Here is a 52,385-nt window from a genome sequence, read left to right as displayed (position 1 = left end):
AATCTGTATTCACTATACCATCCTGTTGAATTATCATGTTGTTCATTTTTTATAAAAAATTCAATATTTATATAAATATTTATAATATTTGCATACAAGCCATGCCCAGCCAGTCACATGACCACCAAGCCACACCCACAAATTAGGCCATGCCCACAGAACCAGTTAGTGGACCCTGGAATTTAAAATTATGTTTGGTGGTCCCTGAGGTCCAAAAGGTTGGCGACCCCTGCCCTAGACTACATTCTGGCTATTCATTTAGTTTAGTTTATTGCCATTGCACCTCGTACAACAAAATCAAACATCATCTTCAGTGCACATCATGACCATGACCATAAACACAAACACACATCCTTCACCCTTCACACATTGAACTGGAAACCTCCAACACCACACCAACACTGCACTATACAGCAGAATTCAAAACAGCTACTGCCCTGGGATAGAAGCTGTTTTTCAGCCCATTTGTCCTTGTTTTTATTATTCTGTACCATCTGACAGATGGTAATAGTTCAAAAAAAAGGTTCCCAGGATGAGATGGATCTTTGAGAATGTTTTGAACTTTCTTAAGGCAGCGGGAGCTATAAAGCTCTTCCAAAGAGGGGAGAGGGCAACCAATGGGCAATGGCATTAACCCTCTGGAGTGGTTTCCTATCTGTCAGTGTGCAATTGGCAAACCATACAGAGGTGCAGTAAGTTAAGATACTCTCTATGGTGCAGCGGTAGGAGGTCACCAGCAGTTTTTCATTCAGTTGTTGTTTTCTGAGAAATCTCAGGTGGTATAATCTCTACGTACACTATGTTAATAAACTTTAAAATAGATTTCTTACTCCAGAGATGAAAAGCTAGAGTGGGAAGTTGGAAAAAAAAATCCCACACAATTTTAGAAGTTAGCAGTAGGAACCACCTCTATACTGGTGCCAAGAAAACTGCATGTCTTTTTCCATGACATCACCAATAGTGAAGTTCAATTTAAGGACATTTCATTTTTATTTCTGCTCAGCCAGGTGGCAGCGTCTAGCTAACCCAACTGATCTAGATCTAAACAGGTTAATATTTGGATGGGAAGCCAGGATGAAATCTAGGGCCGGTAGACTAAACGGAGAAGGTAAAATCTTAGGCCATGGCAAGCCACTTCACAGATATGGCTGTTAGGTCACCAACCAATTGAAAGGCCACTTTTAAAAAATCCGTTATGGCAAACCTACCCTTTTATATGAAAAACCATGACCAGAGGATGATTCAAAGCAGTTTTAGGTTAAGCATGAATTTATGTTCTTTGTTTTGAACAGCATACTTTTATATAAGTGAATATTCAAGTAGTATCCAATCTATAAATCTATCTTTGCTGAACTTTAATAATTTTCATTAAGTTATATATTGGATTAAGTTATATACTTTATAATAAGTACTGGCAATAACAAAAAAGAACCATGTGGATTAATGAGAATTGGCTTAGATCTACTGCAGATATTTTCTAGACAGATTTTAGCACGATATTTTCCCTTGATGTTTTGTAGTTTTCGAGGATAGCACAACACAAGTTATTTCTTCCCCACAAAACTTGTTAGGGGAGGAAAGGATAGGTATGCTTCAAGAGAAATATAGTATAGATAGTCCTTGACTTACAACCACAATTGAGCCCAAAATTTATGTTGCTAAGTGAAACATTTGTTAAGTGAGTTTTGCCCCATTTTATGACCATTCTTGCTGCAATTGTTAAGTGAATTATAGCAGTTGTTAAGTTAGTAACATGGTTGTTAAGTGAATCTGGCTTCCCCATTGACTTTGCTTGTTATGTAGTAAAAGGTGATCACATGACCCCGGAATACTGCAACTGTACTAAATATGAGTCAGTTGCCAAAATTCTGAATTTTGATCACATGACCAAGGGAATGCTGCATAAGTGTGAAAACGGTGATAAGTCACTTTTTTCAGTGCCATTGTAACTTTGAACAGTCACTAACTGAACTGTTGTAAGTCAAGGACTACCTGTATATCTTCCTCAATCCATACTTCTTTTACTCTGTTCAAAAGAGGATGAGTAGGTTTCCAGTTGTAAAGAGGCAAAACAGTAATATAGCATTACTTAAGCAGAAGAAAAGAATAGTGAAGTCAGAGATAGCTTTCTAATTATTTATTCAGACTTTGCGTAATGATTATTGCTCATTTGCAAGGATTATTAATATTGCATTCATTAAAAATCATTCATATACAAAATAAACCTATCCCCATCTGGACTAATGCTATAACATGCTCCCTCTGATTGAACTGAGGTGTTGCTAGGTATGAGAATTTATTTCATGGCTTATACAGAGATGGAGCCCTTAGCTAAGATATTTATCGACATTGCAACATAGAGGCAGAGAAATGGAATGAAAAAGCCCTCCTAAACTTCTGGAAGCCTTTCTGGAATACACTCTGCTGGATTTAGCTAATTCTGTTACAAGAAATTTTAAGAGTGCTGTGAAAAGTAAACAATAAATTCAAGATGTCTTCCCAATGAAATATTTGAAAAAAAAGTATGTTCAAGCTGGGATTATTGTGCAATCAAGAAAACAATAATTTGGCCTGGCCAAACTTAAAGTCAGATTCTGAAACAGAGGGAATATGAACATCTTGAAGCAGAGCTTATCTACTAAAAGTCAATGTCCTGCATCATTCTGCAAGATTAGTAGATGTCACTATGCTACTGCCAAAAAGGAATACCTATTTGGATACTTATTGAGGGAGTCATTTAGAAACAGAGAGCAAGCATGATGGATGTGCAAATGTTTGGTGTTTCAGAGTCCTCATTAAATTGTAAGTGCTTTACTCTCTTCAGTGAAGGACTAACTACCAAAGGCCTTTATCATACAACAGTGGGACAAAACTTATGAAGGAGCTAATAATGACATGTTCAATATTTACATCTAATTTTCCACAAGGATTACATAAAAAAGCGGGGGGGCGGGGATCAAAGTTGGTCATTACGTTTACAAAATCTCTGGTTCACTGACGCTATCCCTTGATACTTCAGCAGATCAGATCCCAGCAATTGGCTTGATTCACCATCTTTCACTTAACATTTGCTTTTTCTAATCATGAAGCTCCTCTCCCCCTCTCCCTCTCCATTTCATGGCACTATAATATGAAACCCGGGCTGTACTATAATCTCTCAGGAGAGATACCAGTGCATCATATTAACTGGACAGAATATACTAATTACTAGCATAAAAAAATTAAAGCAGCAGAGCACTTGAAATAGTAGTGCCAATGGAAAGGGATCCACCTTCACTATTCATTTGGTACAAATGGAGCCTGAAGATGGAGGGAAGCACCTTACGCAATGAGTAACTCTCTCTAGCATCTTAAAACCTACCATAAATGATCATTCAAATGTTTCCTGTGCTATGTGAATGAAGGAATGGAGAACATGAGATGCTATCTCAGTTTAAGAGGGCTAATCAGGTTGTTGGTGGTCCCACAATTCTGCGCAGTATTAACTAAAATAGTCTCTCTAGTTTATCAAACCAGAAGCAAATTAATTTTTTAAACCACAGCCTTTAAGAATATGATATGGGTACACCTTGGTTTAAAGCAGAAAAAATAAAATAAAATAATCAAAAATTGAAATGTTTTAAAAATGGATAGCCATATCCATTTCAATTCAGTTTAGCACCCTAGCAACTTAAAAAGAGAAGTTAAAACTGCCTACATTTAGTATAACCAGGCATGCAGTTATACACTTGAAGTATGAAAAAATATCTTAATTGATCATAAATAATAGGTGATATTGTCCTACTGAAATCAAGAGGACATTTTTCCACATAAAGAATGAAGATTAGGCATTTGTGGAATATACACCTATAACCCAACTGGCCACAAGGTGTCAAGTCTGTTCCCATGGAGGAGAAGGAACACTGATGTAGCAGCTAATAAATAGGGGCTCATTAAGGCAATTTAGAATTTGCAATTAATTTTCCCACAGAAAAAATAGTACTCTTAATATTCTGCAATTCTACCAGCTACAACTAAGGTGCTCTGAAATTTTTAAATTAAAAAACAAAATTACATGAAGAGAATGCCCCACATCACCAGTGGAAATCCTCTTCCCAGTACCAGAGGAAAAGAATTAAAACCACATTACTTCTCTGGTGGTGTAGCAAGGAATCTCAAATTGTTTGCAGGGTCAATACTGAGACAGGGAAATATTAAAAAGAACTGGATAGGATAATATAATCACATGAATAAAACAAAAGTCTTCCAAAGTGACACACAAAAAGTTATTTAAAAATATTTCTGCTAAAGCTCTTGTGTATATTATGTGGTCTGGTTCTTCAGCATTACGGTCCATCAGTACCTACAGCAAAGGACAGAAAAAAAGACAAAGTTAAGCAGGGTGCAAGACCAAGTACTGTTTGGGCATCAAATTTGTTGCCCCTACCAAATATAATCTTTCTTTGTTCAAATTGTGTGTGTGTGTGTAGATGTGAATTTAGATGTTTATTTATTTATTTTATAACCACATTATCAGGGTTAGGCTGGGAATATAGAAAAGCCAACAACAATAGCTTATCACTGAGAAATGATGACACTATTCTATTCATTCTGTTGTAACAAAGTACAGCCATTAAAGCTCTTTCTCATTTTAACTTATGGATATCTTACCTATAATAGTTTGGTTTGAAGGGCCCATTCTTATTGAGTCCCAAATATTTTGCTTGGTCATCTGTTAGTTCTGTCAGATGAGCATCAAATGATGGCAGATGCAAGCTGGCAACATATTCATCTAGGAAGGTCAAGAAAGAAAGATAGCTATTAGTTTAAGCTTTTTAAAGAATTGTTTATACTGTCTCAAAGATTTAAGAAGGTGATCTGAAAAATACATTAGTCTCTAGGTGAGACTATCTGCAAGGTGTAACAGAGCCATTATTACAGATTGCACGAATACTGAGGCAGAAAGATAATATACTGAGTATTTTCTTGACTTTTGCTCCCTCATCATTCTAATGTGGATCTTTTTATTCTTTTACATTTTGATTTTGAAATGCACATGATTTAAGAGGTAAAAAGATCTTGACACTCCCCGTTCTAAATATTGAATATTTCTTTTCTAATTACCTAAAAGCATAGTAATTGCTTCTACTTTGTATTTTTCAAACTGAATGTTTCATTGATGTACTAATCAGCAACTTTATTAGTGCCCTATGAAAACAATTATTTATGCAATTTCCTCAGATTTTATGCAATTTCCTTTTTCAAATTTCTTATTTTGGTGCTGGCAACTCTTTTAATTGCATATCCTATTATCCGAGAGTTTTAATTGCATGCCAAGTTTATATTAAGTTCAGAATCTGGGTAATAAAATATAAATGCACTAAGTAAAAAATAATTAAATAGTTTTGATTAAAAGATCTATTTATAAAAAAACATTAGAATTAAAATGGATTAAAGCTCATTGGTCTAATATGAAATGGGTAGGTAATGCAAACCACAAGTATACCAAACTATAGGTAGGCAGACATACATACATACAGACAGACATGGCTTACATTTCAAAGTCTCCTTCAATACAGAAGCTATTGTTCAATAATCAATGAATTACAGTTAAGAAGTCACTGATTATTTGCTTACCCATCTTCTTAGGCAACAGATATACATCTTGTTTGTATCTTCCCTCAGGAGCATTGTAAAGCTCAATCAAAGCCAGAGCCTATTAAAATCAGAGATGCTGAAATTAACAACTGCAGAGATTATACTGAGGTTCTAATATGGCCAGTGATAAAGACATTTATTTAGAAATAGTAAATATACTTAAATTCTGGATTGTGGGACTCCTAGCATTAATGGATAACTGAAGAAAGTACTAAAGTATTATATATGTAGATTATCAGACAGATAGAATGTTTTTTTTTATTTTAGACACAATACATTCTAAATGAAAAGGAAGTGACCAATATATATTTTGCCCATAATGCACAAGCAGTGATTTGGGAAAAATGAGAACATGTTATTAAGTTAACTGTAATATTTAAACTGAGACGTGTAACTGAAGCCATTTAACAGAAAAAAAGCCTCTCCCCCTTAACATGTATAGCTTTTATATAAATCAAGTATGTTTTCAAAGGCATAAGTACCAAAATAAAGCACAATTAACTGCCTTTAAAGAAGACCATTTGGACAATAGAATGAGGTAGTAACTTTAATATGTTGTCTAAGGATTCATTATGCAAGGTGAGGTTTCACATTTCAAGGAATTTAAACTTTTTTTTTATAATAAAACACCTGATACACATGGGTAGGGACAGGGGAAAATTCAGAAATAAATGAATGACATTTAATAAATAAAAAGAAAGCTGCACACTCTTCAAATAAGTAACGGGTGGGGTTTTCTACAACAAGCAAATTCTGCTTCCTGTAATTCCTCACATTATTCAGATGAAGTCATTTTTCATGCTTTCATTTTAGTTAAACATTTGTACCCAAAGCCTGTATTGTAGGAAATTTATTCTTTGGTGACTGCTGCAGAACCTCTATGTTTCATATGTATGCTAATACTACAGATCATCTATATTATGTATAGATTTCTTCTATTTTCTTTCTTCACATTCAATACATTGCAAATGCAGACTAAGGCAAAGTGCCTAAGTTAAGTATTGGCAACTGAATACCTGAGTGGTAGCTGTGATGGACAGGACAAAAGTAGGAACAGTTGAACAGCTTAGATTGAGAAGTCGCCCCTATGTTAAAAACAAAACAAAACACCTCTGAGATAACTGCAAATGGTAAACATGGATTAGAGCAGGGGTGTCAAACTTGATTTCATTGAGGGCCACATCAGGGTTGTGTTTGACTTCAGGGGGCCAGGGTGGGCATGGCCAGCTCAACGTCACTCGTGTCAGAGGTACCTGTGGAGTCTCGAGCACTCTGCCAGTGAAAACAGGCTCCTGAGCTCCAATTTCAGTTGCAACAGTCTCCTGCAACCCTCTGCCAGTGAAAATGGAGCTCGGGAGGGCTCCATTTTTTGCTGGCAGAGGCACCGTGGGCCAGTCCATCACTCTTTCCAGGATTTGGCCCCCGGGCCTTGAGTATGACACCCTGGGATTAGAGCCATTAAAACTGAGCACAGTTCAGTTTCAATTCACTTTACCAAATACAAGAAATGTGGAGTTGATCTGAAATTATTAAATAATATTTTAAATCTTTCAAATCCTGAAAAACTGAGATAGTCTGTATAGTTTAGATGTGAGGAAATTAACATCATCATTGGAAAAATAATCAATTTCAGATGTTAAGAGTAGCTGAACCCAAAAGGAACTGCCCAATCTAGAAATAAGGGGGCATCCACATCCACATTGATCTTGTTGGCTTTGCATTTCTGCACAACTGAAATACTCTGAATTGTACAGAAAAAAATGCTTTTTGTTTCAGTTCCATAATTGCTTGCCAGAATAATTTATTCTTATTTGTAATGATTTATAGCTAGGTACCACACCATGCTATTTTTCACAATCGTGGATCTTGAGAAACAGTTTAAAACATACCTGAATCTTTCTACACATACCTCAGCTAGTAGAACAACTCGTTTGCCATCAGGCCAGATTACATGATCCACCTGAGAACGTACCCGCTCCCATGTAAGTTCTGGGGTACGAAGACTAGCCTAAGACGGGAAACATTCAGAAAGGTTCAACTACAAGATTTCATTGGGAGAAGAGAAAAGAGAAACCAAGGATAATAAATACTCACCACATCAATTTCAGTGTTGGAATGTCCCATGTTACATACAATGCAACTATTCTTCATTCGATCCAAATGTTCTCTGGTCACCACATTCTTATTCCCTACATTGAAAAAAGGCATCTAAAGCAAGCTGATGATTTACTTTAACTATCCTATTTTTCCTTGCCTGTCCTTAAATTATTAATTCCAAATTTTATATATAGAACAAAACAGCAAGTTATATAACTAATATTTCCCAACACTTTGAAGATTCATACATTATTTTAACATTGAGCTTTGAGCAGGGAAGTCTAATCTTTAACCATCCAAAAATAGAAAAACGGAATTTTAAAATTTCACTGCTGGGAAATAACAGGAACTTAAAACAGGCACATTATTTATCCTTCTCAGAATGTTTTACCTGTGCAGGTTATGACTACATCCATCTGACGAATTACTTCATTGAGTTTCATTACCCGAAATCCATCCATGCTACCACACAGAAATGAAAGAATAAAGGAACACTGATCACAACGCTGCAAAACAATAGGATGAACAATATGTCCATCTTACCAACTTCTCAAAATCGAATAAATTAAAAATCCATTCTCAATATTGCAGCACAACTGAATATATCTATTTGTAAATTGTTATTTAAATGATGGTATTGTTCAATAACTTATTTCATAAATAAGTTGATACAAAGGTATTTTCAGAGGATTCAATAAAAATAATTTCACTATTACCGAAATGTAAAGGAATTCTTGACATACATTGTAAGTTACAGTACCTGAATTAATAAAACTACATCTGTTCTTATTAATACTGTTAATACTGTTAAAGAATCCAAACCAATTTGTTTTGCTATGTTTTAAAGCAGTGATCTCCAACTGGTGGGCCACGAGAAAATTTTGGTGGGCCACAGAGAAATGTCCCCCCAAAGCACTCCCCAAAGCAATTAATCCAGGCTGCACCCTGGATTATGGCCCACCCAGCCGCTGGATCCCACCCTTCAGCCGAGCTCAAACCTGCAAAAAGCAGTGCAGCCCTCAACAGGCAGGACGAGGTAATGGTGCTGTTGCAGCAAGAGGGGGCTGGTGGCACAGGTGGACTGAAGCGGCAATGGAGATGGCCGGAAGGTGCAGGAGCGCCGCACTACTTGCATTTGTGCGGCACTCCTGCATCTTCCAGTTTGCTTCTCCTGGCCTGGGCTCTTCCTCTATGGCCACAGGCTGTAGGGACGGCCCAGGGCAAGAAAGGTACTGGCTGGTGGTGGTGGGAGTGGGCAGAGTGGGCAAGTCTGCACTCACCATCCAGTTCAGAGGTCCGGAATGGGACGTCGGCATCAGTTTTCTCATCCTTGTCGGTGCTCTGCTCTGCTGCCCCCCCCCCCTCCCCATGGCCCCAGCCATTGCTGCCCAGGGAAAGCACCGGAAAAGCAAGCAGAAATATAGCTCTCCCTGGGGCAAAAGAGCTCAGATCAAGGAAGGCACAGGCAAGAGAAGACGGAAGCTGCCGCCTTTGAAAAGTGCCGCTTTCTGTTGCCTGTTCCTTCCAATCTCTGCTCTTTTCCCCCAGCAAGAGCTGTTTCTGCTCACTTTCTTTTCCTGGGGGAGGGGGGGGGCAGCAGAGACTTCAGGGCTGCTCTCCCCTCCTCAGCAAGCTAGGCCTGAAGGAATGCGAAGAATTGCAGGTGAGCACCGGAGGAAGATGTGTTGGAAATGCCAACATGTTTCCAGCACATTCTTCTCTGTCCCGAACTAGGACTGAGTGGTGGGAAGAGAGCAGGGGGAAGGGTAGGAGGGAAGGAGAAGCCCGGCTGGCTTTCCTTTGGCATGTGGTGGCGGGGGGAAGGGGGGGAAAGAGACCAAATGCACAAACCCAAAGAGCGCTGAGGAAGATGGGCTCCTAATATCCAGCCTGTTTGTGCAGGCGACAGCTTCAGCTTTTCTGGGCTCGAAACCTTCGGCCTCCACACAGGGAGGGGTCCTTCTCTGCTTGGAATGTGGGGGGAGAGAAACCTGGAGCTTAGCCTTGGGGAATCCTCCTCTTATGCGGAGGCTGAAGGGGGGGGTGTTGCTTGGTTATTAGGAGCCCATCTTCGTCGGCACTTTCAGCCCGGCCCTCCTTCCCACACCCCCAACTCCAGGCAGCCACACCTGGCAAAGGAGGGAGAGGTTTCCTCTACTTTTCTTCCGTTTCAGGGGGAGCCGGTTCCTCCCCAACCAGATCTTCTCAGTTTCCAGGCACCATGTGGCTTCTTAAATCCTCCCTCTTCCCCCACAAAGGATGAGAGAGGTCCCTCTTTTCCCTTTGCTCTGCCCCACAGTTATGATTAAGCATTTACGATTTTGTTATAATTAAATTAGTATTTTATATATATAATAAAAATTAAATTTTTAATATTAAATTTATCTTTAATATAAAAAATAAAGATTTTATATTAAATTTATTATCTTTTTTAAAAAAGTTGTATTAGTGGTCCTCGGGATTTAAAAGTATGAGTTTGCTGGTCCCTGAGGTCGAAAAGGTTGGTGACCCCTGTTTTACAGGGTTTTTTATGTTAGTTTTTTTTATCCTGCCTTTATTATTTTTATAAATAACTCAAGTCTGTGAAAGGCTGGTAATTTGTCTCCTTCAAAAGAGAAGATCAAATAAGATGAATTACAGTACATGATCCGCTATTTGCAGATCGGTTAGATCAGTGGCCCCCAACCTTTTTTGTGCCACGGCTTGGTACCGGCATCACAAAATGATCTGCGGCCCGGTACCGGCATCAGCACGCATGGCAAGGTGAGCCAAGCGACCGGCCAGCCAGCCGTCCCCCGCTTCTCCCCGCCACCTTCAACTCCTGCTTTGTACCTTTGTCGATGGGTTTCGGGACGGTCGCTCGGCTCGCCTTGCCTTGGGTGCTGAAAGAATCCTCGCGCCTTAGTTTTGTTCAAAGCCCCCCCCTTCAATGAAACTAAGGCGTGAGGATTCCTTCAGGACCCAAACGCCGCTTTCCAACCTGAAAAGCTCACCGGAAGCACTTTCTCATCAAAACAAGATGGCGGCGCCCAGCAAACCGGTGGCCCGGTAGAAAATGTTCCACGGACCGGTACCAGTCCAGGGCCCGGTGGTTGGGGACCCCTGCTGTAAAATATACCTAATGCGGATTCTTAAAAATCTTGCATATGCCACATCTATTATTTGGTGGGGTGGGGGTGGGGGATCTAGGTTAAGAACAAGCAGAAATCTGGTTGTACCACAAATTTCTTGGGGTAGTTTGGTTGCTTGTGCTATAATTTGCCTTTGCTTTGTTTTGCATCAGGAAGCTCTCCCTTTTTAGCTTGGCCCAGCTTTTCTGAGCTGGCTTTGAAGCACCACTTTTCCCCCATGTTTTAAATTTCAGCTGCCAAAAGCATCTTGTCTGTGGCCTATTATTGCCCCACTGATCAGCTTGAAGATGATTGGTCAGAATGGTTTTGTTATCCTGTGGGGCAGGATATGAGCTCCCTTCTATTTAAAAGATATGGATTTAATCCTTTCCTTAGGATCCATCTTCAGTGATGAAGAATTTTATTACATTTATAAAGTTAATGGGCTGCATGTAATTTTACTCCTTTGTTTACCACAAGGGTCTTCAAACTTGGCAAGTTTAAGACTTGTGGACTTCAACTCCCAGAATTCCTGAGCTAACATGACTGGAGGAGGAATTCTGGAAGTTGAAGTCCACAAGTCTTAAAGCTGTCAAGTTTGAAGACCTCTGGTTTACGGGATGGAAAATGTTGTACCATTACATATTACACCATCTGGAAAAAGTTCCGGATGATGGCCAAGGCCCTCCATCAAGCTGTGCACCAGATCTTCAGGAACAATCTTAATCATGAAGTCATTAAAAAACTAATACAGGAGCACATAATCTACGGAAGTATCTACTGATACTTCCTTACCAGGATAGCTTTGATTTTAAGTTTTAGGTAGAAGAACTTTTAATAATCGGTTTCATTTTAACCTTCCGAAGTGGTCACCAGAAAACCAACCAAAAGTGATAAAGACAGCTACTGTGTGCTGTCAAAGAATAATGCTTGTAACAACTCATCTCTTACCAGGCTTGAAGGGCACAGATGGGATCAATCTCTGTGATATAAACAATTGCTCCCAGAGCCTTCAGAGCGGCACAGCATCCCTTTCCAACCTGCGGTACCCAAAAATAAACACAAAATCAGAAGCTGGAAAACAATGTCTTCCTTAAAAGCAGCAGCAGGTAATTATAAAACTGGTTTGAAATTTCTGCGCTAAAAATCAAATGTATATAATTGGTGTATTAATTAATGAACATTGATGGACTGGCAGAAAAAATACCCAGAGGTCATCTGTAGCCTCCCCCTTAATAGTCTTCCTGTTAATATGGCATGAAGATGTTACCTCTATTCCTTCCTTTACTCATGGCTGCACAACTATTTACAGTATTGGCTCATTGCATAAAATTAACTGATTGATGCAATTAAAAATGGAATTTATAATGTTTGCGCTTGATTCCAAATATATGTTTTTTTTTAAAAAAAGTATTTGCTTATTTTAATTGGATTAGGCACTATATACATACCTGGGAAAGAAAAACAAAATGAATAACCTGAAAGCTCAGCCCTTTATATTCTTATCTTACAAATCTTAAATATCTTGGATATCATCATACCTTTTGGTTAAAAAAAAATTCTCACCAACAACTTTGAAAAAAAAAATAATTAAAATATTTGTTGGATTTATTTTCTGAGTTGGGCAATATAATACCACAATAGAGAGAGGAAACAGGAGAGAAAAGGAGTTTTTAAAATAAAATGTGGCCAAGAAATTATCACTTCCTCTGCTCAGTTTATTACTAAATTTATTACTAAGGTCTAGATCATGACAATTATCTGTTTAATCATGTAATGAAGACTCACAACTTTGAGGAAAAATACATGCCAATTTTTGCTGTATAAGAAAAAAATAAGGAAGGGAAGGGAAAGGAAAGGAAAGGAAAAGAAAGATTTTAATAGTGATTTTGAACAGCTAGAAAGAATTCCAGATTCTTCTTGCTGTTAAGTCTCTTGCATAAACAATCCCTTGCATTACTTCCATGAATTATTATGTAGGCTGCTGTTGTAAAATTTTAAAATTGTGCAGAATTCCACATTACCATTCATATAGTACCATGCTGAAATAATACATTCCATAAGATTATCTTGAATAAAATTGATGTATTTTACATATATTATTGACTGTAGTGATGTAAAAAAATACTGATAGCAGCTTGCAATTATTCTGTGTGGCTTACAATTTAGATACACCATTTTCTGTTACAACACAATTGCTAAATGTACATTAAGCAAGCAAGAAAATATTACTAGTAAAAGGCAGATAATGAATATAACAAATAATGAAGGCTGCATAAAGCTAGCTATTTGCTTGTACTCATGAGAGCTCTTAAAAGGACATTAGGATTGTGGATCACTTCTAATACTCACCTCACCATAACCACACACTACTACTTGCTTTCCTCCAAACATAACATCCGTTGTTCTCTTTAGACTACAGAAAAGAAAGCAACCCATTGTGAAAACACTATTCTCTTAGATTCTTCAGTAAAGTAAAATTTGCAGTCACTGTGTATCACAGCAGCGTATTGATTTAAACTTCTGGCATAAAACAGAACATAAAGTTATGACACAAAACCTGAATGTTCATTTTTCCCCCCCTCCAGTCCAAACTCACCCATCCAAGATAGACTCTCTGCAACAGTACAAGTTATCAAATTTCTGTTTGGTGACAGAATCATTTACATTCATGGCAGGAACACAGAGTTTTCCAGCTTTTGATAATTGGTACAATCTGAAAAAAGAAGAGGAGAATGGAATATTTCCAAATTAAAGTATGATGGCCATATCTTGGCTGCAAATATTTGGATAACCCCTAGTCAGTAGCAAACAGTTACATTTTTCTACATTGTTCTGCTGCCATCTATGGGTCATTTGAATTTCTGCAGCCCAGATATGGGCTCCCTAATTAAAAATCAGATGAGAAACCCAAGGATCAGAAAGAGACATTATTACAGTTTTTGGTTAGAAGCAAAGCTCAAGAATTTTATGTAGCAGCAATAGATATGGGACTCTTTTACAAATTATCTTTTGAATATGCAGAGAGTTCTAATTATTAAAAGATCAGAATAGGGAAGAATTATGAAACCTTCAAGATTTATTTAGTCCAATATAACTAAAGCTTTAATGAACATAGTGATATGTGTAATAGTGATAGTAATAGCAAATATCTAAGGAAAATCTTTGTTAATGCCAATTATATTGAGTTTATGAAAGAATAGCTGTATTACCTTAAGGGAAGCAAAAACAGCCATCACCCAAGGAAACATACTCTTTATCCATTAATTCAATTTTGAGTGACAGCTCAGTGATAACACAATTATTTAGTCTTTAGTATTTGTAGATACTGCTGTAGATATTCTTCCTTGGCTAAAGTCCAGTGTAGATGTTACTGAACTAACTGACACTATTGTCAGATGTGGTATAAAACAATGTCTTATGCTTGTCAATTCATCCCTGAGTTACTACTGGAAACTTAGTACAGGTTGCATTTCCCACAGACATTTAATACTAAAACTGTAAGAGAAAGAGAACAGGAGTAAAAAAGAATTAAATGTGAACATAGTAGAGTACCTCCAACCATTTCTTAAGTTAAGAGAATATTACATTGAACACGTAAATTACTTCTTCATAAACCCCACATGTAGTATAAAGCAATTAAAAGGAAGAGCTTCTTCATTTTTATTTTAAAATAATATAAAGTTCCGTGTATTAATAGGGAAATAAATAAGAAGCAAATATGCATATTGACTTAATATCATTGTACCGTTTTTCTCTATAGCTTTATTTCACTGTTTCTCCCTTCTGTCATGACCTATTATACGATAGGGTTTTGTGATAATGATCTTTTGTGAATTTTGTGCTTACAAAACAGAAATAAATAGGCCGCAACACAGCAAAAACTTCATATTTAAAGAACAGAGACAAAGAAGTTCTTTGTTACCTGTGCACACCCGTCACACTCTCTTCCACAATGCCTCTGATTTTCTTAAATACATTGGGATATTTTTTATAAACCCAATGAGTCAGATCTCCACCATCATCCAAGATCTACAAACATGGGAAATATAATTGGTTCAGATATTCTATTATTGATTCATCTAACTTTATCTTAGGATACACAGTAGGGTTTCATCTTATTTTAAAAAATAAAGTCAAATACTGATCAGGAAATCAGGGCTTGGTATCCTAGCTACTAATTGGGGTGGGGTTTCTAATACAAAAAAATGAAAAAATTTCACTGTTATGAAATCTGATATAAGGTGCAAATCAGCAGTACTAATTACTGTGCAAATGCAGGTAGAACAGTGTGTGTGTGTGTGTGTGTGTGTGTGTGTCTGTCTGTCTGTCTGTCTGTCTCATCTGTCTCTCTCTTTCTCCCTGTTTCTCCCTCATCTCTCTCCCTCTCTGTCTCTCTCTTTCTCCCTGTGTGTGTGTGTGTCTGTCTGTCTGTCTGTCTCTCTCTCTCGTGTGTGTGTGTGTGTGTGTGTATTTTCCCTCTTGAACTATTTCCAAAAACAGGAGAGGTTTGGGTTTTTTTGTTTTGCTGATGTTGTTCTTTCTTCTTCTTTGGGTGCTTTTTACCATACAATTTAAATCAAGAGTCATTTCAGTTTCCCACATAAATGAAGCTCTTTCGTCCCCCTACATAATTAGTTCTGTATGAACAGGAATGCCTAGATTTAGATATTCTGCATGTTAAATAATCACCATCCAAGATCACTGTATCACATTGTTTTCTAGGTTAAAGAAACAAGCAATATTTCCACTCAGCACGCCAAAATCTTAGGCATTCCTGAAGTAGCATTTGGATCCCCCGCGAGAAGACAACAAAAATGAGAACAGTGGAATTTTAGTGGAATGATCTATTACCATATTTGGCTGCCAGGTATCCATATTTACACAGCGATCAATGCACCACCAAAAATCATCTTCAGATTCTCCTTTCCAGGCAAACACAGCAACACCTAACAAAACAACAACGAAGGCATGACTTTATAAAAGCAAGGCTTACTGCATTTTGCCCTAGCTAAGTATTATATCAGGATGTAGCAAATGTAACACGCTGTTACTTCACATACTTTTAACTATATGAATGTTGAAAATATTTTCCATGTTCTGCGAGAGCTATATAGTTAAGACAGTACATTTGCCAACTTTAATTAACCTAATGGTTTTCTTGCTTTGAGAAAATTTAAACAAGCAGGTTATTAGAAAAGGTATTTGTTGTTAAGTTTATATATAGTACTAATACTAATCCAAAACTCATTAACTATTATTTTCTGAACAGTAAGCTAGAGGCAAACTATACAAAGAGTCCTCAACTTACAACAATTCATTTAGTGACCATGCAAGGTCACAATAGCACTAAAAAGCGACTTATGATTGTTTTTCACACTTATGCCCATTGTAGCATTCCCATGGGCTTGTAATCAAAATTCAGACTCTTGGTAACTGACTCATATTTATGACAGTTGCAGTGTCTTGGAGTCATATAATCACCTTTTAAAATCATCTGACAAGCAAAGTCAATGGAGAAGTCAGATTCTAACTTAACAACTGCAGTGATTCACTTAACTGTGGCAAGACAGATTGTAAAATGGAACGAAGCTCGTTTAACAAATGTCTCAGTTAGCAACATAAATTGTGGGCTCAATTGTGGTCAAAAGTCAAGGACTGTATTATGGTTTACTTCTATACATGAACCAGGCTTTAATCACTAGAACACACATAAAAATGCAATCTATCATTAGAGGTCATGCTAAGCCGTTGTGTGATTTGTTTGTTTGTCATATGTTTAACTGGCCATTTTAATTTGTTTGTGTGAATCAGATCCCAATCATTATGATGACTGCTATGATTAACAGAACTGTGCATCATGTGTTTTTTCCTTTAGGGGAAGGGGAAAGTTATATTAAAGCAATCCATCAGAAACATTTACAGATGCCTTTCTTAGAATTAAACAAGCAATAGTGGTCAGACAAGAAGTCACTTGTTGTTGTTTTTTTTAAAAACACCCATCAGAGAAGATTCTTGGCAGAATGTGCAGGAAGTGGAATGGTATAAAACATTTTATGACACCCAATGACCAAAATATTCATTGTAACATGAATGTTCATAGGAAAAAATGAATGCAGAACAGAGTAAACAATTTAAAGCTAACAAGTGCCCTTTACTGTTACCTATTCTCTTATAACAGATCCAAGGGAGTCTACCTGACCTTGAAAAGATCTGGCAGATTTCCCAACAGCTTGGGCATATAGAGAGAATTTATAAAAAATATTAGGAAAAGGATATTAGCAAAGTACTCCGACACTATTTTTTCTAAAGTCTTAAAAACAACGTGAGGAATACAGTTGTATTTCTTTCAATATAGCTAATGAAGTAGAGAAAATATTTTTGAGCTACTTTTCAAAGAAAAGTATCTGAACAGCCTAAATTTGCCATCATTTTTGTAAGTATCATATTTGTTTATTTTTGTTTCCCTGCAATGATACATTTAATTAATGCAATAAAGTTGTAAACAGCATCTCTCTAATTAGAAAGTGTTGTGATAGATAGTATTAACTATTATAGCCATATCTCAAGATCTAATTTTGCTCTAGTATCTTATTAATCACTTAGCATTGATCCATTTTAATCACAGAATTAAAGTTTTTTTTCTATACAGTTTCCACATCCACATAGGTAACATACTATGCTCAGTCTGTACAATGATAAATAATTAAGTTTGGCATTAATTAGGCCCTCTTTCAAAATAATGATTTTTTTTCATCTGAATGAATTCCACTTATTTTTCCTGAAAATATGAAGCTTATTAGTGAGAAGCTTCAGAAAACAGTTTCAGTACATGAAAAAGTTAACCATCTTCTTGCATAACCAAATATCTTGGTGCACTGTGTATTCTTAAGTGCTGAGGTCATAATGAGTAAATATTGCAAAAATGAATACATAAGTAATTTCTAACTCTGGCACAAATTATTTGTGTAGTTAGTTGATACTCACCAGCCTCAGCCAAGGCAGCAGCCACCTCATTTTGAGTAGAATAAATATTACAAGCAGACCATCGGCATTGAGCTCCTAGTGCACAGAGAGTCTCAATCAAGACCTAAGAGATAACGCAAACAGCATCCAATTAAAAAGCTTCAGTAATTACTAATTGGATTGGGATAACAAAAAACTCAGAATGAAAAAGTTCACGAACCATTAGATTCCAGAAGTTTAATTTCATTTATAAATCACCTAATTTTAGAGTTTAATTAGGCTAGATTTGTTAATTAATGCCACAACTCCTTGCTCCTTTAGAACATAAGAAAAGGATTACCTAAGATCCAAACCATTCGTTTCCATTCCAGACTGTAGTTCCAATTCAAATAATTGTAGTAATCAGTTAAAATCCACAGTAAATCATCAGCTACTTGAGATCTAGGAGGTTCTATAAGGCCAATTGTCTTTGCACAGTACAAATATTTATCAAGACGATTTAGTAATTATATTACCCCCTTTGTAGAAATTACTTCCCTTGTTCCTCTGGAGGTGACAGATAGAACCCAGAAAATAGTAAAGATAAAAATAGCAAAACAGGCACACTCACTGCAGTCTGTGCTGTGATATGTGTACATCCCACTATTTTAGCTCCAGCCAAAGGTTTTTCCCCTTGAGCTCGTTTCCTTAGTGAAATCAGTGCAGACATATCTATAAAAAAAACACCCAAAAGTATCTTTAACAAACCTCATGGCAATTACTGAGCAAACAATAATCTTCAGTTCCTAGAAAGAATTATATGTATATAAAAAACTCCTAGAAAACAATTGCTCTGGTAAAAGAAATAAACAGTTTGTCCCATTGGGAAAAATCTTGCACCCTGTCACTTGCAGACCATGCCTTTGGCATATTTTCAAGGGAGTTTCTGTAGCACTTTGTTGGGTTTCTCTGCAGTGCCAGTCAAATGAAGGATATTATTTACTACCTCCTCCACTATCTTATTTATAATAAAATTATGGTCGTGGTATTGATGGTGAATTCAAGGGGTCAGACATCAAACCTTTGAATTATCTTCTTGCAGATATGTTTCCCACTGTTAGTAGTAAGGTTGCCATTTTTTTTTTTTGTCATTTAACCTCAGAACTTTTAAGTCTTTAAACTTAGCCCTGGCTTTACCATGTTTTGGCCTCTTAATATTTAATACTCTTTTTGTTACGTAATTGTATTGTTATTTTGTTTTTCTGCATTTTATGCTATGTTACTTCATTATGGCCCATGGTTCCAACAATAAACTATATTTGCAAGAAAAAGCAAAAGTACATATATAGACTGGATGCAACCAGGCTCAATAGCAATAACAGTGAGAGGGATCTTGCAGCCAAAAAAGCTAATGCAATCCTAAGTTGTATTGACAGAGGGATACAATCAAGATCAAGGGAGGTACTAATACCACTCTATAAGACCTTAGTAAGACCACACCTAGAGTATTGCATCCAGTTTTGGTCACCACATTATAAAAAAAGATGTTGAGCCTCTAGAAAAAGTACAGAGAAGAGCAACCAGGACGATTAATGGACTGGAGACTAAAACATATGAAGAACGATTACAGGAACTGGGCTTGGCTAGTCTAGTGAAGAGAAGGACCAGAGGAGACATGATAGCAGTCTTCCAATATTTGAAGGGCTGCCACAGAGAGGAAGGGGCCAAGCTATTTTCTAAAGCACCAGTAGGCCAGACAAGGATGAATGGATGGAAACTGAACAAGGAGAGATTTAACCTGGAAATAAGGAGAAACTTTCTGACAGCGAGAACAATCAACCAATGGAACAGCTTGCCCTCAGAAGTTGCGGGAGCGCCATCACTTGAGACTTTCAAGAAGAGATTGGACTGCCATCTGTCAGAAATGGTGTAGGGTCTCCCGCTTGGGTGGGGGGTTGGACTAGATGACCTACAAGGTCCCTTCCAACTCTGATTATCTGTTATCTGTTATTTACTTACTATCAACTACTTTGAATCCAAAATGTAGCATATAATAAGGCTGTGCAGCAATCTGAAGAGAAAAAGGTGATTTGGGACATTCATGAAAGCACATGTGCTTTTCCTTAAATCAAACATGTCTCTTCTTGAAATTGCATGGCAGCAGCTGTGTGAACTCAGGCAAAAAAGCACTTTCTTTAAAAGGTTGTAGACAAGATACTCCAAACCACGTTTTCATCTGTGAACCTAGATCTCTGAACAGCCCTAGTGTCTATCTGAAGAGTGCCAGCAGCCTGAACTGAACACTGCCAAGGTATGTTTAATTGCTCAAAATGGAACTATGTGAATAAGTTCCTATTAATTTGTCAAATAACTAAAAAAAATCACACTGATCACTTCTTTCTGTTAATAAGGATTGTACAATACTACTTAATTAATAGAATCCAAAACTTTTGGCCTTACTTATAAATTTACATCATTTGTGGACATCTTCAAGATCTTATTTGCTACCAAGGTATTTGCTGAGTAGTAGAATAAAATTTATAACACCCCCAGAGAAGCTTTAGCAATTTGAGCTTTACCTTGCTCAGCAATCTCTATCTCTCGGCGCCCAAACTCTGCTTGCTTGATATTCTTAACACAGAAATTACTATTGCCTTTGGAATTAGTTTGCTGCTTTTCTCTTGGAGAAACTTCATCATCAGAGCTATCAGTGTAGGATGCCGCTATAAAACAACATCAAAGTGTCCAATGAGAAAAGAATATAGATTAAAAAAAAACTAAGTCAATGATTATGTCTCAGTATAGGAAATAACTAAGCCAAAACTCTTTTCTGCAATATGGGTAGCAACTATCTACTGAGTCCCATTATTAGTGATACTGTAATGAAGCACTTGACTTAACACTTCCACCACCTCCACAAATAAGTGTAGGGATAACAATATATTTGAGGTCAGGGATAGCAACTTTTATTTTTTAAACCAGTCAGCCTCTGAGAGCTGCAGGGGATCTGGCAGAGATATGCTGATATGTCTATGATTTTTTAAAAATAAATTTTAGTTGAATAATTCACAAAAATCACATTAATAAATTCAGCAGCATGACTCTCTGTCTCTCTTTCTCCCCACCCCACGTGTGTGTGTGTGTGTGTGTGTGTGTATTCAAAGACAACAAGGAAGAAGTTGAGCTGCCAAATGTGCTTCTTCAGCTAACTACTTCCGGATCAGCAGAAGATAAATCAAAAGGAAAATAAATATTTTTAAAAGGGAGACACTTACCAGAACTGTAGCTGTCTGTGGAAGACTGTGAAATGGAACGAGATAGGGATCTGCGACCAGTCTTTGTGGGAAATTTACTGAATTCCTGCATATCATCTGCAAACTGGATTTGCTATACACAAAAATTAAGAAGTTACTATTGTCTTTTTAAAGGCCGACAAGCTTAATTCTCCACCTATTAAAACATAAGCAATGTAAGATCCCATTCTACAGTATTCAATACAAGTCATATTCCAAAGAAGAATGCTTCCTGTATAGATATAATATAACATTTTATGTTACCAGTAAATAATAATAGATGACATATCAAGATTCGTGCTATTCAACTAATGTAACTGAAAATTCATAGCAGAATGAAATAGATGACACCATCATTCTATTCAATAAAGCTACTTTGTAGCAAGATTTTTCTATTAGCAGACAATGTATCATGTATGCCTAATAATAAAAACAAGTATAATTACAACATTTAGGCAGCCACTCCAATTTGCATCTATAAATACAGTTTGTCTTATACAAAAATATACCATATTCTTAAGCTTATTCAGTTATATTATTCAATCATGAACTTGGAACTATTCATGTAATACATTAATACATAATATTTAAATATAAATATTACAATATTAATTCATTAGGTTATAATATAAAAGTAATGATTATCAAACATATTTACACGCTTTGAATGGAATCTCTGATAAATATTTTTCCTGTAGCTATTATTTATTTAGAATATTTAGCCAGAAGACATTTAAGTAAGAATTTATGAAATCATCTACTTTCATTCTAGATTCTAAGGACACCGAAATAAATTCCAATCTCCATAATACAACAACTCATTTATATATTATATGTTCTCATTAAAACCTTAGGGTGAAATAGTGATATCATAACAATAGCATCTGTCTATGATTAAAAGGAAAATCTAATTATTACAAGGGAAACCCCCCCAAAAAGATGTGATTATGATTCTCAACTATTCTAGTAGTTGTCGCAAAATCTGCAAAACTTGAAGCAACACTGCCTCTCTCATTTAATTACATACACACATATCTTTCTGCATTGATAACTGTCGGTAGTCTGTACGAAATATATATCTATACTTATAAGTTATTAATAGCTAATCTCTGAAAAGGAAATCAGAATTAGGAAACCATCTCATTAATAAAAAGATCGTATCCTTGAAGTATATTAAGCAGGCATTATAACAACTACTTTCACTGAAATTTGATTATTTCAATCAATGACACCCATGTGTTTTTGTGTGACTTTAAGAACAGATTATTAGTGGAGATACCAAGAGCTAGAGCTGAAATCTGGGACTCTTAAAGGAGGAGAAATTTCCAAAAATGCAAAAATATTTCAAAATGACACAAAAATGTAGTTTCCTCTAAACTGCCTTAAACAATTTTACTGCCTTTGATCACAAACTGAAACAAGTACGTGACTTACATAATGAGAGAAATTGGGGAGATTTTAATGGTTTAAATAATAATAGTAGTTTATAGTAGTAAATAATAATAATAGTTTAAATAATAATATTTTATTTTGTATTCCCCACAAATGAACTATCTTTCCTGGGGAAATAAAATGCATGCTTTTTGGAATAGCTGAGGATTAATGAGATAGGATGAGAAATAGAGAAATAGGGTAAATTAGAGAACAAGAAGTTCACAATATTAGGATTAGCTCACATCTGGGACATTCTTACTGATTTCAAGATATGGAATCCAGTTTAAGGATCAAAAGAATAAATTGTTCTAATCTAATGACTAAAGTCACTGAATTCTAAATATACCCAAGTCCAATTATTTGTATTTTAAACAGCAAAATTTTAAACTAAAAGATGGGGGACCAGAATGGGGATACCATCCTCGGGTGTGGAAACTTAATGGGTGATTTTGGGACAGTCACTTGCAGCCCAACCTGCCCCCCACAGGGTTACTACAATGGTGTAAATTGGAGGAGATAGTGCTACACTGTATATTGCACCTTGGGTTCCTGAATGGTAAAACATAAATCTAATTAGTAAAATGGTGGCAATGTTCATATTAGTGGAAAAAAATAGAACGGCTATTGATTTTTTGCATTGCCAGGAATTACCACAGCAATATCATACAAATTGTTGCTGTCTCACACCAGTGAAGCATCAGCTCTGACTTTCTTCACCTTAACTACGGGGTTTATGATTGTGTCAAGCAGACTTGTTAGGGTTCCACTGTGAAAAGTATAGACTAGTAGTATACAAGTAGTAATACATGTTCCATTCTCTAGGGTATAAAAACTAGTTTCTAGGTAAAACTTGAATTATTAAAATCTTTATCCACAACTCTTTTCCTTAGGGCTGTATTCCAAAACAAATTAGAACGTTTTTAACATAGTTACTTTAAAAATGTGAAATTAGTTTTTTATCTTCAAGAGATGCAATTCAAGAGTTGGAATATTAAATCATATGAATGAACCTGCCCCTTTACTGCTCTGAATTGAAACCCACTGGAACACCAGGACTGTCAACATTTTAAATCAACAAGGTAGAAAAAGGCAATATTTGGAATCTGCAAGAACAAATTAAAGATTTCTTAGGCATGAACGATAGACCAAACGTATTATAAAACTTGGAAAGGTAAATGTGCACTGTCAACAAAACACTATTTCAACTATTGATAAAATGCCTATATTTGGTCAAATTTTGGGACTAAAATTTAGGTTAAAACTGAAGTTTTATGTTACATAACTATGCACATGAGTATGAATCTGTGAATGCATTCTTCCATTTGTTCAATGGAAGAAAAAGCAATACATTATGCAACACATCTCAATCCAATCATGCTGATTTGGACAGTCCTAGAATATGCTGCAGGAGTGTTCCAAGTCTCATCAAAGCAAATCTAAGTCATCCAGTAAATTTGGAGAATGATTTTGAAACAAAGATAATTTGGCTCAAAAAATGAATATGTAAAAGAAAAATATCAGAAGAGACTGTACTTTTGTAATGAACAGGAATTAGCTTCCAACTACAGATTAAGCTGACCAGAGTTCTGTTTTGTACTTCCAAACAGCATTCTTTGGGGAGAAATGTAGGAGAAATTTATCGGATGCCTCTCCCATGTTTACATCAATTTGAAACTGTGTCTCTGGCAACAGAAGCATGCACTGCTTCCAACAATGGGTATTAACTGAGAGATGTCTGTACCCATTGCTGCTGGTTCTGGGTGTAACTGCTGCTAACACTAATTCTCCATCAGGAATTTGAATAACTTTCCAATTAAATTCAAGTTATCTCTAGTTTCTCTTTGATTGCTTGGGCCAGAAGACAGAACTCCAGGGATATGTATTTGGAACTTAAGCGAGCCTATCCCAAGGTTATAATATTCAGAACAGCATATTTTGGGGTCAGAATGTCCCATTATCAAATATTTTACATAACCCTACAGAGTTTGTTTTCAAAAAGCAAGGGCCAGATGTTTATTTCAAATAGGAAAGTATAATGTTCAAGAACAGGCAGCCAGGAAGCTGGAAGGTAGATCTGGCTATTGAGTTTCCTATCTTCTGCCTATGTAAAAGCTTAGTAAGAACCTAGGAGTTTGCTCCAATATAAGAAGCAGAGGGTGTGTTAATCAACCAGGCAATATGTCTATGGAGATTCTCAGTCGTCCAGGTCATGGTTCTCCCGAAGGTACATGACTACAAGGAATATAAATCCTTCCATTCCCCACCATTCAGTCAGAACTGAAGAAGCTTCTTGGATGAGAAGCAAAATGTCTTCTAGCAAAACAAGAAAGTCCAGTTGCCTTTTGAAAGAAAGCACCGTTGGGACAACACAGACAAAAGTCAAGGAAGAAGCTACGGTTGTTAGCTGAGAAGCAGCAACTCAGCAAGTCATGCTGACCTCACTAAAGGTTTAGCCATGAAACTTGCATCATCATCATCATCATCATCATCATCATCATCATCATCATCATCTTAGGCCAGTCTCTCTCAGCTTTAAAATACTGTACTTGAGAAAGTTGACAAAAGAATCAAGGAGAGCTGGATATATAGCAATAAAGACTTTGAGGAAGAGTGGGACAATGCTATGAAAGAAATATTAGTGACTTTATTTGCTCTGATCATAAAAGACAAAGATATCTAGCACCAAAATTATTATTTGCAAATATTTCACACAGAGGCTTCTCACATGCTAAACCTTCACTGAACCTTTACTGAATCACAGAGTTTACCACCATAATCTGGCATTGGCTTAACTGCAACACATTTGAACTCTGCTTTGAACTCAAAGCAGGTCTTAAAATACCTGCTTTGCCTAAAAATATTATCAAAAATAAATAGATTACTAGCGTCTTCAGCATTGTTTCAATTTTAAAATTTAACCAAATGGAGCTGAAATATAACGATTATATAATATTACATTTATTCCTTTGGTATTAAAATGGTACAGAGGTTAAATTGTTAAACTGTTACTGTACTAGAGAGGACCAGGTTCAAGTCCCATCTCAGCCATGGAAGTTATTGGATGACTGGGCTAATCATTTATTTCAGACCAATTTAACTCACAGGGTGTGTTGCTGCAGAGATGAAAAATGGACTTCTGTCACTTGAGTTTCTGAAGAAAAGGTGGAGATATAACTCTAACAAATAAGTAAAATATAGTCTATAATTTCTCCTTAGGGTGGAAATACGGTATCTTCAGAGCTACAGAACAATAGGATATTTCAGCCTCTTAAGAAGCCCTTGTTTAACTACAGCAAAGATTCTCTTACTCAAATTGGCCCACATTTACCTTTTATTTATTAATATTTGCCTAGGATAAAAAGAGAAACAAAATAAGCCACACTTACATCTGGATATTCAGTGGTAACAAGTGAATGTGAATCTAAGAAACTGCTTCCTCTAATAAAATCAATCACCAAATCCACCTCCACAATCTCTGCATTGGCTTAGCTGAAATTCACTTGAACTTTACAGTTTTGAAAAATCTGTTTTGCCTAAAAATATTATAATCAGATGCAATTCACTCAATGATCAATCACATTGCCTAGTTGCAGACATTCCAGTTGCAGAGTATTTCCTAGATATACATTTGGGGCTTAGATAATTAGAATTTATTAGTTTGCTTCAACAAGAAAAACTGACAAACTATTACTTTTCACTATAAGTAGATATTTTAGATTTTCAAAGCCAAGAACATTTTTTTTAAAATGTCATCTTATTATTGGAACTCATACTAGTTTTAAATCTGGAAGTTGCTTTCTTAACTGGGTGGAACATCATTTTAGCAGTAAAGAAAATATTTTTAATTCCAAAGCTTCAATACAAAGCAAAGAAAGTAATTTTGTCCTTGCCAAGAGTTTTAATTCTAAAGATTCAAAAATCATTATCTCTCTTACTCTGTAGAACACTCTAACTTTATAAATCATACTAAGAGATATATAATTATATTAAACCATTCTGTCTAGCTATTAATTGCTATTTACTAAGATGATTACTATAATGATGATTTTTGCAAAGCTAAAAGCTATATTGTCAATTGCTAAATGTTCCATGTGCTCTAACTTTCAAATAAAATGCTGTTTTGTTGCATAATACCAATATTTTAGCTATAAAAAAATTTCTTAAAACCCATAGATGATATAGGTAGATAGTTAGAAAATTAGATTTAGGTTCCAGACTTTCAAAGCATATTGTTACTTTTGTTTGTCCTGGAAATGCTTGGAAAATATCTGAAAAATTATTTTAAAAACTGATTACAAGTCTTAACAAAGAATAGGTTGATGTTTCAGAAACTAAAAGTAAGAAAAAAAAACTCCAACGATTTGCTCACTGAATTCCTATCCCCTATTCTTATTATTAACTTTTTGCTTCAAAAATCCCAATTTGCTATACCTACAAAAGAATGTTTCCCCAGAAATTGAAAATATAATCATGAAGTAACAATTTGGTCCAGAAGCATACTCAGCTGAAATATACAATATAAAAAAAAAATATGTACTTTCACTGGTGTAATACTCACGGATGGTTCTTCTAACTAGCTAGAAACTTAGCTGTTGAAGGTTCCACAAGACTATTTTGGAGCAACTTATTAACTACTTTACAGACTTCTTAAGGAATGAAATGTTTACTGCAGGGCAAAAGAACTCTGAATTTGCAATAGCAATTTTAATAGAAAACTAGACCGCATACATAATGCTTATTACAGCAAAGACTTTTAATTGCTTTGTTGGTGGGAAGAGAAATGAGGCTAAACCCATGGTAATTTAACAAGCAGCTGGCAATCTATGTTATGCCAATTATTGAAACTGCAATACCATCTTACACCTAAGGTATGTACACTTTTTTTTTTCTTCCATTCAATTATGTCTGATTCTCGGAGTCTGCTTGGACAAGCCCTGACAATTTCCTTGACAAAGTTTTTCACAAGTGGTTTGTCACTGCCTCCTTCCTTGGACTATGAAAAAATGATTGGCCCAATATTACTCAGCTGGCTTTGTGCCTTAAGTGGAACTAGAAATCACAGTCTCCCAGTTTCTAGCCTGATATCTTAACCACTATGCCAAGCTGACTCTCATATGGAAACTACATAATTCCAGAAACTAATCTACAGCCCTCATGGAATATAGGAAATTAGTACCACAACGACAAGAAGTCATGCTTCCTTTCATATGTGCTAATTTTCTAGTAACCTAGATTTCACTTTACCAAGAATCAACTTTAGGTTTTTTTTACCTCATTCAAGTACTTGCATAGCTTCTCATGACTCAGTGGGAAAGAAGAAAAGTTGAATGCTATCAACATATTGATGACACTGTACTGAAAACTGCCAAATGCCTAAAAATTTCATGGCGACATTGATGATCAAGACTAGCACTCTAAGGACTGCTACAACATACATTACAATGGAGCCAAATACAAGTAGTGCTCGATTATACAGCCTTTTGTTTAGTAACCATTCAAAGTTACAACAGCAATGAAAAAAGTGACTTATGACCATTTTTCACACCTAAGGCCATTTCAGAATCTCTGTGGTCACATGATCAAAATTCATAGTTTGGCAACTGGTATATATTTACAACAGTTGCAGTGTCTGGGGTCATATGATCACCTTTTGACAAACAAAATCAATGGGGAAACAGAGATTCACTTAACACCCATGCGACCAACTGCAGATTAACAATGGTGGCAAGAAAGGACAAGACCTGTGGCAAGAAGGCAAAATTCATTTGACAACTGTCTTGCTTAGCAATGGAGATTTAGAGTTCAATTATGCTCGTAAATTGAGGAGTACCTGTGGAAATTTTCCACTGCCACACAATGGAAGCAGGTAAAAAGAGAACAACTGAATTTCCTTGAGACAATCCTGGCTGGTGACTGAATGCAAGAAAGAAAACATCAACAGGCACTGAGGTTTTATTTTGGAATGTATACGCCTTTAAGAAAAATGTGTAGGTTGCAGATCAATCCTGCTGCTCAGTAGAGAACTGGTTTTCTACATATCTGAGATTACTTGGTTAATTTAAGCACATTGAATTTCATGAAATTACTTAGAACAAATAGAACACTTCTTAACTCAGCATGTAGTTTCTCTGTGACTTATTTGTTTAGATCATATGGTACGTACAAAATAAATTACGCTAACTGACCCCTTTGCTTGGAATCAGAAAATGATAAACAAATACTTTTTAAAAAATAATAAAACAACAAATCCTTTTGTTCCTCAATTGTCTTATGAAATGCAAGTGTATAAACAGCTAGCTGTAATAAAACAATAGGGAGAAATTCTAACCTGGAAAAAATAACCCAAGTTCTGGGAGTAGAACTGTAACAGAATAATAGAATTGGAAGGGGTCTTAGAGGTCTTCTAGTCCAACCCTCTACTCAAGCAGGAGACCCTATATCTTTTGAGACAAATGTTTGTCCAATCTCTTCTTTAAAGTCTCCAGTGATGGAGCACAACAACACCTGAACTTCTGATTAATTATTCTTTCAGGAAATTTCTCTTATTTACAGGTTGGTTTTCTTCTTGATTAGTTTCCCTCCATTGCTGCTTCTTCAACCTTCAGTAGCTTTGGAAATAGGTTGCCCCCCCCTTCATATATGGTTATGTAAGACTGAATGTAACATGTAAGGGGCAATATATATCCATTTGGGGAGAGGGGTGCTACTTTAAAGTACATTCCCTGGTCAGCTAACCAGGGAATACTGGGGGCTGTTATTTAACATACCTGGAGCATATAGGGTTAAAAAAAGGCTGCCTGGAAATGCAGAAGAATAACAGAAGTAATTGATTAAACATGTGATATGCTAGCATGGAATATGACAACTTTATGTAAATGAATTTGGAATATGTGTGTGATAGTCAGTCAGTCAGACATTCTTCTCATTGAGGGGGTAGTAAATATGTATTTACAAGGTGGCCAAGATTTAGCCAAATTATTTCTTCTTTCTCAAGAAGCATCACATACTACAACTAGCAATGATAATACAGTGCAATGATACTGAAGGATAATACTCTATTACCACACTGCTATAGAAATTTAATATTTTAGATTTTTCTAATTTGACCTGTTTTTCTCTTTCCTAATATTGTGTGTGTGCTGATACAACCTTTTGTTTTAATTTCAAGAGAATAAGACTTACAAATTTATTTAAAAAATCAAATTTAGAGCATAGAATAAATAAATATTTGATCAGTTGATTTTATAAACACTATTATATACCAGTGATCTGGCAGCTTCCCCCATCCCCCATTTTATTATTGTACTCAATTATGTCAGTTATTCAAACTTCAGGACTCAGACTAAAACTACTAGAATTTTTAAAAATTTCCAAATCCAACAATTATAGTATGGAATTCCTAGTGCTACAAATTTAAAGCTGCATAATAGTACTAATCAAACTGCTTATCTAGTCATTGTTTCATTATGTTATCTCTTCTGCCAAAGCTTGTAAATGGATTTTTTAAAAGAAAAAAGTAATTGATTCTGGAAGCAAATGATCATAGTTAGGAAAATGCAGAGTGACTTTTACATCAGCTCTGCTTCTGTAACCATACAAATGTATGATTGTTTCCCAATCAAGTAGAAACTAGAAGGCACAGTATTCAATATGATAAACATGAGGATTAGCTTGAATTTTTCTCTGCTAAAATCTGAGGTTATGTTTAGAAAACCAGCCATTTTAAGCTTGGTGTTAAAATTTGCATAGGCACTGGATATAGTCTCTTCTCTTTGCTACTATCACATTACTCCCTAGTAATGGCAATACCAGTAGTATACAATTTGTATAATAAACATGGAAAGAAAGGGACTATATATAATAAGATCTGTCCATTCTAAGAGTCCATTCTAATTATAATTATAGAAATACTGCTGGCCAAAGGGAGATTGCACCTGTAATTCACTAATATACATACATACATACATACATCTCATTAACTCTATCTATATCCAAAGACTACATAAAAAGGGAAATGTTATAGTTCTTACAATAGAAATGATGCTTAAGCATCAGGAGATAGATCCTAGAAAATAAAATCTAGGATTATACTTTATGAGCTTTGGCAGTATGGCAAAGATATTAGATAAAATAATTTCAGAAATAGGCAATGCTTGAATAGCAGATAGGAAAAAGAGGAGTTTTCTGTGACAGTACAATCTCAGGCAAACCTTAATTGTCAATTTTGACATATGCTATACTGGAGAAGACAATCACTGCTGACTCTATGTTTGCACTGTGAAAGTTAAAAGGGAACCCAGACCTTATTTTTCATTATACCAAATCTTTGGCCGCCCATCAAAATGTACATACTAATGCTAATTTTACTGATGCACAGACAGAAACTGCCTCGGGGTCTTACATAACAATCAGATACTGTAAAAAGCAATTGTTTTTAAAATGGAAAATATACATAACAAGTTAATGTATTTGTGCAAAAACAGTGCTAGAAAGCCAGATACAGATGAATAGATTAAATTTAATACAGAACTGATGAATAATAATAGATTAACAGAAACACCAGCAACATAAAGTTAATTCTTGAAAGAATCACACTGAAGGAGCTTCTTCTATATTGAAGCATAGGATGGTTTTAGCGTTAATAGAATAAGAGCTGAAAGATACCTCCTTCTTCATAAACAGTTTGTCCTTCTTGCCGAAGAAGTACACAATGGAAGCAGGAAAGGAAAAAGAGTCTACAGAAATGAACCTTGCTTTTTAGAATCCTTTTAAATACAGACAATGTGGTGGCATTTGTTCTTAAAGGAATGTACAGACCATATTGTTCCTGCAACACAACCTGACCAAAGTCCTTTCCCTCAAATATCAATCTTCCACATCAAATCAATGATACTCATATGGGAGAACACTATCATGAAACAAACGAACACCAATTAAAAACGTGTTTTATTTCAATGAATTGTTCCATGCTCTTAAATCTATAGAACTGGGTAAGTTCCAAATTTGAAGTTATGGATATTTCAATCTATTGTTAGCAAGCACCTCCTCCCCACCCCCAACTGATTTAAACATAGCCTGCAAGTTGAAAGGGAAAGTCCAGACAAGGCCCTAAGGAAAATCTTTCATTAATAATATTCAGGCATCACATATCTGAAGCAGGAAGATAGATTCTTGTAATTCTGGTGAATTCTCTACTTGTAGTGCTTCCACCCTCTTCTCTGTAGTGTGGTAACACTAGCAAATTTGTAGACATTTTCTAAGAGCAACAGCCACAAAAGCAATCATTAAGTAATATCTAAGCTGATTTTAACCTTCCTATTTAAGTCAAAGAAGTACAATTATCTTAGTTTGACTATATAAATGTAGATAGCACAGGTATCACTACCAGTAACAGTGAATTTTATTTGTATACCACATGCTATAACAAACCAAGTTACCAAAATAAAATCAAAATAATAAAAATAAGCAAGACAAAACATGTTATAGCCAGGTACTAACCTATGCTTACAAGAGATTGTGTTTGCAAGCATCAGCACAAATTTCTCCCTAGGAACAGCTGCAAACCAAGCTGTAGCCCCAAGAAAAATATAGTTAACAAAGAAAAATTAATTTGTAACAATCTGACCAATGCATAGTGCAAATTGGATGACAGCATTATTCCCAGAGCCTTGTAGAAACAGGACAGCAAAAGAAATAATGAGGGAGTCTTACCTTTACATTTGCTCCTCATGGACAAAGGCATAAATTATGGAGAGTATTTTGAAATCTGCCTTCAAGAACTGCTGATGAAATCAGCTGATTTGCAACTGAATTAAAACCATTCTCACTGGAAAGTTCTGAATTGGTTAGATAGTTTGTAAGCTAATTCTACTATATATACTATACGTATATAGACACCGATACAATTTCCATATTTATCTTATTTGCCTGATGCTGGATTTCAATGAAATACTGGGTCACTGCCATAATTTATAATTCCAAAATTAAGGTTTATCAGAAAACAGAACCTGCTATCATCACAAAAATCTGATCTCTTCAGTAAAGATCTTATTTCTCATTACCTGAAATTAATTGGCCTAAAGGAAAGGATCTACTTATTCTTTCCCCTTCTCTTAGCCCTGGGAAAATAATGAAAACCCTCTTTCTGACTTCTCAGATCTAGATGGGCCATCTTGAAGTGAGAATTTGTTGGCTTCCTTTTCTTTTATTAAATTTCTCTAATTTAGGCCTAAAGGTCTGTTGTCCCTAAGAACTGAGGAAGAAAGACTCCTATCATTCAGGAACTTGCTACTCAATTACACTATTTTTCTTTCTTCCCTTCTTTGCTCAGAAAAAGCTAAGCCAGCTTCTATAGCAACTAAACTGGCAGGAAAAAAATGTAGCAACCCCCCATAAAATAGGAAACATTCCAATCTGGATTCAAGCCTTATGTTGTCGAGTAAGATTTGGTTGCCTGAATGGATGACCAGACAAGGAGAGATGAAGTGAGAATGCAATTCCTTTGATTCTTCTTGGCTTCCTATGGTTACCTTCTGGAGTACTCTGAGAGGAGGGTGTTCAGATACAATATTACAATTCTACTGCTTCTATCTGCAGAAGATGGCATTGGGTGACATCTTGGTCCAATCAGAATGAGTCCCAGAGGGCTCCATTTTGGCATTAATAATGCGACTGGTGAGGCCACTGGTGCCTTGGCATGAAATTCCAGAACTGGCAGAACATGCTGTTGTTTAGCCAAATGTAACACCGTTGCACTTAGAAAGAGAAATGGGCATTTTCCAAGATTTTAAAAATTGGATAGCCTCATAAGGGAGAATACAGTCTTTCAGCATATTTAAGCTTAAGGAGAATTATGAAATGAGTTGTTTTGATAAAATAATGGCAATATTTTGCAAAGCTATTGTTTGTTCTGAGCTGACTGTTCTAGAGATTCCTAAAACCAGTTGAGTGTTTATACAGTATCAGAATACTAATGGAACACAAATATACCGAAATATTCTACAATTATCTTCAGTGAATACATTTAAGACTACTGAGAAGTAGAAAAATCTGATTTGGACAAATGCTCAGAAAGGAAATTATATTGGAGCAGCTAAACTAGGTTGTGAGGAGCAGAGAAAATAGTGTCTTGCAACAAATTTAACTAGATAGATAGATAGATAGATAGATAGATAGATAGATAGACAGACAGACAGACAGATAGATAGAGGGAGAGAGGGAGAGAGAGAGAGAATATGGATAGATATGGTAAATGGATTTTCATCTTATTTAGAATTCTTTTGTGGCTTAGCAAGTCGTTATGGACCAGACCATGGTTCAGTTTAGTAAGAAAATGCAAAATATGGATTAATTCAGTAAGCAGGTTACCTCTGTTGTTTGAGTAATCAAAGAATGGACTGCTCCAAATACTACTGGACTTAACCCCTATAGGTTTCAGTTCCACCAATTACTGACATGCAGCTCACATGCAGCCGTGTATTGCAATGCTTGTACATGCTACCATAGAAATAGATGTATGCAACTGTCAATAAGAAAAGGTAACTATTGTCAATTAGACACACTCAATTCCAGTGCCAGCCTTCTCTCTTTTCTGTCTTAATGGGAGAGATAATAGAGACTGGATAAAGGTAAGAACACAAATGATCCATTATACGCATTATTTTGTACACGCTTTTCTAATTTCAAAAATGACTTTCCATATCACATAGTGTGTATGTGAGAGAGAGAGTGAGTGAGTGAGTGAGTGTGTGTGTATGCCTGAAAGAAAAATTAAGTTATTCTTGAATAGGTTAAAAGGGTATTTTTAACTACTGATCTTCATTACCAAATATAATCTTCATTTCATATCACTGCAACAAGGGGCACAAAGAGGAAGTAGTTGCGACTTCCAGTTTGAGTTTCTTCGGCAACGGACCAAAATCCGCGATTGTGCATGGTTTCGATCCGTGCTCACTGCCGGAGAGCCCTGAACTGGCTGGATTCGGGGCTAAGCCATCCCGTAGAGGTGGTAAAGAGGGGGGGAGACCGCCAGCAGGGCCGAGGAGAGCCGCATCTCTCCTCCTCAGCTGGCTATTACTCCCTTTCCCGAAGGTGGTTGCAGCGGTGGTCAGAAATGGCCACCTCAAAGAAGAACTTGACTGGAAAAGAATGTGTAGGAGGAAGATAAGAAGAGAAAGTTTTAGTTGACCGCATTAAACTGAAAAAGCAACAACGTAAGGTACCCTGGAATTTGAACTATAAAAAACAACACTGTTCCCAAAGAAGACTTTGAAGCAGTGAAGGGGAGAGGGAAGGGAAAGGATTTGGCTTTTTTCCCCCTTCCCTTCCTTATACTGACAGCTAAGAGATTTAAGTAAGAAATTGACAAAAATCCACTTTGACATCAATAGGCATTTAAGCTGAAAATAAAATGTCAAAGGGATAACAAAGACTTTTGGATACTCAAAAACCTTTAAACGCAGGAAAGGAGAGAAAAAGAATGAAAGGGCGGGATCTGGAAAAATGGAGGAGACTGCCTGGAACTAAAAGGAACCTACAGTGAAACTTTAACAAGATTCCTAAAAGATACATTCTAACTGAAACTTTGTAGCAAAATAACAGAACCCCAGGAAGAGAAAGTGGAAAAAAGAAGCAAGAAGAAACAGCTTTGGATTATTTGGATTACTTGGTGATTTTTGGATTTTTGGCTATTGGATTTAAATGAATAAAATCAATCGGGTGGTTGTTTAAAATGTTTAAAATGGCATCACTTTTAGAAGAACTGAAAATGGAACTTAAAAAACAGAAAGAAGATGCACAAGAAGGAAGAGGTTCTTTAGGCTTCGTATTTCAATTTTTAGAAATGGAGATATGGAACGATGAGAAACAACAAGAAACGCGTGTAGAACAAGAAGATTGGGAAAAAGAAGCCATCTTTAATGATCAAGTAATTTTATGTAAGGATAAAAAAAGAAGGGGGGGGAGTGAAAAGTTTGAGATTTGAAAAACCAATAAAAAAAAGAATAGTTTGAAAAATAATTACATTAGGAAGCAACAGAAGAGAGGACCACAGAAGAGAGAATTAGAAGTAGAGAGATAAGGGGCAAAAGGGGGAGGGAGAAGAAGAGGGGGAAGAAGGAAAGGAAAAGAAGTTATAAAAGACAGAAACAAGATATAAAGAAACAGGGAAAAGGTATAAGAATTGAAAGTATAAGCCTATTTAGAGATAATGGGTGAAAATTTAATTGAAAAAGGGATTCTGCAAAGGTACATAAGATAGTATTGTTAGTACTGTTATAATTTTAGAAAATATGAAACAATGTATGATTAAAATGATGGATAAAATACTTATTGTAATGCAGTGGAATGTTTGTTAATAAATAAATGAAATAAAGTGAATGAGAGAATGAAATTAGGAAAGGATGGAAACATTTTAATTATTATTAATGATTTGAAAAAAAGAATTAATTATGGAAAGTTTATAAGTGTTCATAAGAAAGTATGATAATCAACTGAAAAGAAATGTTAAAGTTGTTAAGATTCTAACTAATATTAAGATGGAATTGAATTGGAATGGAATGAGTCTTTTATTTACTATTGTCATATATATATAATTTTTTTAAGAACATAGTGTGTATTTTAAGAATGTACCAAGCAGAATTCGATTGGAAGTTATGTACTATATTGAATGTTATAATTTTAAAGGCATAAATTGAAGTTTAAATAAGAGTTGAATGGATAAAATTAAAAGATATAAAGGTGTCATACTCCAATAACTACAGGGGAAAATCTTTTCAATGAGAAAAGATCACATGAAATTGAAACAGGACAGACAAAAGTATAAATATAATGATTGGAAAGACATTGAAACTTAGAAAAAAGATATATAATTGAATTTAGATAGATAATTAAAAATAAAGTTGGGAAAACCAAGGGAGGGGAAAAATTATGGAGAAAATATTAAAACAGTAATAGGATATGGAATAGAACACAAAGATGAATATGAAATTGAGTTTGTGTCTGTATGAAGAAGTGATAACCCGGGATCATGCTATTCTCAATATTAAAAAAAAAAAGGTGGTAGTCTCATGAGGCAGAGGGAAGTAATGGTTTGTTGTGTATTCAGTCACTGAATTCATGCACAGATAATATGCTCTTACCTAGTGCTCCCAACAGTCCATGGTAATGTTATCCTTATAGAGCTGAACAACAAATGTATGAAATTGTGAGATCTATTGTCTGGCTGTGATGGGGAAAGTAATTTAAGGTACCGTAAACATTTTAATGTAAACATTACAATACAACTGAAAGTTGTAAAAAAGAAAAGAGAAACACAATTAGAAAAAAAAACCCAATTTCCCATTAATCCATTCTTCAACAAGATTCCTGATCCAAACCTACAACCCTTCCTTTTCAAGCATTAATGGTAACTTTGGGAAATTTACATGCAATGTTGGCACACTCTAAATCTGTTTCATTGACAATATTCTCTGCATACATCATCACACTTCCTGTCCAGATCCTGGGCCAGCTTTTTTTTTTTTTTTTACTATAAGCTTTAACTGAATAGAGTCTGCACAGCAATAAGCCTGTTACCAAGGACACAGTATTGATCAGAGCGCATATTATAGTTCAACTAGCTCACAGTGACAGGAAGGCGTACTCTATAAGATCCAGGACTTTAACTAGGGCAAAGGAAATCTGCCTTTTGTAAGTGTTTTTTAAAATTATAATAAAAATATTATTTGAGATCAATAGTATGGGCCTATTTGGTAATGGTGATGGTATATGGAAGACTGTGACTTAAAATGTAAGAAGACTGAAAGGGAAGCATGAATAAAATGAAATAATTACAGGTATGGTGTGTGTCAATAAAACTAAGAGAATAGCTAAAATATAATAGATGTGATTGTCCAATCTTTTAAAAGGATGCTTGATGGAATACTGAAGTGAAAAAGACTGAGCCTAGCTATGTCTACATTAACATGGAGAACACGGGTAGTTAACCTTTTTATACCTACTGCCCCCTTTTGTATCTCTGTTAGTAGTAAAATTTTCTCTAACTGCCCATTGGTTCCACAGTAATGATGATTTATAAAGTAGGGGACAAAACCCCTACTGCCCACCATGAAAGCTGGAACGTCCACTAGTAGGCGGTAGGGCCCAGGTTGACTACCACTGATGTAGATGAAGAAGCAAATATGCTATCCAAATAAGTGCTTGCAGTCGTATTTATTCTTTCGAGCTATTTTTTTTTTGCCAGGGTTAATAACTGCTGACTTTATATTGAGTTTTCATGGCAGCAATATTAGATGTTTTTGTCTTCCAAAAGTGCTTTACACTCTGATCCTTGGAAAACATGTGGTTGCTTTAAGATGTTAAGTTTCAAACACTAATATTTATATTCTCATAAACTCCAAAACATTTTTGAAGATTCAATCAAAATGAAGCAAAGAATAAAAGGACAGAATGCTATGCCTAAGAAGTGATCACCATTCCTTGAAATACTAATGCGGATAATTCAGCAAAAAGGCTTTGGGTGACAAATAAAGCCATTTCTTATGATATAAAAAGGTTCTTTTGGTAGTCAGTTCCATGTATAATTCATACCAGGACTGCAGCAAATGTTAAAGTTCAAGTAACTGCCCAGGAAGGATTGCTTAGCTGGCAAAAAGATCCTACCTATTATGAATGCCATCTGGATCTTCTCCCCAGACCATTTAGGAGATCATGAAACTCTCTAGAAAACATGGAAATCTAACAGCACCGAGTTGACAAATTCTGTTGTAACTGAACTGGAAATACATTTATATTCCACCCTTCTAGACCTTCGTCATTCTCAGAGTGACTTAACAACAATTAATGTCAATAAAAAGAAATCTTTTATATGAAAACCCAATACAGGGGCCAATACATACACAAATAGTAAAGACTTACAAACTGAGTAGTTTGCCATTGGTTTTCTGATGGTCTCCCTTTCAAGTATTGACCATTTTCTGAGATCAGCCAAAGTTGGCTAATCATTGTCCCTAGCTGGACATGGATTCTTTTATAGGAACTAAAAACTATAGCATTATACATTAAAGTGGATTTTAATACTGGTGCTAAGAGCTTTTGACAATTATAAGAGAAGAGGGAAGTAATACAAATATTCAAATAGATTAAACCAAAATACTTTATAAGAGGTCACAGAAGGAAACTATGTTTTTCTTATATGAAATAAAAGAGCCAAACACATCCGACTCAGTAGTTTCTATGATTAGCTTTTGCAAAAGGGTACCATAAAAAAGAACCATATTGAGAAATTGTTAGCTTCTCTCATTATTAAATTTATTAATGAAGATAAAATCTTATTTATTTTGCAGAAAAAGGAAGCCCTGTGACACCCATTGTTATTCCAAGGAAATGGTTTTAGGGGACAATTGTTTCAATTATTATGCAAAAGATTTAGCTGCAATCTTTTTCTGGGTCTTACAAGAATACATTCCTGCCTCAAGGTTAATTAGCTAAGCTAGGAGGAAAAAAATCACAGCAGCATTTTACAAAGGACCTGAGATAAACGTATCTAGTACATTCTACACAGATTAAAATCAGTTAACAAATTAAATATTGCCTTATGTATGGGTACAATCCACTTCCCTGGTGCCCCCATTTGTTTGAGTTCACCCTGAATAATCTTTTCTCATCAGTTTGCACTGTATTTTATTGAATCAAACCCGCACCACGGCATTAACATTCTCCTTGGCATCACAAACACACCAAAAGCTTCAGCAGAATTTTCTGATGCCACCACACATTACTAAAACAAAGCTGAAAGAAAAATAGACTGTTGCTTTTATGGTAATAATTATGGAGAGGTCAGGAAAAGGAGCTACATTTAATTGCCAGAGAGCAAAGAGTAATAACAAGATTCCGAGTTTCCATTGCCATAAAAAAGTAGAGGCACATTTTGTTGCCTCTTCATATTTTTCATGTATCTTTTGTGAATTAAAATGGCTGACTAGATTTGATCAATGAAAAGTTACTCTTTCCACTACAATCTAAACAAAGTACGAATCTGCAACCTAACTCAATTAGAATGTTAGTTATGCAACAGATTATTATGCTATTATTTTCTTATTTACCATACTATAATTTCATGGCTTTTTTTTCCACTAAAGGAATTTTTCTTAACATCACTGCACTTATAGGATCTAATAGCGAATGCGTTTCATATATTATTTTTGAAAAAATTCTCAGTTTATCACTTTAAAACCATATTTAAAAAATAAAAATGTATTGGCCATAGGGTAAGTCAGGAAAGTTGTGATATTCAATGACTTTTAAATAATTTTTAAATAAATTTAACTCTGGTGTCACAAAAGGCTAGGCATTATTTGGTTCCTAGCTATGAATAGTTGGAGAAAAAAATATGAAACTTTCTACACATGCCATAACAGAAAGGCTTTTATATAATAATGATGGAAAAACTGACATTGCCTATTATGGAAGAATGGATGGCAAAATTGACAACTTTGATTAGAAAAAAGACACTGATTAATTTTATTGCTCACTGGAAATTTCTTTTGGACTTTTCATGAAGAAAAAAAAATGAAATTATGACATGGATTTGATGCTTGGGTAACAGAAAAATGGTGGTATGTGGCAAATTTAAAGTAAATTTATAATATCTGCTGTAAAATAAAGTTGGAAGTCATTGCTTTCTCTTTCTTTTTATTTTTTTCTGCACTTTTGGCTTTGTTTCTTCTTTCATTTTGCACTACCTGCTTTTTCCTACTTCACTTACTAGTTTGCTAGTTTATATTTCTTTATTTGAAATTTTTAATAAAGTTATTCATAAAAGGAAATTGTTCCTAAGTTAATTTACATTTGTAATATATTCCCAGTAGAAAGGGCCTAGTTCATTAAACATAAAATTCAGTCAGGTTGATAACTTAGTGAATCTATGGCAAAGTATTCTGCAGAGTTTCTATTGCCTCTATCTCTTTTGTGTCTAACCAAAATAAAGGAAAAAGGAGAACAATAAGCATATTATATATCTCATCAGCCATCTTGCAACTAATGGCCATGATTCTCCATATACTTACTCTTAAAAGGGCTGTTTTGAATTAAATATGCCATATACCCCTGATGGTAAAAATATGATGTAATAATGATGATTGATTAGAGTATTCTTACAAAAGCCATAAATGTTAAAAAGCTTTTCAGTAAGTGAAGTTCAGGATTTCTGTAATTTTAAATGTTTAGCTTTTCAAAATGGAAAATACTTTTGAGTGGTAAAAGAAAAATTGAGATTATGACTCTACCAGTAGATTCAATGGTAATTTCCACACTAGTGGCTTAGATCAGGTGTCTTCAAACTTGACAGCTTTAAGACTTGTGACCTTCAACTCCCAGAATTCCTCCTCCAGTCATGTTAGCTCAGGAATTCTGGGAGTTGAAGTCCACAAGTCTTAAACTTGCCAAGTTTGAAGATCCTTGACTTAGAGCATCATGTAGTCTTCATTGACATGATCTAAAGCCTTCCTCCTATTTTTGCCAAAACAATGGTTAGATGGCTCAAGAAGATCCTATATAGTAAATTGCAATATAAGAAATATTTCTTGAACTGATGTATTTCATTCTTGCTTATCCCCAATCCAATAAAATTGTTCATTTTGTTTATGATGGGAACACACAGATTAAGTAATTATTTTAAGGGGTCATAGTACTACAAATTTTGAGAACCTCTGTTCTAAGCCATTCTTGGCAAGAACTTGGCTGCAAATCATAATTAACATTGTGGGTAAGGTAGAAAGTTAAACTATAAACTGAAACTATGGTAATAATAAAGGTTAACTAATTGTTAACTTCCTCTTCCTGCCAGCAGACAATAGAGTGGCTATAGAGAATTACTGTTTCGGCAGCAGAACCTCTTTTGCTCTGATTATTTTTTATCCCTTCAGGTGAATGGAAGATTCTATTAAGAAACAGAAGACTGTGGGAAGCATGAGCTGATTCCAAGCACAGTGGAGGTACTGACTCCATAATCAGAAAAACTAGAAATTACTGGTACCAGCCAGTGCAAAGGTGGCTGGGATACCAGCCAAGTAGATCTGCAAATTGCTGATGACATGTTTCCCAGTGTTTTAACTGAACTCTCATCAACTATCAAAGAACCTGCCTTCTACTAAGGTAGAATAGACCCACTTTTCCAGAGGTCTTGTATGTTTGCATCCATTTGCCACTACAGTTATCAGTTAAAAATTTTAAGAACTTAAAACTGCATAATACTGATTACAACCCTGCTGTAAAGTAATGAATGAAATCTGACTAGGGCTGCAGCAGTATGGTATCACTGGAGAAACTACTTTATCCTAAGCTCTAATCAAAACACTACAGTCAAATAATGAGAGAGCTAATTGCTCCAAAATCTTATTATTTTTTTTGGCTCCTAAGCTTAATCCTCTGAGATATCTCATTTTGCCAAGATACTTAGATCCTTTGCCTCACTGTACATTAAGTAGGATCTGTTAGGCCTCCCTTCTTTTCTGCTTTCTCTAAGGAACTCTGCCAATTTAGAAAAAAATTTTTTTTGCCCAACTGGGTCTATTTTGCATATCACTCGCACTATGACTGAGAAATATTTATCTGAGAAATGCACCATTAGTAATCCCTTACAGGTATGCATGTCCTCTAACTATCCAGAGTTATAAAAAGGGCTACCATTTCTTTATCTTAGGCATGAAAAGCCTTAGTAATAGCAGCTAAGCTAATGCCGGAACAACATTTTGCTAGTCGTTGTTTCAAAGAGTCTCATTTATAGCATTCTGAAATTAATTGCATGTCAAGTTACTCTTATTTGTATTCCTATATTCATCAGAATATTTTTAAAATCATATATATGAATGTAAATCCTGTATTTCATGGATACTAAATTCCCACTATGTACAATGAAGATTGTAAATAAAATTGACATGTGTAGTGTAGTGGATATGGTATTAGGCTGAATGAAGAAAAACTTGTTCAAAACCATTGGGCAACTTTGGGTAAGTCAGTTTCTTTCAGCATAACCTACCTGTCCAGGTGAAAAGGGAAGGAGTGTGATGTACACTATTTCAAGCTCTTGAAGGGTGAGTGAGATATAAGTCCATCAAACAAATACATAAATAAAATACAATTGTATTTTCAGTTCTCACAGAAAGCATTTTTGATCATGAACTTTCTAGAGGAAAAAAATCTTAGAACAGAATAATATATTGTTTGTTTTACAAACCATGCGTGTATATATGTATGTATGCATGTAGTTATGTATGAAATAAACCTGGTCAATTTGGAAAGCGAAAACTTCAAGAAATATATACTATACAATCAATAGATGAGCTAAACAGGAATCTTATTATTTTGAAATCCAGAAATTTAGGATATATGACCAGTAGATATATACCTGTATACTTTGTGTGCCAAAAGTTCCAAGTAATATAATGAATTTAAGAAGATCCATAATTACAAAAAAAAAATGACCAACTATCACAGTTTACACAAGGGCTCATTTATTACTGTAATATATCAAGAGAATCTTAGCCCACTGAACTAATTAAGCTTATGTATATTTCTAACAGGTTAAGTGGCCCTGAACTTTTTTTTTTGTTTAGTTCCCAAAAGTCATGAACATTAGTTTTTATTCAAACCTGTAGCCACAGAAATCACTAAGATTTATCGATCTGAAGTTGGAGAAAGCATTCTGAACCTCTGACTGAAAACTGCAACACTGAAAACTTTCTCCTGCTGCACCATTAAATTCTGAAAGCAACAATTCCTGATGTCATGAACTAGGAAACAGTGGGCCAGAAAGGACTTTGGGCTTCCTGAATATTAAACATTCTTGGTCTTCAATCATATACCCAAGTCCAGTAATTCTATAGAATGGTTCTGGAGGTAATTAAAAAAAATCTTTTCCAGCTGTTGGCAAGAAATTGGAGTTAGGGGCCTCTTCTACAACTGCATCTTATTGTAAATAAATCCTACTGGTTTTAAAAAGGCTTACTGTCTGATAAAAATGTGAAAAGATAATGTAACAAAATTTATCAGTATAGCTACAACACAAAACATATGCAAGCAAGAGGCATTTATGCTGACAGCATTCTCTATGCTCCATTATTTTTTCTGAGACAGATGCTAGCACAAGATTGGATTATATGTTTCCTCCATAATCTGAGCTCTCAGGGATGTAGTCCAGATATCTCTTTGCATGTTACACCTCAAACATTAAATGTAGTTTTTGGAAATAAAGTTATTATGGGATTCCATTAGTTTTAAAATTCTAGTTTTGCATAAGAAAAGCCTCAAGCATGAGAAAGTTCTCTTTCTAAAATCAGAACCACAACTTTTCATCTTAAGGTTACAAAAATCATTTTTGTGATATAAGGTTCAAAATTTTGTCAGACCAAAGCAAATTATTAGTTAAATAAATACTCTGTATGTTAACTCTTTTGAATTTTAATGCAATAAAGATACTGTGGACATTAAAACGTTCCATTTTCAATCGTAAGATCATTCCATTAAATTTCACCATAATCATGCTTTAAAAAAGAAAATAAAACTTTAGATGAAACTTTTCCAAATAGATATTCTTGTACAGTATTCCAGTTTTGAGCGGCAAATTGTACTGAAAATGTAGATAAGTGCAGAACGTAAAGATAAATACATTTCTCATATCTTGGAAATGTGAATTAAATTTATTTGCTTACAGATATAGTTTACAGAAATAACAGATATCTATAGCATAATTCCTAATTCTTAAGAATTTAATTTGACAATGTTGACGGAAAAAAAATCTCTCTTTTTCCAGTATTTAAGGTTTTGGAAGGATTTGTTGATTTAGTTTTACATTCTGGTTCATAGAGCATTTCAATTAAAACATCTTTGGATATAGCTTCTTCAGTTGCTGTCAACCTTTGAATTTACTACCTGAAAGCTGCACAAAGGGATCAGGAGTATTTGTAAGAGGCAAACAGAACTTTCCAAATAAAGTAAATGAAATAATTTTAATGAGTTCAACTGTGCTTCAGTATCACTCCATTTAGCCTGCTGCCTCTGAAGTTTTTGCTCTATGCTCTATTCAAGTATAAATTCAGTCATGCACTATGGATCTAGAGGGGACTCAATGTTTGGCTCAGATTGAATTCCCAAGCAATTCTAAACGGAGAACTTAATTGTGCATTATTCAAGAGGTGACAAGAGCAGCTTCACTAAAAGCAATAGCTGCAAAGAGAAGGTGAGTTTTTTTAAAAATCTCTAAAGTAAACAGGAGTACAAATTAAGTTCCATTTAAGTTGCGCAAAGAATATGTGTGCAACTTTTCAGAGCAAGCTCTGGACCAGCACATTTAAGGAAGAGTTAGGCTCTACAAAGGATAATAGAAGACTGTGTGCATTAATCCTGCGCTATTGATTTGTGGTTAAGATATCAGGCTAGAAACTGGAACCACAAATTCAAGTTCTACCCTAGACACAAAAGCCAGCTAGGTGACCTTGGGCTAGTCACTTTCTCTCAGCCCTGGGGAAAAGACAATGGCAAACCACTTCTGATAAACCTTGCCAAGAAAACTGCAGGGTTTTTTTTTTTCCAGGCAATCTCAGAGAATAGGACATGATATAGGGGGCATGCATAAGCACACCAATGTGCCTACCGTTCCTGACCTATTGTTTCTTTTTATTTTTCTTATTTCATGCATTCATAACTATGTTTATCATACCTGTTATCTTATAATCGCTTGACAAAATAAAAAATAAAATGATCCAAGGGAAGGAGGGGAAAAAAAACAACAACCCTGCAATGATGTAACAGGAAAATACTTGGGGTTTCCCATACAAAAGATGCAGCCTGGCCTAAGCACCCAAACTGTGAAAGACCCATTGTCACAAAGGATGTTTCCAAACTCCAGAACTGTAGTAGGGTCTGAATACTGTCTGATTATGGGAAAGGTGAACGTTTAATCTGGCAGAAAGGGCAGCCCGTTTGAATCTCGGCCCTGCCGCTGCTTCTGGCTAGAAAGTGGTGTGCGGGCAGTATCATACTCCAGGCACCGAGTTCCAATTTAGTATTCTGCCTAACAGCAGGGTTTTCCGTGGGCAGGGAAGGAGCCAGGATAAATGCCTTAACACAGCTGCGGTACCTAGTCCCGCCTGGGCCTGACAGGCTGAACACCCCGAGGCGCTTTCAGCAGTTTGCAGGAGTCCGAAGCTCCCCTAACCTTGAGCCCCACCGCCTGCCCAGCTCCAGAGTCCCGTCCTCTTTTCTCCTGCCTGGAGGGGGTTTTCCTCTCCTCTCCTCCCCTCTCCCTCCCCTCTCGATTGGTGCGCCTGCCACGGTCCCTTCCCTTTCCGCCTCGTGGAATCGGTTTACGGGACCAGGTCTCAGCCCCAGCCACCACCACCCTCCCGTCCCCGGGACAAATCCAAGGGTCGGAAGAGCTCCTCGGGGCATGTGCAGAGGGCTGAGCCAGCCGCGCGCCCCAGTCCCATCCCAGGAGGTCAAGAGGAAGGAGTTTCCCCATTGAAAGGGCATGACTTTCAGGGGACGCCAGTCCCGGCCGGCACTTCACTTCTCCTTTCCAGGCCCGGGTGGAATCCGATTCCGGCCCCCGCCCCTTCCCCGAGCGCCCCACCACCACCACCACCACCACCACCTCCCCGAGTTTACTGCATGTCCCCCGGCGGCCCGCACCTTCTTGGGCGCCTTGGTGACCGTGGACATGAAGGAGTATTTCTCCGCGTCCTCCATCTCCTTGGCTTGCTTCAGCTCGTCCCCTGCGGCAGCGTCTGGCACGGAAGACATGCTGGAGGAAAGCGGGCAAGGGAAACGGGGAGTAGGGGTGGGGGCGGCGATCGCCCAGGCCGAAGAACCGGACGGGGGACGTGCTTCGCCGCCGGCTTCCCCTTCAAGGGCTCCGCCACCTCCTTCCCCGAGCGCCGAGTCTGCAGGCGCCGCGCTCCGGCAAAAGGGGCGGGGCCAGGCCAGCACCTGCGTCAGCACGCACCCGCGGAATCCGGCCCGCTCGCGCGCGAGGCTTCGGGCACGAGAGGCCGTAACGCAAGGGCTCGGCGCCGAGTCTCTGCAGCGCCTCCTGGCGGAACTTGCGCTCCTCGCACCTCTCGGGAGACCTCGAGGTCCTTTTGTTTCGCCGTACCGGGGAAAAAAAGAAGAAAAAAAAAGCGACAAAAGTGCCCGACATCCAGATCCAGAAATACTTTTAACAAGGCAAAATCGAAGAACGCGGGCAAAAAAGTCCAAATAAAATGTGGCGAAAAGCTGGGGTGGTGTCTTTTCTCTTAGTGAAAGATAGCGGGTGCGTAGGCTCAGTGGGAGACATTGATCCATTGTTTTTGCTGCAAGAGCCTAGAATAATTACCGTTCTGAATAATTATTAGGCCTTTTTTTTTCGTTCGTTTCTCAGTTGTTTCTGTATATATAATAATACAAGTAGCCTATGCAAGCAATTATTCTTTGTACAATTGTTGGTGATGAGTCAATTTGATATGTCAACTTCAATAATGGAAAAGGAATTAGAGGTTCCTTCTTTTGCATAGACTTAAGAGATAACATTGTAGAAAGTTAATACCCATCCTTCCCCTAGAAAAATGAAATATCCTAGGAAATATTAAAAAGGCAGAATATCCCCTAAAGGGGAAGTAGAAACTCAGAGAGGCAAAAACTCACCCTCCCCACCTTTGTTAATGTGTGGGCCATTAAGCCTGGGCCAGGGTATTCTACATAACAAAGGCCTCTACCCATCTCACCACCTGGCCTGGGAAGATTGCATCAGCCAGCACTCAGGTGAAGCCATGTGGTCCAGACAAAGCCTACAAAGACCCTCACCCCTGGGAGCCAATGGGATATAAGTCTTACACAGGAACAGGAAACACTAAGGTGGGGCCCAACAGAGCATCTCTTTCCTTTTTGCTCAGGAGCTCCAAGGCATGTCCACCATTAAATCTTCTTTCCAAGCAACTTCCATGAATTCAGTGTCTTTTTTCCCCACTTGGAACTGAACCCAGAAGGATATTTCTTCCAATGACATCAATATAAAAATCTTCGATAGTTCTTAAATTATGTCTTATTCAAGAATAAATGATTGTTTGGACATTTGAGTCCATTGTAATAATATAGTTTGAGTCATGTTAGAGATATAATAAGATTAATGTTTTATTTAGACACATTGTCCCATCAGTGTGGCTGTTTAGTAAGACATTACATGTATTCAGTTAATGAAAAAAGTTGTATGTTCCTATTTCCACATTATTGAAATTGGCAGAGTGGATTCTTCATGCCCTTGTTTTCATTAAAAGAGTTTAGCTCAGCAGGTGGCTCTTTTGTTCTGTCCATTTAATGACCTGGGAGATCACTTAACCACTGAAACCAAAAGTACTAAGACTATGGTCATTAAATAAAGCAATCACAAAGCCATCTCACTTAACATCTGCTTCACTCAAAGACCAAGATTCCAGGCCCAACTGTGGTCAGAAATCAAGGATTACCTGTATCATTATGTCCTTATTTTGAGTTCCGATGTGAAACACCTCCTCCTCCTCCTCCTCCTCCTCCTCCTCCTCCTCCTCCTCCTCCTCCTCCTCCTCTTCTTCTTCTTCTTCTTCTTCTTCTTCTTCTTCTTCTTCTTCTTCTTCTTCTTCTTCTTCTTCTTCTTCTTCTTCTTCCAAAATCTTTTCTATTTGTCCTAATAGAATCCAGAGAGCATTGTTTGGAGATGACGGCATCCATCATATTGGAAGAATATGGAGGTGCCTCTTATTTTATATATTTGTTAAGACCTATGATGTATATATTCCATGAAAATTGATCTGGATGTATTGATTTGTCTATTCATTTCATCAGGCAGATAGTCCAGTCTCCTGAATCAGGCATTCATTTTAATCCCATCAGTTCAGCATTTCTGTCAACTGGAACAGAGCAAATGTGGTTGTAGTATAGAGCCTGATTATGGATTTGGTGGTGTCTTCTGGGTGGCAGTAGGAAGCATGTAGACTTGTACAACAATCTGAAGATCTATAGATTTCCTGTGTGATGTTTAATATTCATTGTGTATCTTTACAGTGACATCAAGGCAGTAGATTCTTCTTTGGATAGGTCTAAGGACCGGAGAGGGCATGGTTTCGCGGGCTGCCTGATCCCACAGAAGGGGCTCCGCTTGTTTGCACAGTCTGCTTTCTGGCGTGCCACGGCCCGGGGACAGTCCATGGACTGGGGGTTGGGGCCCCCTGGGGTAAACAATTGAAATCAAGATGGAATTTGATGAGAGTTTCCTTTCCATGAGTTCAGATAATGACAATGTCATCAGTGAATCTCAAAAAGACAGGGGCTTGATGCTGTAAAATTAAGAAAATTGTTTTTAAGCTAGGCATGAAGATATTGACTTATTGAAGAGCAGTCACTGGCAGAAAAGAAACAGGAATGGAGATAAAACTCAACCTTCACCAGACTACTCATTCTATTTATTGTAATTATTCTTCTGTGATGTTCATTGGTCAGCATCGATGCTTCTTATAGTGTTGGAAGAATTATCCTTCTGGGTTCAGTTCCAAGTAGGGAAAAAGATACTAGAAACATGGAGGCAGTTTGGAAGGTGGTTTAATGGTGGACAGGACCACATGGCCTGGAGCTCCAGAGTGAAAAGGAAGGATGATCACGTGCTTCAAGGTGAAGGAAGAGATCAAGAAAAAGGACTGATATGCTGAGAGTGCCTGAGTTTTATACCCTCTGTTGGGATTTGAATTTGAGCTTGTATTCTGATTGGTTGTCAGACTCCCATGGGGCCATGCAGGGGCAACTATGTAGGCTGTCCTGAGTTCCAGGCTTGGTTGAGCCTTGCTGGATGATGATGCACTGAAAGGGTTTTTGAGCAATTGCTATAGCTTTATCTGGAGATCTTTGTTATGTAAAGTATTCTGGCCCAGGCCTTAATGGCCCACCCTTTAACAAAGGTGGGGGTGAGCTTCTGCTTTTGAGATGAGTTTCTGCGTCTGAGTTTCTACTCTTTTTAGAGGAAATATTCTGCCTTTTTAATATTTCCTAGGATATTTCAATTTTCTAGATCCTAGGAGCGGGGCGGATGCTAACTTCCTAAAATAGTTTATCAATACAAAATAAGTTTAAAAAGCCTAGGTAGAGCACTGAAATTGCAGAGTCACAAACACTTGGTTGAGATATCAAGGCAGGGATTGATAACTTACGAGCCACATTTTTTTTTTTTCAGAATTAAACTTTCTAAGGCACGGACATGACTTGCTGAATGTTTGGAAAGCATGACATGTCTACCACTAAAGAGCTTTCTCCAAGGAATATATATAGAATTTACATAATGTATATATTGGTGTAATTTTTTAAAAAAATGTTAAAATAAAACCTATGTTAGATTATCAAACAAGAGTGGAGACAAATGTAAAGGATTGCCAAGGAATTCTGGGGATAGGTCATACAACTAAAAAAAAGTAATAAAATAATGTTATGACTCAAGAGGAAACTTTGGGAAGATTTTTAGGAAAAGTCATTAAGCTTGCAAAATTATTTTTATTAAAACAAGTATATAGTATATCATTTATATTTCTGGGCAGCATACATTAGGAATTAGGAAGCATAATGGAATATATTAATTTCCACTTATTTATATTTTGCTGAAAAAAATTAAAAATGAACTAAAGATTTGTAGATTTGATGATTAGAATGGTTTATGGATTATGAAAGATTATGGAAAGAAGGAAATTATTTTGCAATCTTAGAGAGGAGCAGTAAAATATAAATGTACTTATGTATGTGCTGTTAAGAATATCAAAGGCTACTTCTTTATTATTTTTCCTTTCTTTTCTTTTTTGTTCTTTCTTTTCTGTTTCTTTTGTTTCTTTCTTTCTTACTACTTTTCTCTATTTTTTCTTCGACTCTAAATTTGTATTGTTTTTAATCTATTGAAAACTTTAATAAAATTAATTTTTAAAAGATATCTACATTTATTTGCAAAAAATATTTTTAAAAAGATATGTACATCTATTTGCAACCATAGGTTTCAGTGAAATTAATTTTTTTTTAGTAAAGGAATACAATGTAGGTTAGACAGCGCCACCACCAGACAGATTCTTAACTGGCTGATCAACCACACTCAACATGTAATCCTCAATGGAACTGCATCTACATGGTGGTAAGCACGTAGTGGGGTACCCTAAGGCTCTGTTTTAAGCCCAGTACTCTTCAATATCTTCATCAAAGATTTGGATGAGGGGACAGACGGGGAACTCATCAAACTTGCAGATGACACCAAAGGAATAGCCAACGTTCTAGAAAATAGGCTTAAGATACAGAAGGATCTTGACAGACTTAACAGATTTAACAGATAATCAGCGTTGGTCATCTAATCTATCTTGTAGGTCATCTAGTCCAACCCCCCGCCCAAGCGGGAGACCCTACACCAGGGGTGTCCAACCTTGGCAACTTTAAGACTTGTGGACTTCAACTCCCAGAATTCTGGGAGTTGAAGTCCACAAGTCTTAAAGTTGCCAAGGTTGGACACCCCTGCCCTACACCATTTCTGACAAATGGCAGTCCAATCTCTTCTTGAAAGTCTCAACTGATGGCGCTCCCACAACTTCTGAGGGAAAGCTGTTCCATTGGTTGATTGTTCTCACTGTCAGAAAGTTTCTCCTTATTTCTAGGTTAAATCTCTTCTTGTTCAGTTTCCATCCATTCTTCCTTGTCTGGCCTAGAGGCGCTTTAGAAAATAGCTTGACCCCTCTGTGGCAGCCCCTCAAATATTGGAAGACTGCTATCATGTCGCCCCTGGTCCTTCTCTTCACCAGACTAGCCAAGCCCAGTTCCTGCAACCGTTTGTTGTATGTTTTAGCCTCCAGTCCCCTGGTCATCCTGGTTGCTCTTCTCTGTACTTTTTCTAGAGTCTCAACATCTTTTTTATAATGTGGTGAACAAAACTGGATGCAGTACTCTAGGTGTGGTCTTACTAAGGCTTTATAGAGTGGTACTAGTACCTCACTTGATCTTGATTGTATCCCTCTGTTAATGCAATTTAGGATTGCATTAGTTTTTTTGGCTGCTGCTACACACTGCTGGCTCATATTTAGCTGGTTGTCCATTAAGACTCCAAGATCCCTCTCACAGTTATTGCTATTAAGCCTGGTTTCACCCAGTCTATATGTGTACTTTTGGTTTTTCTTGCCTAAGTGTAGGACTTGACTTTTCTCTAAATTGAATTTCATTTTGCTAAATATGGCCCAGTGTTCTAGTCTGTCAAGATCCATCTGGATCCTGAACCTATCTTCTTGGGTGTTAGTTATTCCTGCCAGCTTAGTATCATCTGCATATTTGGCAAGTTCCCCCTCTATTCCCTCATCTATGTTGTTAATGAAGATATTGAAGAGTACTGGGCCTAAGTCGGAACCTTGTGGCACCCCACTGCTTACTTCCCTCCATGTAGACTTAGACCCATTAAGGACTACTCATTGAGTACAATTTGTCAGCCAGTTGCTAATCCATTCTGTTATTGTGTTCTGTTATTCAGTAATTTGTAAAAATACATTAAATGAGATCCATCAAATCTTGAGTAATGTAAGCCACATGAAGCAGTTGCTCTAGGTGCCTAATTATAAATGTTTTTAAGAGCCTCATCATACCTATTAATCTTAAGAGGTTCTAAACAATTCCCATTATCCCTAGGAATTTATAAAGTTATACTTATTGGAGATTTTAAGAATTGTTCCAGCACATCCAGAAGATTCTAAGTTGGAAAAGATAGCTATAAAGGCAGCAAGCAAGCAAGAAATGTTTCATATTCCAGGGCCAGCATACCTCCCTTCTGTCTATCAATGGGAAGCATCAGCTATGGTCAGCATTC

The 52,385-nt window shown here is 36.4% G+C and overlaps 1 protein-coding gene across 1 annotated transcript; it reads right to left on the bottom strand.

Moving 5' to 3' along the window:
* Nucleotides 1-2,122: 2,122 nt before the first annotated feature.
* Nucleotides 2,123-46,587, bottom strand: AHCYL1 (adenosylhomocysteinase like 1). The gene is made up of 17 exons (XM_026706959.2): nt 46,202-46,587; nt 21,065-21,176; nt 20,369-20,512; nt 18,421-18,521; nt 17,832-17,934; nt 15,699-15,793; nt 14,770-14,876; nt 13,444-13,560; nt 13,197-13,260; nt 11,796-11,884; nt 8,126-8,196; nt 7,732-7,826; nt 7,547-7,645; nt 6,654-6,722; nt 5,617-5,695; nt 4,651-4,771; nt 2,123-4,342 (listed from the first exon to the last, which is right to left on the bottom strand). The coding sequence occupies exons 1-17, from the start codon at nt 46,310-46,312 to the stop codon at nt 4,336-4,338; spliced, it is 1,584 nt and encodes a 527-aa protein (XP_026562744.1). The 5' UTR covers nt 46,313-46,587; the 3' UTR covers nt 2,123-4,335.
* Nucleotides 46,588-52,385: the final 5,798 nt, after the last annotated feature.

This window comes from Pseudonaja textilis, chromosome 3, assembly GCF_049901715.1.
Source record: "Pseudonaja textilis isolate UNSWEBS1 chromosome 3, rPseTex1.2, whole genome shotgun sequence".
Lineage (NCBI taxonomy): Eukaryota > Metazoa > Chordata > Lepidosauria > Squamata > Elapidae > Pseudonaja > Pseudonaja textilis.
This window is presented reverse-complemented; position numbering and strand designations above follow the sequence as displayed.

Coding starts and splice junctions, on each gene's coding strand:
- AHCYL1 (XM_026706959.2), bottom strand. CDS start 46,312: ATGTCTTCCGTGCCAGACGCTGCCGCAGGGGACGAGCTGAAGCAAGCC. Junction 14,877..15,698: donor ATACCTGGCAGCCAAATATG/GTAATAGATCAT, acceptor CCATGTTTGTAG/ATCTTGGATGATGGTGGAGA. Junction 4,772..5,616: donor TCTGTTGCCTAAGAAGATGG/GTAAGCAAATAA, acceptor TGACCTTCCTAG/ATGAATATGTTGCCAGCTTG.